We start from the raw sequence: 72,089 nt of genomic DNA on the forward strand, positions 1-72,089 counted from the left end.
GATGTAGGAAAAAGGGCTGGGGATCCAGTTACTAGAATGAGGTTATAAGAAAGGGTTGGATCCCTAAGAATTAAGCCAGAACCCAATTAGGGCTCAGAACTCTAAGTGATGTAGCATTAAAACTGAGCCACATTGAATTATTGTCCTGGGTTACCCCACCAAGAAAAAGCATGTATTATTGAGCTAGTATGTGGGGTTGAATGTAAAGGAGATGCTTAAGAGAATCCAGCTGTGAGAATCAGAAGGCTGCCAGGATGAGAGAGGTTAAGCAGGTCTTTATATCATCTTCCAAAAAAAGAATTTTCTTATTTTCTTCTCATCTCACAGGTAGAGACTCTGAAAGAAGTTACAGTGACTTCTCTCAAGTCATTTTATCATCATTTTGGAACCAGAAATAGAATTCACCTGTTTTAACTGCTTTTATTGATGCCACCACTAACCTATGCTCCTTCATTCATAAATGACTTAGTGGTTATACACATTTTACAGAGGAGACCAGCCATGATTTACAGGCCAAGGTGTCTTAGGCAAGGTTTTATTTCCTTGTTTTCATGATTCCCATCTTTTTTATGCTCTGAAAACAGCAGCTGTGCCAGACAATAGTCAACAGAAAAAGCAAAGAACTCATTTATAAAGCAGAGGACAAAAATAGTTTGCCCAGCATTTATACTGTGCTCTTTGGGGCTCAGGGTCAAAGATTTCAGTTTGAGTTTTCTTTTTTTAAAAAATAAATAAATGTATTTATTTATTTACTGATTTATTTATGTAGTTTTGGCACTTTGGGTCTTTGTTGCTGCTCGTGAGCTTTCTCTAGTTGTGGCGAGTGGGGACCACTCTTCGATGTGGTGCATGGGCTTCTCATGATGGTGGTTTCTCTTGTTGTGGAGCATGGGCTCCAGGCACGTGGGCTTCAGTAGCTGTGGCACGCAGGCTCAGTAGTTGTGGCTCACAGGCTTAGTTGCTCTGCAGCACATGAGATCTTCCCGGACCAGGGCTCGAACCCATGTCCCCTGCATTGGCAGGCAGATTCCTAACCACTGCGTAACCAGGGAAGTCCCCAGTTAGAGTTTTCTTTAGTTACCTAAACTTAGTTTTTTTCTTTTTCTACACCAAAATGATTTTCAATGTCTATTTATAAAACAATGGGTGTGAGGTTCTAGCAAATGCCCACCAGTTGGATCACTACTGAAATGGAAATGGCATGGTTTAAACAAATCAAAAGCATATAACTGAGATCCCTAAAAGACATTTTGTTGACAAAATTCAAGAGGCTATGATAATGAAATATGTCTAAAAATGAGTAGAAAAACAAACTGTAAAACATTTCCCTATGTAAATGTCAGAACTGCGTCAGACATTAGCTCCATCTTTAGAGGTAATTTTGCCCCAAAGAGTAAGATTTAGGAATCATGCTTCCTAAAGGAAAGAAGATTTTTTTAAGTAAATAAAAACATGTTTAAACAATCCAAATCTATTACTAGTTTTCTATGTGGCATTATGCAAGTCTCCTAACCTCTGGACTTCTGTATCCTCGCTGGCAAAGGGCTCAGAGACACCTGCCATTCCTGGTTCCCCAAAGAGAAATATGTATGAAAGCACCTCACTGAATATTAAGAGCCATTCAAAGTATGTATCTGAAGTGCAGGTAGAATTGGCCTCCATGAAATTTTCTCATGGTAATTTTAGAAAGACTATGGAGAAATTTTGTTAGAAGATAGGACAGCTCATTTTTTCTTTTTTCCATTTTAATCTTTTTTTTTTTTGTATTGAAGTATAGGTGATTTACAATGTTGTGTTAGTTTCAGGTGTACAGCAAAGTGATTCAGTTATATATATATATATATATATATATATATATATATAATCTTTTTCAGATTCTTTTCCATTATAGGTTATTACAAGATATTCAATATAGTTCCCTGTGCCATGCAGTAGGTCCTTGTTGTTTATCTATTTTATATATAGTAGTGTGCATCTGTTAATCACAAACTCCTAATTCATCCCTCCCTCCCCCACCTTTACCCTTTGGTAACCATAAGTTTGTTTTCTATGTAAGTCTATTTCTGTTTTGTAAACAAGTTTCTTTGTATTATTATTTTTTAGAATCCTCACATAAGTAATATCATATGATATTTGTCTTTCTCTGTCTGACTTGCTTTACTTAGTATGATAATCTCTAGGTCCATCCATGTTGCTACAAATGGCACTATTTCCTTCTTTTTTATGGCTAAGTATTATTCTGTTTTACATATACTGAATATATACAGAAGACGCATATACCACATCTTCATCTGTTCATCTACGACTTGTTTCGATTCACAATTGATTGATCAAATTACCCAAAGAAGGTAGAATGATGGATTTTTTTAAAAATCTGAGGGAATACATTAGTTTTCTATTACTGTAAAACAAGTTACTCTATATTTAGCAGCTTAAACAATACATTTTATTATCTCACAATTCTGTAGGTCAGAAATTTAGTGAGCTTGACTGGGTTCTTTACCTAGGATTTCACAAGACCAAAGTCAGCCTGGCTGAGCTGTTATCTGGAGGCTCAGGATATGAAACTAATTCCAAGCTCAATCAGGTTGTGGTTATAGGTCTGAGGCGCCTGTTTCCTTTCTGGCCGTTAGCTAAGAGCTGCTATCTGCTCCTTAAAGGGTGCCCAGGTTTCACATGGGGCCCCTTTCATCTTCAAAGCCAGCAACTGTATTGAATTTCCCTCATGCATTGAATCTCAGAATTCCTTTTCTGCTACCTGTCTAGAAACTCTCTGCTATCAAGGAGTCATGTGATTAGTCGAGCCCACCCAATTAAGGGTTAACTGTGTCACAACATAACACAATCACGGGAGTGATATTTCCTCAAATTGCCAGCTTCCACGGATTCAGGGAAGAATATTTTTCTGTAGGCCATTGCAGAAATTCTGCCTGTCACAGAGGAAGTAAGGCATAACATTTAGGAACATGGGTTTTGGTGAAGCTGACTTGGTTTCAAATTCCAGCTCTGTAATTTGACTGGATCTGTGTTTAAAATGAGATAAGTTGCTAAATCTCCCTAAGCTTTACTTTCTTTAGATTGCCATCTACTTAGGGGCAGGGAGTTCTAATAACCACTTCCCATATGCTTTGCATGGTGTCAAGAACATGTCAGTGTTCAATATTATTCGAAAGGATGAATGACTAACTGAGTGAATGGTAGCTAACATTGAAAGTCATCTCCAACACATACCATAAAGCTATATTTGGCTCCATTTTGCCAATGTTTGTTTGTTTGTTTTTCATTGACTTGGGTCAATGAGCTGACCCAAATTGACTTGGATCAACGAATAAGGACATATAAGAAATGCACATTAAAGAAGTAAGTGCAACAAAGCTGGGCCAATCTTTGGATGACAGAACCCAAGATTTCTCCATCACATTTACATTTGGGTTAAACCAACAAATTAGTTTCAAAATGGAGCAAAGGGCCCCCTTAGATGTGTAAAACAATCCAGCTCTGGTTGAGGAAAGTGGCCAGAGCAGAGACTACTGAGTCACCCTCTCCTGGACACATAGAGACATGTGACTGAACTCTCACCAATGGGAAAGTGAACAGAACTAATGTGTTACATCCCATCCCAAGCAGTGAAGAGAAGGTTTGACTTCTCCATGTTCTCTCCTCTCCCTTCAGCATGACTAGAACAATAAGATACAGGATGGAATAGGCTCAGATCCCTAAGCAATTGCCGAAGAACCCCAAGGAGAGCTGCCTGACTTGTATAAGACTGAGACAAAACTCATAAATAAACCTTACTGGATTAAGCCACTGAGAATTGAGGGTGTATTTGTTACAGCAGCATAGTCTAGCTATCCTACTACAGAAACATTATTTCAAGTCATAAATACAAATAGTCCTTGATCTGAAGTCAACTGGGATTCAATGGTCTTACCACAAATTAGACATTATAGAGGACCTAGCAAAAGCATACATCTTTATTTATAGGTATTTATCATTTATAGTCCAGTTATAATAGATAAGAAAATAACCAATAAATCAGGGGCATTTGCAAAACACATAGTTTCCTTTTTTCTTTTTTTACTACTTCTAAGCACCTTCCAAATTCGCAAGCAACGCTGAAAAATTATTCCTAACAGGTGGCCTGAAACTTATTATAGCCGAGATGATTAATGCCAGTTTCAATTTGAGCATGTAAGGGTGGTTTTAAAGCCTCAGGCTTAGCACCTTGGGTGGTGGCATGGAATGCTACCCCTTCCTGGGGCATCAGAATGATCTTTGAAGCCTTCCTTGACAGTATGACATGAGATTGGCACACTATTTAGCTGGTAAGTTGGAAATGAATGCACAGTTTTTTTCCAAGCCTTGAAAGTTTAATCCATCTTATGTGAGATAAATCTCAGCAAACATTCAGGGAAAGCTGGATTTAGGGAGAGGCTTATGTGTGGTATATTTCTTCTGTCAAGTAGAAGATATTAGCCAGCAGTGGGGTCATAAAAGAAACTGCCTGGGAAGATGGCGGAAGAGTAAGACGCGGAGATCACCTTCCTCCCCACAGATACACCAGAAATACATCTACATGCGGAACAACTCTTACAGAACACCTACTGAATGCTGGCAGAAGACCTCAGATCTCCCAAAAGGCAAGAAACTCCCCACGTACCTGGGTAGGGCAAAAGAAAAAAAGAATAAACAGAGACAAAAGAATAGGGACGGGACCTGCAACCAGTGGGAGGGAGCCGTGAAGGAGGAAAGGTTTCAGGACACTAGGAAGCTCCTTCGCGGGTGAAGACTGCAGGTGGCGGAGGGGGGGAAGCTTCAGGGCAGTGGAGGAGAGTGCAGCCACGGGGGTGCGGAGGGCAAAGTGGGGAGATTCCCGTATGGAGGATCTGTGCCGACCGGCACTCACCAGCCCGAGAGGCTTGTCTGCTCACCCACCAGGGCGGGCGGGGCTGGGAGCTGAGGCTCGGGCTTCGGTCTGAGCGCAGGGAGAGGATTGGGGTGGGCGGCGTGAAGGGGGTTAGTGCACCATGGCTAACCAGGAGGGAGTCCGGGGAAAAGTCTGGACCTGCAGAAGAGGCAAGAGACTTTTTCTTCCCTCTTTGTTTCCTGGTGAGCGAGGAGAGGGGATTAAGAGCGCTGCTTAAAGGAGCTCCAGAGAAGGGCGCGAGGCGCGGCTAAAAGCGCGGACCCCAGAGACGGGCATGAGACGCTAAGGCTGCTGCTGCTGCCACCAAAGAAGCTTGTGTGCGAACTCAGGTCATATCCACACACCCATTCCGGGGAGCCTGTGCAGCCCGCCACTGCCAGGGTCCCGGGATCCAGGGAAAACTTCCCTGGGAGAAGGCACAGCGTGCCTCAGGCTGGTGCAACGTCACACCGGCCTCTGCCACCGCAGGCTCGCCCTGCACTCCGTGCCCCTCCCTCCCCCCGGCCTCAGTGAGCCAGAGCCCCCGAATCAGGGGCTCCTTTAACCCAGTCCTGTCTGAGCGAAGAACAGACGCCCTCCGGCGACCTACACGCAGAGGCGGGGCCAAATCCAAAGCTGAGCCCCAGGAGCTGTGCGAACAAAGGAGAAAGGGAAATCTCTCCCAGCAGCCTCAGAAGCAGCGGATTAAAGCTCCACAATCAACTTGATGTGCCCTGCATCTGTGGAATACCTGAATAGACAATGAATCATCCCAAATTGAGGAGGTGGACTTTGAGAGCAAGATTTATGATTTTTTCCCCTTTTCCTCTTTTTGTGAGGGTGTATGTGTATGCTTCTGTGTGAGATTTTGTCTGTATAGATTTGCTTCCACCATTTGTCCTAGGGTTTTATCCGTCCGTTTTTTTTTTGGTACGCGGGCCTCTCACTGTTGTAGCCTCTCCCATTGCAGAGCACAGGCTCCGGCACAGGCTCTGGACGTGCAGGCTCAGCGACAACGGCTCACGGGCCCAGCCGCTCGGCGGCACATGGGATCCTCCCGGACCGGCGCACGAACCCGTGTCCCCTGCATTGGCAGGTGGACTCTCAACCACTGCACCACGAGGGAAACCCTATCTGTCCGTTTTTGTTTTTTTAATTCTTAAAAAAATTTTTTTCTTAATAATTATTTTTTATTTTAATAACTTTATTTTATTTTATCTTACTTTATCTTCTTTCTTTCTTTTTCTTTCTTTCTTTCCTTCCCTCCTTCCTTCCTCCCTCCCTCCCTTCTACCTTCCTTACTTCTTCCCTCCTTCCTTCCTTTCTTCTTTCTTCCCTCCCTCCTTCCCTTCCTCCTTTCTTCCTTCCTTCCTTTCTTCCTTCTTCCTTCCTTCCTTCCTTTCTTTCTCTCTCTCTCTCTCTCTCTCCCTTTCTTTCTTTCTTTCTTCCTTTTTTCCTTTCTACTTTTTCTCCCTTTTATTCTGAGCTGTATGGATGAAAGGCTCTTGGTGCTGCAGCCAGGAGTCAGTGCCGTGCCTCTGAGGTGGGAGAACCAACTTCAGGATACTGGTCCACAAGAGACCTCCCAGCTCCACATAATATAAAACAGCAAAAATCTCCCAGATATCTCCATCTCAACACTAGCACCCAGCTTCACTCAACGACCAGCAAGCTACAGTGCTGGACATCCTATGCCAAACAACTAGCAAGACGGGAACACAATCCCACTCATTAGCAGAGAGACTACCTAAAATCATAATAAGTCCACAGACCCCAAAACACACCACCAGACATGGACCTGCCCACCAGAAAGACAAGATCCAGCCTCTCCTCCACCAGAACACAGGCACTAGTCTCCTCCACCAGGAAGCCTTCACAATCCACTGAACCAACCTTAGCCAGTGGGGACAGACACCAAAAACAATGGGAACTACGAACCTGCAGCCTGCAAAAAGCAGACCTGAAACACAGTAAGAGAAGCAAAATGAGAAGACAGAAAACACACAACAGATGAAGGAACAAGATAAAAACCCACCAGACCTAACAAATGAAGATGAAATAGGCAGTCTACCTGAAAAAGAATTCTGAATAATGATAGTAAAGATGATCCAAGATCTTGGAAGTAGAATAGACAAACTGCAAGAAACATTTAACAAGCACCTAGAAGAACTAAAGAGGAAACAAGCAATGATGAACAACACAATAAATGAAATTAAAAATACTCTAGATGGGATCAGTAGCAGCATAACTGAGGCAGAAGAAGGGAAAAGTGACATGGAAGATAAAATAGTGGAAATAACTACTGCAGAGCAGAATAAAGGAAAAAGAATGAAAAGAAATGAGGACAGTCTCAGAGACTTCTTACAAAATATTAAACACACCAACATTCGAATTATAGGGGTTCCAGAAGAAGAAGAGAAAAAGAAAGGGACTGAGAAAATATTTGAAGAGATTATAGTTGAAAATTTCCCTAATATGGGAAAGGAAATAGTTAATCAAGTCCAGGAAGCACAGAGAGTCCCATACAGGATAAATCCAAGGAGAAACATGCCAAGACATATATTAATCAAACTGTCAAAAATTAAATACAAATAAAACATATTAAAAGCAGCAAGGGAAAAACAATAAATAACACACAAGGGAATCCCCATAAGATTAATAGCTGATCTCTCCGCAGAAACTCTGCAAGCCAGAAGGGAGTGGCAGGACATACTGAAAGTGATGAAGGAGAAACACCTGCAACCAAGATTACTGTACCAAGCAAGGATCTCATTCAGATTTGATGGAGAAACTAATACCTTTACAGACAGGCAAAAGCTGAGAGAGTTCAGCACCACCAAACCAGCTTTACAACAAATGCTAAAGAAGCTTCTTGAGGCAAGAAACAAAAGAGAAGGAAAAGACGTACAATAACGAACCCAAAACAATTAAGAAAATGGGAATAGGAACATACATATCAATAATTACCTTAAATGTAAATGGATTAAATGCTCCCACCAAAAGACACAGACTGGCTGAATGGATACAAAAACAAGAGCCATATATATGCTGTCTACAAGAGACCCACTTCAGACCTAGAGAAACATACAGACTGAAAGTAAGGGGATGGAAAAAGATATTTCATGCAAATGGAAAGTAAAAGAAAGCTGGAGTAGCAATTCTTATATCAGACAAAATAGACTTTAAAATAAAGACTATTAGAAGAGACAAAGAAGGACACTACATAATGATCAAGGGATCGATCCAAGAAGAAGATATAACATCTGTAAATATTTATGTACCCAACATAGGAGCACTTCAATACATAAGGCAAATACTAACAGCCATAAAAGGGGAAATCGACAGTAACACAGTCATAAGAGGGCACTTTAACACCCCACTTTCACCAATGGACAGATCATCCAAAATGAAAATAGATAAGGAAACACATGCTTTAAATGATACATTAAACAATATGGACATAATTGATATTTATAGGACATTCCATCCAAAAACAACAGAATACACATTTTTCTCAAATGCTCATGGAACATTCTCCAGGATAGATCATATCTTAGATCACAAATCAAGCCTCGGTAAATTTAAGAAAATTGAAGTTGTATCAAGTATTGTTTCCAACCACAACGGTATGAGACTAGATATCAATTACAGGAAAAGTTCTGTAAAAAATACAAACACATCGAGGCTAAACAATACACTACTTAATAACGAAGTGATCACTGAAGAAATAAAAGAGGAAATAAAAAAATATCTAGAAACAAATGAAAATGGAGACACGACAACACAAAACCTATGGGATGCAGCAAAAGCAGTTCTAAGAGGGAATTTTATAACAATACAAACCTACCTAAAGAAACAAGAAACATCTAAAATAAACAACCTAACCTTGCACCTAAAGCAATTAGAGAAACAAGAAAAAAAAACCCCAAAGTTAGCAGAAGGAAAGAAATCATAAAGATCAGATCAGAAATAAATGAAAAAGAAATGAAGGAAATGATAGCAAAGATCAATAAAACTAAAAGCTGGTTCTTTGAGAAGATAAACAAAATAGATAAACCATTAGCCAGACTCATCAAGAAAAAAAGGGAGAAGACTCAAATCAATAGAATTAGAAATGGAGAAGGAGAAGTAACAACTGACACTGCAGAAATACAAAAGATCATGAGAGATTACTACAAGCAACTCTATGCCAATAAAATGGACAACCTGGAAGAAATGGACAAATTCTTAGAAATGCACAACCTGCCAAGACTGAATCAGGAAGAAATTGAAAATATGAACAGACCAATCACAAGCATTGAAATTGAAACTGTCATTAAAAATCTTCCAACAAACAAAAGCCAAGGACCAGATGGCTTCACCGGCGAATTCTATTAAACATTAAGAGAAGAGCTAACACCTATCCTTCTCAAACTCTTCCAAAATATAGCAGAGGGAGGAACACTCCCAAACTCATTCTACGAGGCCACCATCACCCTGATACCAAAACCAGACAAGGATGTCACAAAGAAAGAAAACTACAGGCCAATATCACTGATGGACATAGATGCAAAAATCCTCAACCAAATACTAACAAACAGAATCCAACAGCACATTAAAAGGATCATACACCATGATCAAGTGGGGGTTATTCCAGGAATGCAAGGATTCTTCAATATATGCAAATCAATCAACGTGATACACCATATTAACAAATTGAAGGAGAAAAACCATATGATCATCTCAATAGATGCAGAGAAAAATCTCGAAAAAATTCAGCACCATTTATGATAAAACCCCGCAGAAAGTAAGCATAGAGGGAAATTTCCTCAACATAATAAAGGCCATATATGACAAACCCATAGCCAACATCATCCTCAATGGTGAAGAAATGAAAGCATTTCCACTAAGATCAGGAACAAGACAAGGTTACCCACCCTCACCACTCTTATTCAACATACTTTTGGAAGTTTTAGCCACAACAATCAGAGAGAAAAGGAATAAAAGGAATCCAAATCAGAAAAGAAGAAGTAAAGCTGTCACTATTTGCAGATGACATGATACTATACATGGAGAATCCTAAAGATGCCACCAGAAAACTACTAGAGCTAACCAATGAATTTGGTAAAGTAGCAGGATACAAAATTAATGCACAGAAATCTCTGGCATTCCTATACACTAGTGATGAAAACTCCAAAACTGAAATCAAGAAAACACTCCCATTTACCATTGCAACAAAAAGAATAAAATATCTAGGAATAAACCTACCTAAGGAGACAAAAGACCTGTATGCAGAAAATTATAAGACACTGATGAAAGAAATTAAAGATGATACAAACAGATGGAGAGATATACCATGTTCTTGGATTGGAAGAATCAACATTGTGAAAATGACTCTACTACTCAAAGCAATCTATAGATTCAATGCAATCCCTATCAAACTACCACTGACATTTTTCACAGAAGTAGAACAAAAAATTTCACAATTTGTATGGAAACACAAAAGACCCTGAATATCCAAAGCAATCTTGAGAACGAAAAATGGAGCCAGAGGAATCAGGCTTCCTGACTTCAGACTATACTACAAAGCTACAGTAATCAAGACAGCATGGTACTGGCACAAAAACAGAAGATAGATCAATGGAACAGGATAGAAAGCCCAGAGATAAACCCACGCATACATTGTCACCTTATCTTTGATAAAGGAGGCAGGAATGTACAGTGGAGAAAGGACAGCCTCTTCAATAAGTGGTGCTGGAAAAAGTGGACAGGTACATGTAAAAGTATGAAATTAGAACACTCCCTAATACCATACACAAAAATATGCTCAAAATGGATTAAAGACCTAAATATAAGGTCAGACACTATCAAACTCTTAGAGGAAAACATAGGCAGAACACTCTATGACATAAATCACAGCAAGATCCTTTTTGACCCACCTCCTAGAGAAATGGAAATAAAAACAAAAATAAACAAATGAGACCTAATGAGACTTCAAAGCTTTTGCACAGCAAAGGAAACCATAAACAAGACCAAAAGACAACCCTCAGAATGGGAAAAAATATTTGCAAATGAAGCAACTGACAAAGGATTAATCTCCAAAATTTACAAGCAGCTCATGCAGCTCAATAACAAAAAAACAAACAACCCAATCCAAAAATGGCAGAAGACCTAAGTAGACATTTCTCCAAAGAAGATATACAGATTGCCAACAAACACATGAACAATGCTCAACATCATTAATCATTAGAAAAATGCAAATCAAAACTACAATGAGATATCATCTCACACCAGTCAGAATGGCCATCATCAAAAAATCTAGAAACAATAAATGCTGGAGAGGGTGTGGAGAAAAAGGAACACTCTTGCACTGCTGGTGGAAATGTGAATTGGTAGAGCCACTATGGAGAACAGTACGGAGGTTCCTTCAAAAACTACAAATAGAACTACCATATGACCCAGCAATCCCACTACTGGGCATATACCCTGAGAAAACCATAATTCAAAAAGAGTCATGTACCAAAATGTTCATTGCAGCTCTATTTACAATAGCCCAGAGATGGAAACAACCTAAGTGTCCATCATCGGATGAATGGATAAAGAAGATGTGGCACATATATACAATGGAATATTACTCAGCCATAAAAAGAAATGAAATTGAGCTATTTGTAATGAGGTGGGTGGACCTAGAGTCTGTCATACAGAGTGATGTAAGTCAGAAAGAGAAAGACAAATACCATATGCTAACACATATATATGGAATTTAAGAAGAAAAAAATGTCATGAAGAACCTAGGGGTAAGAGAGGAATAAAGACACAGACCTACTAGAGAATGGACTTGCGGATATGGGGAGGGGGAAAGGTAAGCTGTGACAAAGCGAGAGAGTGGCATGGACATATATACACTACCAAACGTAAAATAGATAGCTAGTGTGAAGTAGCATCATAGCACAGGGAGATCAGCTCGGTGCTTTGTGACCACCTAGAGGCGTGGGATAGGGAGGGTTGGAGGGAGGGAGACGCAAGAGGGAAGACATATGGGAACATATGTGTATGTATAACTGATTCACTTTGTTATAAAGCAGAAACTAACACACCATTGTAAAGCAATTATTCTCCAATAAAGATGTAAAAAAAAAAAAAAGAAAAAAAGAAAAAAAAGAAACTGCCTGGCAAGATTTGTGGTGACCTTCATTGAACAGTCCCCATGAGCAACTCTTGGTTACCAAGTCATTGTTTTTCCATATATATTTTTCAGACATATTCAATAGGATGCGGAAGGCTTGACATCCACATCAAGTTTGTTAAAGCTCTGAACTGCTATTCCAAATCCATCAGGCACACTATGGAAACACTAAAGGCTTTATTTGAAAATTATTAATACCTAACTAAAATAGCTTTCAGTGACACAAAGAACATTAACTTTATAGCTTTACTTTTCCAAACCTCTTTAATAGAGTGAATAAATTACTCTTAAAGTTAATTCAAAGAATGGCGGACACCATTTTCTTCAATATATTTGTATCTTCCACAACAGTATAACAGCTTTTCTCAGACAATATCAAAGGATAATTTAGCCTACTATATAATTTAAAAAATCATTCTAGAACAACTTTTAGGCATCAAAATTCCCATTGAAGTTCTATTAATGTTCTTTCTAGAATTTTTTACTTTTTTTTTTTTTTTTTTGCCCATGCCGTGTGACTTGTAGTATCCTAATTCCCTGACTAGGGATGGAACCCAGGTCCTCTGCAGTGGAAGCGTGGAATCCTAACCACTGGACCTCCAGGGAATTCCCTGTAGAATTTTTTTGTACATTTTTTTCTCAGCTAATAATACCCATCCCCTTCTTATATCACCAGCAGAACATTAATGCATGCAAATAAAATCAGTATTCATCGAGCAGAATGTACTTGCAATACAAACTAAAAAGAGAAACAAATAGGCAAGAAGGTTTCTTAATTCAGGTGCTTCACTTCATTTTTTCTGTAGTTACTGTTTAAATTTTTCTCTTATTCCTTCATGTATGATTAGTTCTGTGATTAAAGTAAAGATACCAAACATGTGTCGATACCCTAAAGTTGGAGCATAGGTAATGAGGAAAAACTTCCCTAATTCTCTCCTAGATTTTAGAGCAGGAACTCATCACCTCCTTCTCATGCCTCCCTCTCCCACATATGCCTCTACTAGAGATGGCTAGATTTTGAGTGTCTTAACACAAAAAGCAATGTCATTTGAAACTCCCATATATCCTAGCCTGTAAGGATACAGAGTAGGTACTCAAAAAAGAGTCTGGTAAATAATTTGAACTGTCTGTTCTTAGCTGACTCGTTTTAAATCGTACAGTGTTATCAATTTTTAACTATTTTCAATTGGAATATAACAGACATGCAGAAAAATACACAAAACTATGTCAGCTCAATGACTTATCACAATGAGAGCATTTGAAAAACCCATGGGTTAAAAAAATGCAATATTTCCAGCACCTTAGAAGACCCCACTCAGGTCCTATCCCAGATACCACTTCCTCAAAGGTGACCACTATTCTGACTGCTAACCCCGTGTTCTAGGTTTTTCTATCTAGGAATGTAAATAAATAGGCTCATATTCTATCCTATTATGCCTGGGTTCCCTCACCTAACACTGTGGTTGTGAGATTTATCCAGATCGTTGCTTGTAGCTCCAGAACACGCAGCAAGCTCTAGATGTTACTCTAGATTGGTGATTGCCATTGCCATGTAGTATTCTTTTGTAAGAATATACGACAATTTATTTTTCTATTTTACTGTTGACAAACATTTGGGTTGTTTCCAGTGGTGCCCAGGAGCACAAGTTTGCCAGTGATATATTTTGCAAATATCTTTTCCTACCCTATGTCTTGCTTTGACAGCAAACAATTTTTAACTTATGCTTTTTGACAAATTGCAAGGTATTCTGCCTGACTCCGTAAGGGGAACATATAGAGTGCTACTCAACTATGGAACTGTTGAGGTATTTTTAAGCTCCTGGGACAAACAGAAATTATACCTGGGGGAGAGATGTTCAACGGTAATGTGTGGGTGTGGGGGGGAAGAAATAGGGTCAGTGAACAGACGTCATGATTCCAAAATTAGGATGAGGTTCCAGATAATTATTGGGAAAATTAAAAATGGCTCTAGGGCTTCCCTAGTGGTGCAGTAGTTGAGAGTCCGCCTGCCGATGCAGGGGACACGGGTTCGTGCCCCGGTCCAGGAAGATCCCACATGCCGCGGAGCGGCTGGGCCCGTGAGCCATGGCCGCTGAGCCTGCGCGTCTGGAGCCTGTGCTCTGCAACGGGAGAGGGCACAACAGTGAGAGGCCCGCGTACCGCAAAAAAAAAAAAAAAAAAAAAAGGCTTTATATTATAGAAAACCATGAACAAGTTTCTTAATCTGCAAACAATATTTGACTGCCTTATATGTACTAGGTATTGTCATGAGCACAGAGCATACAATGATGAATAAGCAATCGTAGTCACCTGTCCCCAGAGAACTTAGGTCTAGTTCTGTAAAATAAATGAATGGAAACGAAACTATATGTTTGCTCTGCTATTGAAATTAGTTTATTGAAATATGGGAGTTCGTAACGTCTTGGTATATTAAAAGGAAAGAGAGGGCTGAACAGCTTGAAAGGTGAGATTCCAGATCATTCCCTTTGCTGCTGTTCCTGCTTCTGGTGTTTGCTGCCGGAAATGAGTCCTGATTTTGAAGAGCTCGCATGTCATCCTCTACTGGTTTTATCAAGAAAGCAGCTACACACTGTTGTATGGGGACAAAAGCACATGAATGTAGAACTAAATCAGGATGATATGATGATTCCTGTGGTTAGAAGAATGAGTTCACTCTTGCAGTAGACGCTAGAGAATCCATATCTTCCATAGCATGATGGGCGGCAACAGCTGTATCTGTAGCCTCCATGGCCTCAGCCATAGCTCAGTCTGCAGAAGCTGCCACTTCTCTAGCCACAGCCATAGCCATATCCCTAGCCCAGACCTCTGTAGTAGTTGCCATAGTAACTCATGGTGTTAGGAACTGTAGAGTTGTTTGCATATCAAGGGCAAGTTTCCTAAGTATGACTATCACCAGCTTCCTTGGGACTTTTATATACCCTCAGTGATGGGTTGGGCAAACCACATAGAGGTGCACCAATCTCACTGGGTAGATTAAATTGCATGAAAAAAAACCTCTCATCCATTTTTAATTGTGTAAAACTTGAGGATAATTTCTGATACTAATTAAAGATGTTTTCATTTGATTTCTGTGCAGTTTGGATTCTACAGGATGATTATGCTATCTTCAAAGCCTTCTTTGACCTTTATATTTAAAGATCTATAATCAGACATCACAACATCCAATGTCATCATCTGGAATTTGTTCTTTCATTAAATCCCCTTCCCAGCATCTCTGAAGTTTACTTATTTTTTCATTTTGCAAATAGTTAATGCCCATCTAATGTATCCCAGGTACTACGCTTGGAGCTAAAGATACAACTATAAATAAGAGCTGCCCTTCCCAATCCCATGAATTTATGCCCTTCATCTTTGTTATCCAAGGTAATAGAAGAATTTAACACTTACAGATAAATTCAACAAAACATAATTGAAAGTACCATAGAACCAAATTTATTTATTAATTAAAAATTTCTTTTTTTCAGATCTGTAAGTTTATTTGCTCAATGTAGGGCAGTTACATAATGACTCACATTCATGATATTCCACCACTGAGGAAAACTGCTAAGAATGGTTCATGTGTGAAATAATTTCTTAGAGAAACACGGATTTGGAAAAATAATCACTGAATAGACCTTAGAAATAGTTCACTGCATAACTTGACAAAAAGCACAAAGCCTCACTCAGAGAACATATTCATTGTTCTCCTGCACTGTAATAGTTATAATTTCACCATGACAAACACCAGACATTAAGATTAAGCTAACACTGGTGTTTCTTTTACTCCCTCTCCCCTTTAAAAACAAAATATATAACTGCATGTCACTGTAGCAACTTCCAAAATAGATCAATTTGTTACAATCACTATTTGGAAGAGCAAACTTTACCCTCAAGAGGAAAAATTAAATAAAGAAAACTTTAAAATTTTTGAAGACAATTTTTTTGTCATAGGAGTACAAAACACGTACAGTATAAGTTAATAAATTTCAAGCCACTGTATAGACATACAACATGCACAATATTGTATCAAGAGAGTAATGGAGGAGTAATCCTTTCACTGGAGAGACATCATCATAGACAAGCGCATTTCTTTAAAAATAAAGAAAAGAAAAGAAACCATTCAAACTGTTTAAATATCCCTCTTCATTTTTAGCCCTCAGATATGTTTTTTTTTTTTTTTTTTTTTGCGGTATGCGGGCCTCTCACTGTTGTGGCCTCTCCCATTGTGGAGCACAGGCTCTGGATGCACAGGCTCAGCGGCCATGGCTCACGGGCCCAGCCGCTCCGCGGCATGTGGGATCTTCCCAGACCAGGGCACGAACCCGTGTCCCCTGCATCGGCAGGCGGACTCTCAACCACTGCGCCACCAGGGAAGCCCCTCAGATATGGTTTTACCTTGCATTATTCTAAAAAGCAACCAGAGCTGAAGCTGAAATTTAAAAGAAAAATGGGTTTTGTAATTCAAGTAAATCATTTCCAAATGCTACAAGGAAGGACACAACATTGCTCACTGGACATGAAGATAAATTAAGGAAAGCCCCACCTACCCCCCAAATCTGTTCCCATCCGTGGTATTGACTTAAGACTCCTGTTAGGGCACAGAAGCTGTAAAACTCTCTTCTGCTAGTTCTTCTGGTAGGTTTGGTTGGTTGGGACTTTCTCTCTAGCATATGCACAGGACCTTCTAAGGAAAGTCATGCTGGGTAAACTGTGCCACGTGACAGAACATCGTCACACTCTTCTATTTCACTGTCACCTGGATCCTGGTCAGCATGTGCATTTCACAATTGGAAGCTCCATTTTGGTTTTAGCAAAAACAGCTGTCAGTTTTTCCTCAATCATTACTCATTCCTTTCCTTGCCTAAATAAAACAGAGACAAACGAATCTGGTGTCGCTCCCTATCTTGGGAGTTCACGCTGTTACTGATCTTAATAAAAAAGGCTGAACGCATATGCAATAGGTCACGTGTTTAGAAAGACTTATCCAAAATGAGAAGGAAGGACCTAAGGCTCACTGAAACAAACTTGTGGAAATAGCATTGTGGTTTCCTACAATTCTAAAACATGCACAGATGGCATAAGAGAAATCAGTCTCCAGCTTCTACGCTTTCATTAAGAAGAAAAAAAATACATAGTAAAAGTTTTGGTCAAATAGGAGTTAAGTATTTATTGTCTGATAATGATTTTAGTTTATTTTCCTACAACAATTATTTGGGGAAGGAGTGTTTTCAGGGAGGAAACACTGACACACTTACAAGGCTCTGAAATTGGACAGAATGTTTATGAACTCTTCCTATAGGATTTTTCTACCAGTAAGCTCCTAGCACCTGAATTTTCACACACTGCACCATGAACTCTCTCAAAATGACCGCCAACTTCTACAATCCAACAGCTTTTCAATCCACCCTAGTCAGTTCTGTCAGCATAAGGTACAGTGGGGAAGACTCAAGTGAGGATTAAAACAGCAGTGTAATCCCAGAGGAAGGAGCAGCTTAAAAATCAGGATTTCCGTGGAAATATCAACACAAGAAATGAGATACAGACCTGAATTTTCTCTATTTTTGTAGTGTTTAACGTTTCTATTAAAGTGATTAACAATTTTTGTGGTGGATTTAATTAAGAAGAAAGAAGCGCAAAAATTCCACAGCCATCTTCCAAGCACCTATTAACCAAAACCTTTAAAAAGTAGCTTTGATTCTCCTCAGGCAAGTCTTCTGGCCTAGGAGATAGATAACAGTAAAACCAACCTGGATAAGGCTGAATAAGGAGGATGTAAAAGCCAAAATAAAGAAAAATACACAATCAGTGGCTTGATGTTACATATGGCTATAGTGTAGAAATACTATAAATGGCAATTCAGTGTCAATATTGTCAACTGAGTAGAAACTTGTGAAAACTGGCAAGGCCTAAACCACAAGGATAAATATACATCATGTTCTAAGTCTATCAGCTTGGGTTTGAAACTATTCCATGACTGGTAGAGAAGGGGTTCCCAGGCCCTGGTCTGTGGACCGGTACCGGTCCTGTTAGGAACCAGGCCGCCCAGCAGGGGGTGAGTGACAGGTAAGTGAGCAAAGCTTCATCTGCCGCTCCCCATTGCTCGCATTACCACCTGAACCATCGTCCTTCCCTACCCCCCATCAGTGGAAAAATTGTCTTCCACAAAACCAGTCTCTGGTGTCAAAAATGCTGTGGACCCCTGTGGTAGAGTATACCCTAAAAAAAATGCACAGCTAAAACAGATGAGATAGAAAGTACCCAAAATCCTTACTGGAACCACAAGACTTATTGAATAAGGGCCATTCCATTTAAGTATTCTTTTCATCTTAAAACCCTGTTCTCTAGCAATAAGTTAAAGACAGCTCCACTTGCATTAAGCTACGTAACAGCCCATATGCCAATGTGAGGCTGCTATTCCAATACAAGCACAGCTAGCCTGACTTTCCACTAGTGGAATTTTAGCAAAAATGTCAAAGAGGCGATCAAAGACAGCACAGGTCATGGGTTTCTCCCTAGGAAGGTCATCCCTCCCTTACCCTCCCCCACCCAACACTCAACTCATGGTAAAAAATAAAGACTGCAGTAGTAACATCAGCGTGCCCTGACAGTCCACCTGGGGGCCTTAATTGTTGCTTCTCCCCCGTCATGGTCTTGCTGATCACTTGTCTAGAGCAAGAGGTTGCAGAGGGGCTGCATGATGAGTGTGGAGTCCCCGTAGGAGTCCTGTTGAGAGCGTCTAGAGCTCGGTGATGGTGTTATCGAGAGCAGTCTTGGCCAAGTGGCAGGCTTGCTCTGGGGCACTCTGGATTTCATAGTAGAAAATGGAGTAGTTATGGGCCAAGCCTAATTTAATGGGGTGAGTGGGCTGCATGTTCTCCTTGCTGATCTCATGGGCATTGCTATAGGCTTTCTCAGATGACTCCACAATGGTCGCCCTATTCTCTCCAGTGGTGAATTCGGCCAGGTAGCAGTAATAGTCCCCTTTCATCTTCAGGTAAAACACTTTGCTCTCACACTAGGTCTCACTGAAATTCTTGATCAGGTAGTTATCCAGCAGGCTCAGCACATCCTGACATATCACCTCCAACTCCTCCTTTTTTTCCCCGGTAAGCATGGACAATCCCTATCTTTTTCTCATTACCATTTACAGACGTCTTCTGCTTAGTGCTAATAATGACCGTCCAGGAAGAATGGTGTGCCTCAACTGAAGCAGAATCTGGTCTTTGTACCCCGACACCAAATTAAATCTTGGAGACCGAGTTTTGAGTGAAGTAGAGAAGAATAGCTTTATTACTTTGCCAAAGGGGGCCACAGTGGGGTAATGCCCTCAAAACAGTGTGTCCTGGCCTGAAGGACATAGTGAGGAGTTTTATAATAATGGTTTAAAGAGGGCGTGATCATCTCTTGGACATTCTTCTGACTGGTTGGTTGTGAGGTAAGTAGGAATCAGCATCATCAACCTTCTGGTTCCAACCAGTCTGGGATCTCTGTGCTTGTGGGCAGCATACCATTAACTTCTCCCACCTGGTGGGGGTTTCAGTATCTGCAAAACAGCTCTAAGATATTGTGATGTGTGTCCCTTGATGGGGAGCCAAGACCCTGCCCCAAGGCTGCACTACTGTTTCTTTTGACTGTTCCTCCCTTGTCTCTGGATCCCCCTCCCTTCCCTAATTAGCAACTTGTTTGAACCTGCCCATTGGAACTCAGTGTAGGTCATGGAGGCTGAATGAAGCCTATTTCTTGTAATCAAAGAAATAGGGGACACAGAAAGACTTTTGTGCCCAGGAGGCCCACAGTTGATACAAGAGTATCAACTCTTCAGGGAGAAACTGGGAGTTAGGGGTTCTCTCCAGATTGTATGGCACTGTGCTGCAGATGGGGTTTATGGCACAAGTATCATCTTGTTCTGGAGTCTCTCAGTTTTCCACTCTAGAACTTTTGGACTTATTTTTGCTCTTTCCTCTTAGAGTTACATCTTTTAATCAATGCAACAAGCATCTTGACTGTAATCTCATTGAGAATAAGTGGATGTTGCTTCAAGTTTTCACTTGCTAATTTTAGCCCTTTGAATTCCAGCGAAGAGGAAAGGAAATGCCATTCAGCATACAGATCAGAAGTCAAAATTAGGAAGCTCACCAACAGAGAACACAAAGGAGAATTGTCATTCTTCCGTTATGAAAATGAAATACCTCTTGCTTTTACCCATGTTCATACCACATCTATAAAAATGTAACAAAGAGTGTGGTACAATGGAAAGTGAGAGATGGAGATGAAAGGTTCTAGGTTCTACGTTCTAGCCTGGGCTTTGCCACTCATGGAACTGTTTGGAACACTATTCTCTAAGTCTTGGTTTCATTATCTGTAAAATTAGAGTGTTAAACCAGTTTTTATATTATAAGATTCTATCTGAAACCATTATTAATATTATATGATATATTTCTATTGCTGGTATTTTTTAAATTAGTTTTGATGTAAATGGTTAAGTAGGGTGATTCCAACCCCTTATCATGAGAATATTAGTGAGCTTCATTTTTAGAAAGAAAGAGTCATATCTAATTATTTATTTTAATTTTTTATTTTATAACTTCATATTTCTATAAATAATATATAGTTTCCTTAGAGATCAGAAAGATGAAGGAGGCCCAGAAATTGGAAAATAACGTGCAAATAACATGTAAGGGAACAAACTTTGCCATTTAGTCTTCTTTTTTTCTCTCATAAAAAAATTAGTTTGGGCCTCTATGCTGCCACCATCCCCTCAGCCACTTGCTTCATGGGTTGGGCCCACTGGCACAGGGACTCCAGCTGCACTGCAGCTGCCCTCCGAGCCCTTTAGTCTGCCCGGGTCTTCTGGCCCGGCCCAACCCAGCCCATGAAAATGGTGGACCACGAGCAACTAGTGCAGAAAGCCAGGCTGGCAGAGCGCTATGACAACATGGCCATGGCAGAGCTGAATGAGCCACTGTCCAATGAAGAAAGAAACCTCCTCTCAGTGGCCCACAAGAATGGAGTTGTGAAACCGAGAAGGTAGGTAGGGAAAGGAGGGGATCCAGAGACAAGGGAGGAACAGTCAAAAGAAACAATAGGGCTTCCCTGGTGGCGCAGTGGTTGGGAGTCTGCCTGCCTATGTGGGGGACACGGGTTCGTGCCCCAGTCCGGGAGGATCCTACATGCTGTGGAGCGGCTGGGCCATGGCCACTGAGCCTGTGCGTCCGGAGCCTGTGCTCCGCGATGGGAGAGGCCACGGCAGTGGAAGGCCCGCGTACTGCAAGGAAAAAAGAAAAAAAAGAAACAATAGTGCAGCCTTGGGGCAGGGTCTTGGCTCCCCACCAAGGGACATACTTAACAGTATCTTAGAGCTGTTTTGCAGATACTGAAATCCCCACAAGGTGGGAGAAGTTAATGGTATGCTGCCCACAAGCACAGAGACCCACAGAGACCCCATCATCAACCAGAAGGTTGATGATGCTGATTCTTACTTACCTCACAACCAACCAGCCAGAAGAATGTCCATGAACTGATCACGCTCTCTTGACCCATTACTATAAAACTTCTCACTACCCTCTCCAAGGGGGAACACACAGTTTTGAGGGCATTAGCCCGCTCTGGCCCCCTTTGCCTGGCAAAGCAATAAAGCTATTTTTTTTTCTACTTCAACCAAAACTCTGTCTCTGAGGTTTAATTCAGTGTCAGAGTACAGAGGCCAGATTCATTTTCAGAGTGGTTTGGACTGAACATCTAGCACCCCAACTTTTAAGGTTCCCACTTGCAGGGTGGACACCCCAAAAACCAAGCTCTGAAAGACAATGGTGCTTATGTTCATGAACTTGACTATAGAAAACAAAGAAGCTGTTCTTAAAGCGAGCATGAGCACTTAATGCAGCAATTTCCCCGGGACTCAGCACAGAGGGAGCAGACAGAAACACCCATCTCCCAGACTTTCCCTGAAAGGAGTTTGACCGCATACTTTACAACCTGCTGCCTAAGGATCCAGTTTTCTAATGAGCATACATCCAGGTGCTGACTGCAATCCTCCCCTGGAGCCTGGAAGAACCAGTGGACACTTTCCCATCTTCTCCCTCTGGCTCATTCCAACAATAAAACCAAGCCATCAGTATCTCCCTGGAAGGAGCTTGTCCACACATCTAGCACCCCACCTACTATGGCTTCCACCTGAGGGACAGGCCTGCAAATCACCTAGCTCTGATAGCTAACGGGGCTTGCATTCACAAGTCCCACTGGACTATAAAATTTTTTTTTTAAATTGAAATATGTGACATATAACATTATATTAGTTTCACTTGTACAACTTAATAATTTGATATTTGTATATGTTGTGAAATGATCACCACAAATCTAGTTAACATCCATCACCACATGTAGCTACAAATATTTTTTCCTGCAATGAGAACTTTTAAGATCTACTCTCTTGGAATTCCCTGGTGGTGAAGTGTCTAAGAATCTGCCTGCCAATGCAGGGGACACGGGTTCGAGCCCTAGTCTGGGAAGATCCCACATGCTGTGGAGCAACTAAGCCCATGTGCCACAACTACTGACCCTGTGCTCTAGAGCCCACGAGCCACAACTACTGAGTCTGCGTGCCACAACTACTGAAGCCCACGCACCTAGAGCCGTGCTCTGCAACAAGAGAAGGCACCACAATGAGAAGCCCGCACACCACAACGAAGAGTAGCCCCCGCTCGCTGCCACTAGAGAAAGCCTGTGCACAGCAACAAAGACCCAACATAGCCAAAAATAAATAAATAAAATAAATAAATTTATATATAAAAAAATCTACTCTCTTAGCAACTTTCAAATATACACTACAGTATTATTAACTATAGTCACCATGTTGTATATTACATCCCCAGGACTTATTTATTTTACAGTTGGACGTTTGTACCTTTTACCTACCTTCACATACTTCACTAACTACCACCCCCTGCCTCTGGTAATAACCAATCTGGTTTCTGTACCTATGAGGGTTTGTTTTCTTTTCAGATCCCTTATATAATTGAGATTGTACAGTATTTGTCTTTCTCTGCTGACTTATTTCACTTAGCATATTACCCTCAAGTTTCATCCATATTGTGGCAAATGGCAGGGTTTTCTTATGTATTTTATGGCTGAACGATATCCTGATATACATCTGACAATTTCATTATCCATTCATCTATCTATGTGCACTTAAGTTGCTTACAAGTCTTGGCTGTTGTAAATGATGCTGCAATGAGCAGGGGGTACAGGTATGTTTTTCATTTAGTGTTTTCATTTCTTTCAGATAAATACCCAGAAGTGGAATGGCTAGATCATATGGTAGTACTATTTTTAATTTCTGAGGAACCTCCATACTGTTTTCCATAGTGGCTGCCCCAGTTTACATTCCCATCCACAGTGAACAGGGTTGCCTTATCTCCACATCATCACCAAAACTTGTTATTTCTTGCCTTTTTGATAATACCTATTGTAACAGGTGTGAGATGATATCTCATAGTGGTTTTGATTTGCATTTCCCTGATGATTAGTGATGTTGCACACCTTTTCCTGTTGTCCATTTGTATGTCTTCTTTGGAAAAATGTCTATTCAGATCCTCTGCTCATTTTTGCATCAGGTTATTTGTTTGGCATTTGGTTATATGAGTTTTTTATATATTGTGGATATTAACTCTTCAGATATATGATTTAAAAATATATTCTCCCATTCCATAAGCTGTCTTTTCACTTTATTGATGATTTCCTTTGCTGTGCAGTTTTTAGTTTGATGTAATCCCACTTGTTTATTTTTGCTTTTGTTGACTTTGCTTTTGGTGTCAAATCCAAAAAATCATCAAGGTGCTTATTGCCTATGTTTTCTTCTAGAAGCTTTACTGTTTCTAGAAGTTTGAACATAAACTTGTTCAAGTCTTTATCCATTTTGATTTCCATTTTGAGATAATTTTTGTTTATGGTATAAGATAGGGGTCCAGTTTCATTCTTTCACCTGTGGCTGTCCAGTTTTCCCAACACCATTTATTGAAGAGACTGTATATTCCTTTCCCCCATTGTGTATTATTGGATTCTTTGTCATAAATTAATTGATAATATATGTACGGGTTTATTTGTGGGCTCTCTCTTTTGTTTGAATGATCTATGTGTCTGTTTTTATGCCAATACAATACTGTTTTGATTACTGTAGCTTAGTAATATGATTTGAAACCAGGGAGTGTGATACTTCCAGCTTTGTTCTTTCTCAAGTTTGCCTTGGCTATTTAGGGTCTTCCATGGTTCCATACAAAGTTTTGACTTGCTCATTCTATTTGTGAGAAAAATGCCATTGGAATCTTAAAAGAATTGCATTGAATCTATAAATTGCTTTGGGCAGTATGGACATTTTAACAATGTTAATCCTTCCAATCTATGAGAATGGAATATCTTTCCATTTATTTATGCCATCCTCAATGTTTTCATCAATGTCTTATAATGTCCAATGTGCAGGTCTTTCACCACCTTGGTTAAAGTTATTCCTACATATTTTGTTCTTTTTGATGCAACTGTAAGTGGGATTGCTTTCTTAATTTCTCTTTCTGATAGTTGGTTATTAGTGTATAGAAACACTACCAGTATTTGTATACTGATTTTGTATCCTGCAACTTTACTGAATTTGTTGTTAGTTCTAACAGCTTTTGGGTGGACTCTTTAGGATTTTCTATATATAACATCATGTCATCTGCAAATAGAGAGAGCTTTACTTCTTTCTTTCTGATGTGGATCACTTTTATTTCTTTTTCTTGCCTAGTTTCTCTGACTAGGACTGCCAATACTTCATTAAATAAAAGTGGTGAGAGTTGATATCCTTGTCTTGTTCCTGATCTTAGAGAAAAAAGTTTCAGCTTTTCGCCATTAAGTATGATGTTAGCTGTGGGCTTGCCATATATATGCCCTTTATTATAATAGGAAACATTCCATCTATACCCAGTTTGTTGAGAGTTTCTATCATGAGTGGATATTGAATTTTATTCTAAAGCATATTTATTAACACTAGTATATTTCAATAATTTGTGTGAATCATGCCTGAAAAATTACCCCTGAGCTGCTTCTGCCAGGGGGTTGACTCACAGTGTCACACAGAACATGCCCTGATGTTCTACAGTGGGGAGGTGTGTCTTCAGCCTAGACACCAAGGAGGAAGTATTTCTTTCCCCCTGAAAGGAATTCAAATACCCCTCTTATTTCCACAGCAAACAGAACTCCAATCACAGCAGGAAAAACAAATGCAGCTGGTAAAAGAAGAACAGAAATTAGTGAGACCCAGAGCTGCAGTCTGGGGCCAACACTTCCCTAAGGAGACAGCAAGCTTTTGGCAGATACTGCCGAGCAATAAATATTTCCTTAGAAATAAGTTGATAAAGATTGAGTGGTTGACTAGAACTGCCTTAATGAGGTCCTTGAAGCAAGAAAGAGAGACCTCAATGCAAGAAGCTTGCTGGGCACAAAGAAGACAACCCAAACGGGAAGAGAATTTTCTCTGAGGAAATAGAGATAATCATTTATTAAAAATTATCATTGTGCTACCAAGTCCAAGCTCGCTCTGCTCACCGCATGACAGGCCAATAAATTGGGAGAGGAAGTGTTGAGGCAAGGAATAGTGACTTTATTTGGAAAGCTGGGTGTCCAAGAAGACGGTGGACTAGGGTCCCAGAGTACCATCTTATTGGGGTCTGGATGCCAGTTTCTTTTACAGAACAGAGAGGTGGAGGAGGTGAGGAAGTAAAGTAAAAAAGGCCATTAGTCTTGCAAAATATCTCCTGGCTTGGCCAGCATCAAGGGATGGGGTGTGTTAATTTCTTCTTTTCTGCAGCTGTTCACAGGTGGGCAGAACGTCTCCTTGTGAGCTGAACAAAGGCACTTTAGTTTAACATTCGGGCAGAGGGTCAGTGTTCTGTGAGGCAGGCCATTATGTATGCTTACAGCTATAGACAGCATCCTTTTAATGATTATAATAACAAAAGCAATGAAAAGCAAAGGTTAAAGTAAAAGAAACAGATTCAACATGGAGTTGGATTTTGCTCTTCCCTGTTACAATTGCTCTTATGAAGACCCGCTATGGCTTATTCTGGAGAAACTGGGATTTGTAAATTCTTTATAGTTGCTTAGTAGGGATAATAATCTTAGGATATTGAGTCAATGTGCTTTCATTCTTGGGAATCCCTGCTTCCACATTAAAGTAGGTTGAGCTGTCTGGGATGCAGACTCAGGAAAGAGGTTTGAAGGTTATAATGTTTATTAAGAAGAGTCCATAGGATGGCTCTGAGGGTGGGAGCAGCAGGAAGCAGAGTTGAGCAGTCTCTGCAGTTAGATTGACCCTCTAGCATTGTGCCAAGTAGGGTTGAGGTGGCCTGGCCTTTATACTCCTATATCGATCAATCATTGGATGTGAGCATGACCTTGGGTGTGTCTCCACCTCTGAGCCGGTCCTAGAGGGGTTACAGCTGAAAGCTGTGTGCCCACCATACTCCCAGAGGCTGGGGTCCAAGTCCTCCCATGCATCCTGGTGCCAACTCCACATGCTGCCTCGGGTTCCTGTTGCAGAGTCTGCCCATCCCCTGCCTTTAGTGCCCAGACCTCCACTGTGGGCAGTCCTCCCACAGTTAGAATTGATATAACTGCCAGCTTTTCGTTGAACCACTGAAAGCAGCTTTGCTCACAAGAGAGACCAGTTGAAAATGCCCCCCCACCCCCATCTCCCAGCAGATTTTAATTACTGACTCTTGGGAGTGAAGAAATGCCCCAACTTCTTGGCCTCTCAGTGATATCATTTTGATGCGTGTGTTTTACACAGTTCCTTGAGTTTCCATGTGAGATTAAGCTCCCATCACCCACTACAACAACTGTCTTAATAATTCACCCTTTATTGGCCATCTCCCTTTCCCATTCTCAGTACCCCACTCCTCTACCAGTGTTCCCAGCCCCTCCCAAGTAAACTACTTGCACCCAAATCTTTGTCTAAGCATCTGCTTTGGTAAGAATCCAAACTAAAGAGTTCCCCATAGGAAAAAAAAAAAAAGTGCTTGGTAGACGCATAGACTCAGAGGACGTAGTTTCTTTCATTAAGTCTGATCTGTGGAGATTAGTGCAGCCTAGGAGCAAGAGGACATAATATAAGGAAAACTTACTATTTGGTGCAATGAAATATCAAAGGAAAGGGTGGAGGGGAACGTTGAAGACACAAGTCCTCATCTTCCCCTTCTCAAGATAGAAGTCTATAGTATGGGGGACATATGGACATATCCAGGTGCTGTTGGAGAAATATAATTAAAAGCTAAATCTCTCCCAACCCAGAAAACCTCTCCACAAAGGTAGAAGAGAAATAAAACAATTTTACTATTGAATAAGCATTAAACCAGAATGGGGTGTGTATGTATCACTGATGATCTGTGAAGAGATTGCAAAGATGGAAAGACATCCTTTTATAGAGCCATTTCATATAGCCAAGCAGATACCACCCATCCCATGCACGGTCTCAAGATAAACAATAATTACTCCTCTACTCCTCCTGATATCACCACTGGTCCCACATAGATCATCCTAGATTCACCTGGTAACTGAACCTGTTCATTAGTCATCTGTGTTAGCTAATTGGCTTTATTCAAAGGAAAAAAATCAACTTCTCACATCTTCATGACAGGAGGTAGTTTCGGAGTGAGGTGCCAGCCAAAGTTAGGCTCCCACCCTCTCACAGAAGTTTGGAGATGGGACACTTAAGAAAGACATTCCTGGGTCATAAAGCTGACAAGAGGCTTATTTAGCTTTTAAAAAGATTTACATATGTTTCAAAGAGGCAGAGAAAGAATTTGAAAATTACAAGTTTTCTAAACTAAATGCTCTAAGAAAAATGAGCTCTCTTCCCTATTTTCAGCAGAGAAATTAAGCATCTTATTTTATTTAAATTTGCCCTTACGGTATGTGGGAACCCCAACACCTGAGGGATCTTCCTGGCAGGGGAGAGTCACAGGTTTTTCTAGGTGATACTCCAGTGAACAAGGGGAGAAACTGTGGGAGACAGAGGGGACAAGGGAGTAGATCAAGCTGCCCCTTGTCAACTGCTGCAGGACTTTGGCTTTTACGGTGAGTAAGGTGAAAATTCATTAGGGTTTTCACCAGAGAAGGGATGGGGTCTGACTTCGATTTTCGAGTCACTTATAAAATTGGTAGGTACTGACTGAGCAACTCTTTATTCTCAGAACTCCTGTGGGTGCTAAAGGAGACACAGAATAAACAAAGCTTCATCTTGAGGTTGTCTGCTATGCCAATGAGGAGACAATGGGGAAAAACAGCCACTAAATAGGACGAGTTCATACAGATTTAACTGCCCAAAGGACAGCAGTCAGTGTACAGAAAAATCTAGAAGAAAAGAAAGCAGAGTGAAGAGAAGATGATGAAGACTGGAAGAGTCACAGGAAGCATCCAGGAGAAGATGGGATTTGAGCTGTACGTTGAAGGATGCTAATAGTGGGGTGACAGAGATGCAAGCAGCATAAATTAGAGGTCGGGGTCACCTTGAATAGAGGCTGTTTGGAGTAGGTTGAGAAAAATTAACAAATTAAGATCATAGAGATGCAGTGGAGACCAGGTGTTACTGATAAGGAAGTATAATGAACAGACCTTCAAGGAACTGACTAGTAGAAATGGACCCATTCTCTGCTCTGATCTCCTTACTTCTAGTGGAATACAATAGCCATGCATTTGCATGATGGCCTTCTTGTTACTTTTTGCCAATTAGTTAGGTTTAACAAAATTATGACAATTACTTTTAGTTATAACAATTACTTTTCATTACTCTGCCATTCCTTCCTTACCCCATCTCCCTCTCTATCCTTAGATAAAATCTCACCCCATTAATGGGTGAAATTTAAATAACTTGGGACTTTTAAGCAAAATGAAGTTTTGCTGGCAGGATGAGGGCTTCAAAAGAGACAAGAAGAGAAATTGTGATGGTTAATTTTATGTGTCAGATTGACTGGGCTACAGGGTGTCAGATATGTGGTTAAACATTATTCTGGGTGTTGCTGTGAGGGTTTTGGGGGTGAGAATGATATTTTAATGGGTAGATTGAGTAAAGCAGGTTGCCCTCCCTCCTGTGGGTGGGTCTCATCCAATCCAAGCTGAAAGCCTGAATAGAACAAAATGGCTGACTTCCCCCAAGTAAGAGAGAACTCCTCCTGCCTGGCTGCATTTGAACTGAGACATTAGTTTTTTCCTGCCTTTAGACTCAAAGTGGCTTTTCTGGGTTCCTGAGCCTGCTGGCGTATGGACAAGAACTACACCATTGGTTCTCCTGGGTCTCTAGCTTGCTGACTCACCCTGAAGATCTTGGGACTTGTCACCCTCCCTAATCATGTGAACCAATTCCTTAAAATAAATAAACAAATATACATATTACATATATATTGAGAGACAGAGTATATTCATATATTCTCCCTCTCTCTCTCTCTCTCTCTCCCTCAAGATACAGGAATAGAAATGCAGACGTAGAGAACAGACATGTGGACCCAGCGGGAGAAGGAGAGGGTAGGATGAATTGGGAGATTAGGTTTGGCATAAATACACTACCATGTGTAAAATAGCTAGCTAGTGGGAACCTGCTATATAGCACAGGGAGCTCAGCTCAGTACTCTGTGATGACCTAGATGGGTGGGATGGGAGTGGGTGGGAGAGAGATCCAAGAGGGAGGGGATACATGTGTACATATAGCTGATTCACTTTGTTGTACAGCAGAAACTAACACAATATTGTAAAGCAATTATACTCCAACAACAACAACAAAAAGATATATCTTGTTGGTCTTCTTTTCTTGACAACACTGACTAAAACAGAAATGCATCTGAAACTGTTCCTTCTTCTGCTTTGTGATGTTAGTCACCAAAGAATTGAGGGCAGGGAAAGTGGGGGACTGCTGGAGAAGATATTAGAACACCAGGACTTATAAAAGAAGCTGGGGGCTTCCCTCAGGCACAGATTAGGGTATCTCCTATCCACGTGGTGTGACAAATCTCAGTGAGTCAGCAAAACCTCCCATGATTCTTCTAGGGAATGTCCTCTGTCACTTTGGAGCCTAAGGGGCTGAGACGAGAGGGAAAGACACACACTGTACCAGTAACAACTGGGGACAGCTGGGGAAGCCACCTGGTGTGACAAAGGATTCCAGGAAGGGTGACAAACATACCTGCACATGGGGTGGGGCAGGGCATGGAAGCCCTTGGACACAGGGCTAAGGACATTTTCCTGTAAAAGTTACAAAGGGAATACCACTTATATCAAATGCTCGCTGCATAACAGACACTGTGCCGAGAGCTTTCTGTCCATTATCTCACAATACTTGCAACAATTTTAGAAGTAAAAATTACTTTCTCCCATTTCTCAGATGGGAAAACAAAGATCTAATGAGGTTAAGTGAGAAGTTATAGGTAAAGAGATTAGGGGTCTGAGCCTCTAAGAATGTCTTGGAAGGATTAAGTGAATCATCCTAGGAAATGTGAAGAGCTAAGTGTCCAGCATTTAATAAGAACTCAATAAATGAAAATTACTGTTTCCACATTGTCATCAGCCTCACCATTATTCCTATATTCTTCTTCCATTACAAATACTTTCTCAACCAAATTTCCCTGGCTCTAATAAGGCTAAAATGCTAAAGAGATTACTCTGTATTGACCTTTACATTCAAAGCTCCCTGAAAGTGTCTTTCTTATGATGGTTTCTGCCAGAGATATAAGAGGGATTTGAGAGTCTCCTTAGCCTGAGAAAGAAGCAAAGATCACTCTCCAGTCAGAATTAGGAGTTTGGGATTAACATATACACAGTACTATATATAATATAGATAACCAACAAGGACCTACTGTATAGCACAGGGAACTATACTCAATGTCTTGTAATAAACTATAAGGGAAATGAATCTGAAAAAAATAGATATATATGTATGTATAACTGAATCACTTTGCTGTACACCTGAAACTGACACATTGTAAATCAACTATACTTCAATAAAAACTAAGTTAATTAAAAAAAAAGAGAAACCTGATTTGAAACTTCTTGCCAGTTTCTCCCTGGCCTCCATAGCTCTTTCCTCTTTCCCATTTTCAAACCTCTCCTGACTACAGCAACTAAGCTCACGGGCATCCATTTGCAAGTATATTTTATTAAAAATTTTTTTTTATTTCTTTAAGACTTTTTTTTTTTGATGTGGACCACATTTAAAGTCTTTATTGAATTTGTTACAATACTACTTCTCATTTATGTTGTGGTATTTTGGCCATGAAGCATGTGAGATCTTAGCTCCCTGATCTGGGGATTGAACCCACACCCCCTGCATTGGAAGGTGAAGTCTTAACCACTGGACCACTAGAGAAGTCCCTATATTTTATTTCATGTTGTAATCATGGTGACAAAACTATGGTGAGAAGCACAGGGACTGGGTCAGGAAACCTGTGTTCTGCTGTGGTCGGTCATCAACAACCCACGCTTCAGTGCTTGAAATAACAGTTTTATTTCTATTTTCACATTGCTGCTGTCTTCATTTGAGGATCCAGGCTGATGGAAAACCATCATCCAGAACATTGCCAGATACAGATGGAAAAAGAGAATGTAGCACAGCTTACACTGACTTTTAAAGCATCTATCCAGTCACTTCTGATCACATTTCATTTGCCCAAAATTTGACATGGCCAAACCGACTTTAAATGTGTAGGCAAGCACAGTTCTACCAAGTGGCCTGAAGGAGAGAGCTGGAATAATTACGAACAAATCTAATGACTACCAAAGAGATATTTTCCATAAAAATCAGGATACCTTTGAGACTGGAAGACAAATGCAATTTGGGAGGAATATATAGGAACTCCTGAGGTATATGTTGATGTTCTCTTGACTGGTTGGTGAGTTTATAGGTATGAGTATTCTTTAAACTGTACATACATATTCCCTTATACTCCTTATTCATGTGCTGTATTTCATAATAAAAGATAAAATAAAATATGAAAGAAGAACCCTTTACAATGTATATACCATACATGGTAATATAGTTATAGAAAATATTTGGAAGATTGAAGAAATACTGTCAACTCTCTTAGAGGGAGAAGTTGGGAGAGATGAAAAGGATAATTTTATGTTTCATTTTATACCATTCTGTTTAAATTTCTTGCTTATCATGTACATGGTTTGCTTATATAATGAAAGGTTAATTTAAAAAATGGTATTAAAAAAATCAAGACATAGAATAAAAAAAAAGCTACTGGTCTCAGTGTGAGGCATGAGTGTTTTCTCCCCAACTATAGATTAGGACCAGTGTTGGAAGAAGAGGGGAGAAGGCATGGAAAGTGTTTCTCAATGTGGAGTGGAAGGAATGGGAGGTCCTCAAAGTGGATGGGGAAGAAGGACCATCCATCACAATATCAGAAAGAGGTGTGAACATGACTTGTCACCAAGCCACACCGGAGCATGGACCTCTGAATGACCCATCACGGGGGGTCACTGTCTAACAGCTCAGACCCTCCCCAGACTGCAAGAAACAGAGGCTGGAGAGGACTTGGTCAATTTGTGTGAGGGTGGGCTTCTGACAGGACAGGCTCTTCCTGCCCATGGTGGAAGTGAACCAGACCAACTGGAAATTTCTTAGGAACTGGGCAGAGGTAGATAGTGGATATAGTATGCATGTAAGTAAAAGCTGATTTTGTAAGAAATAGCATAGAAACTGTCTTTGCTCCTGATTGTTGGGTGAATCTATTTATTATGAGGAAAAAAAAAAAGCCAACAACCCTTCATTGGTACATTGAAATTCAAGTCCAAAATGTGGAGAATGTGACCTTTGAATTATTCCTTGAGGACTGAATAGGGTTTATTTTAGAGAAATGAGGCGGAATGTTCTAGTCAAGAAAGCATGGACACGTAGCACGGAGGTGTAAAACAGGAACAGGGAATTCACTTTTGCTGGCTTCTGGGGCCTTAAAGAGAAGCAGGAAAAGAAAGACGATTTGGGTCTGTATATTAGTTTTCTGTGGCCGCTGTAACATATCACCACAAACTGCGTGCTTTAAAACAACAGAATTTTACTCTCTCACAGTCCTAGAGGCCGGAAGTACAACTTTAGTTTCACTGGTCTGAAATCAAGGTGCCGGCTGGGGCTCGCTCCCTCCAGAGGCCCTAGGAGAGAATCTGTCTCTTCCAGCATTTAGTGGCTGTCAGAATTCTTTCACTTAAGCTGCATTACTCCGGTCTCTGCCTCTGTCTTCACATCTCTTTTCTGTGTATCAAATCTCCCTCTGCCTCCCTCTTAAAAAGGACACTTGTGATTGCATTTAGGTCTCACCTGGACGAGTCAGGATAATCTTCTCACGTCAAGATTCCTTAATTTAATCACTTTTGCAAAGATCCTTTTTCCTTATAAGGTAATTTTAATACGTTCTAGGAATTAAGACCTATATCTTTGGCCATTATTCAGTCTACTGGAATCCAGGTCATAAAAGTTAGTCCTTGAGGTTTCTGTGCCTAGAAAAATGAAGATCTGGGAAGTGCTGGGATTTGTGGACATTATTGTCTGATAAGTAAATCCTGCTGCCTCTAGCCTGGACAGGTGTTACATATTGGTTTATTGTGCCTGCCTGTGTTTTTGTGCAAAAACAGGTATGTGGCCCTTGGACACTGTAATTCCTTCAAATTACTCCATGCCTGAGAAAGAGCTTTTATTTGATAGCTCCTGGTACTATTATTATTTCTTTTGAAAATAGGATGGGGGACATTTGTATGAGACTCATTTGGGAGCCAGTTGGTCTGTACATTTAAACAAAAAGGCAAAAATCTTTTCTGAACTCAGTTTCCTTGTAAGTGAGCATCAATCATATTCATTAGAATTATAATTGCCTTCATCGACAGGACTACATGAGTTGGCCTGGGATCACGGGGAGGTCCTGGTACACGTATCCCATTTATTTCTGTCCCAGTTGGAATCCGTAGAGCAAATCACAAATAAGAAGAAAAAACAATTTTACTAAGTGTATTGGTATGTCAAAGAGAATAGAATGATTATTCATAAGTTGGAGCAAGTGATATATTTCTCATTGAGTCAATTTTTGATTCAGTAAAAAGTTATTGCCTCTTCTATGATTGTTCTTGATGCCTCAATCTTCATTCTTTATGGAAATAATTTTGTTCATGTCTCAGTTGACTGTCATCTTGAAACTCTTAAAACAGTATTACTAGCAGTATTTTTTGTGTTTGTTCGGGGGGGGAGTTAATAAGGTAGATATGGAAATGGCTCTTGTTTTTGGTGTTTCCTTGGTCACGCTGATTAAAAACACATTTTCAAGCCTTTCAAAGTGCAAACCAAAGACTTCAGAGGAGACATTGCCAGTTAATGCCACAATTTTTGGTCTCATATAGCCCATGAGTGAGTTAGTGAAGATAAAGCCCTGCTTGATGCCATGTGGATAGCAGTCCAGTGGAACAGAACGGTCAGCCCTTGTAAAATTACCAAGTTCAAGATGTTGCACACAGCAAATATATAAAATTTGAAAATGCTTCAGTTTTTGGTTGGGAAGATGGCGGAAGAGTAAGACGCGGAGATCACCTTCTTCCCCACAGATACACCAGAAATACATCTACATGTGGAACAACTCCTACAGAACACCTACTGAACACTAGCAGAAGACTTCAGACCTCCCAAATGGCAAGAAACTCCCCACGTACCTGGGTAGGGCAAAAGAAAAAAGAATAAACAGAGACAAAAGAATAGGGACGGGACAAGCACCAATGGGAGGGAGCTGTGAGGAGGAAAGGTTTCCACACATTAGGAAGCCCCTTCGCAGGCGAAGACTGCAGGTGGCGGAGGGGGAAGCTTTGGAGCCACAGAGGAGAGTGCAGCAACAAGGGTGTGGAGGACAAAGCGGAGAGATTCCCGCACGGAGGACCAGAGCTGACCTGCACTCACCAGCCCGAGAGGCTGGTCTGCTCACCCGCTGGGGCGGGCAGGGCTGGGAGCTGAGGCTCGGGCTTCGGTCGGATCACAGGGAGAGGACTGGGGTTGGCAGCGTAAACACAGCCTGCAGGGGGCTAGTGCACCACGGCTAGCTGGGAGGGAGTCTGGGGAAAAGTCTGGAACTGCCGAAGAGGCAAGAGACTTTTTCTTCCCTCTTTGTTTCCTGGTACTCGAGGAGAGGGGATTAAGAGCGCTGCTTCAAGGAGCTCCAGAGACGCGCTGAGCCGCAGCTAACAGCACGGACCCCAGAGACGGGCATGAGATGCTAAAGCTGCTGCTGCCGCTGCCACCAAGAAGCCTGTGTGCGAGCACAGGTCATATCCACACCTCCCCTCCTGGGAGCCTGTGCAGCCTGCCACTGCCAGGGTCCCGGGATCCAGGGACAACAGTCCCGGGATCCAGGGACAACTGCCCCGGGAGAACGCACGGTGTGCCTCAGGCTGGTGCAAAGTCCCGCCAGCCTCTACTACCTCAGGCTCGCCCTACATCATGCCCCTCCCTCCCCCCGGCCTGAGTGACCCAGAGCCCCTGAATCAGCTGCTCTTTTAACCCCGACCTTTCAGAGCGAAGAACAGACACCCTCCGGCGACCTACATGCAGAGGCGGGGCCAAATCCAAAGCTGAGCCCCAGGAGGTGTGCAAACAGAGAAGAGAAAGGGAAATCTCTCCCAGAAGCCTCAGAAGCAGCAAATTAAATCTCCACAATCAACTTGATGTGCCCTGCATCTGTGGAATACCTGAACAAAGAATCATCCCAAATCAAGGAGTTGGACTTCGAGAGCAAGATTTATTATTTTTTCCCCTTTTCCTCTTTTTTTGTGTGTGTGTATGCTTCTGTGTGAGATTTTGTCTATATAGCTTTGCTTTCACCATCTGTCATAGGGTTCTAACTGTCCGTTTTTTTTTTTATACTTAAAAAAACTTTTTTTCTTAATAATAATTTTTTTATTTTAATACCTTTTATTTTATCTTACTTTATTTTATTGTACTTTATATTCTTTCTTTCTTTCTTTTTCTTTCCTTCTTTCTTTCCTTCCTTCTTTCTTTCTTGCTTTCTTGCTTTCTTTTGAATTTTTCTCCCATTTATTCTGAGCTGTGTGATGAAAGGCTCTTGGTGCTGCAGCCAGGAGTCAGTGCTGTGCCTCTGAGGTGGGTGAGCCAACTTCAGGACACTGGTCCACAAGAGACCTCCCAGCTCCACATAATATCAAACAGCAAAAATCTCCCAGAGATCTCCATATCAGTACCAGCACCCAGCTTCACTCAACGACCAGCAAGCTACAGTGCTGGACACCCTATGCCAAACAACTAGCAAGACAGGAACACAACCCCACCCGTTAGCAGAGAAACTGCCTAAAATCATAATCAGCCCACAGACACCCCAAAACACACTACCAGACGTGGACCTGCCCACAAGAAAGACAAGATCCAGCCTCATCCACGAGAACACAGGCACTAGTCCCCTCCACCAGGAAGCCTACACAACCCACTGAACCAAATTTAGTCACTGGGGACAGATACCAAAAACAACAGGAACTATGAACCTGCAGCCTGCAAAAAGGAAACCCCAAACACAGTAAGATAAGCAAAATGAGAAGACAGAAAAACACACAACAGATGAAGGAGCAAGATAAAAACCCACCATACCTAAAAAATGAAGAGGAAATAGGCAGTCTACCTGAAAAAGAATTCAGAATAATGATAGTAAAGGTGATCTAAAATCTTGGAAATAGAATAGAGAAAGTGCAAGAAACATTTAACAAGGAACTGGAAGAACTAAAGAGGAAACAAACAACAATGAACAACACAATAAATGATATTAAAACACTTTAGAAGGGATCAATAGCAGAATAACTGAGACAGAGGAACGGATAAGTGACCTGGAAGATAAAATAGTGGAAATAACTACTGCAGAGCAGAATAAAGAAAAAAGAACGAAAAGAACTGAGGACAGTCTCAGAGACCTCTGGGACAACATTAAATGCACCAACATTTGAATTATAGGGGTTCCAGAAGAAGAAGAGGAAAACAAAGGGACTGAGAAAATATTTGAAGGAATTATAGTTGAAAATTTCCCTAATATGGGAAAGGAAATAGTCAATCAAGTCCAGGAAGCCCAGAAGAGTCCCATACAGGATAAATTCAAGGAGAAACATGCCAAGACACATATTAATGAAACTGTCAAAAATTAAATACAAAGAAAACATTAAAATCAGCAAGGGAAAAACAACATATAACACACAAGGGAATCCCCATAAGGTTAACAGCTGATCTTTCAGCAGAAACTCTGCAAGCCAGAAGGGACTGGCAGGACATATTTAAAGTGATGAAGGAGAATACCTGCAACCAAGATTATTCTACCAAGCAAGGATCTCATTCAGATTTGATGGAGAAATTAAAACTTTTACAGACAGCAAAAGCTGAGAGAGTTCAGCACCACCAAACCAGCTTTACAACAAATGCTAAAGGAACTTCTCTAGGCAAGAAACAGAGGAGAAGGAAAAGACCTACAATAACAAACCCAAAACAATTAAGAAAATGGGAATAGGAACATACATATCGATAATTACCTTAAATGTAAATGGATTAAATGCTCCCACCAAAAGACACAGACTGCCTGAATGTATACAATAACAAGACCCATATATATGCTGTCTACAAGAGACTCACTTCAGATCTAGAGACGCATACGACTCAAAGTGAGGGGATAGAAAAAGATATTTCATGCAAATGGAAAGTAAAAGAAAGCTGGAGTAGCGATTCTCATATCAGACAAAATAGACTTTAAAATAAAGAGCATTAGAAGAGACAAAGAAGGACACTACACAATGATCAAGGGATCGATCCAAGAAGAAGATATAACAATTGTATATATTTACGCACCCAACATAGGAGCACCTCAATATATAAGGCAAATACTAACAGCCATAAAAGGGGAAATCGACAGTAACACATTCATAGTAGGGGACTTTAACACCCCACTTTCACCAATGGACAGATCATCCAAAATGAAAATAAATAAGGAAACACAAGCTTTAAATGATACATTAAACAAGATGGACTTAATTGATATTTATAGGACACTCCATCCAAAAACAACAGAATACAGATTTTTCTCAAGTGTTCATGGAACATTCTACAAGATAGATTATATCTTGGGTCACAAATGAAGCCTTGGTAAATTTAAGAAAACTGAAGTTGTGTCAAGTATCTTTTCCGACCACAACGCTATAAGACTAGATATCAATTACAGGAAAAGATCTGTAAAAAATACAAACACATGGAAGCTAAACAATACATGACTTAAAAACAAAGTGATCACTGATGAAATCAAAGAGGAAATCAAAAAATACCTAGAAACAAATGACAATGGAGACACAACGACCCAAAACCTATGGGATGCAGCAAAAGCAGTTCTAAGAGGGAAGTTTATAGCAATATAAGCCCACCTTAAGAAGCAGGAAACATCTCGAATAAACAACCTAACCTTGCACCTAAAGCAATTAGAGAAAGAAGAACAAAAAAAACCCCAAAGTTAGCCGAAGGAAAGAAATCATAAAAGTCAGATCAGAAATAAATGAAAAAGAAATGAAGGAAACAATAGCAAAGATCAATAAAACTAAAAGTTGGTTCTTTGAGAAGATAAACAAAATAGACAAACCATTAGCCAGACTCATCAAGAAAAAAAGGGAGAAGACTCAAATCAATAGAATTAGAAATGAAAAAGGAGAACAACTGACACTGCAGAAATAAAGGAGATCATGAGAGATTACTACAAGCAACTCTATGCCAATAAAATGGACCACCTGGAAGAAATGGACAAATTCTTAGGAATGCACAACCTGCCAAGACTGAATCAGGAAGAAATAAATAATATGAACAGACCAAATACAAGCACTGAAATTGAAACTGGGATTAAAAATCTTCCAACAAACAAAATCCCAGGACCAGATGGCTTCATAGGCGAATTCTATTAAACATTTAGAAAAGAGCTAACACCTATCCTTCTCAAACTCTTCCAAAATATAGGAGAGGGAGGAACACTCCCAAATTCCTTCTATGAGGCCACCATCACCTTGATACCAAAACCAGTCAAGGATGTCACAAAGAAAGAAAACTACAGGCCAGTATCACTGATGAACATAGATGAAAAATCCTCAACAAAATACTAGCAAACAGAATCCAACAGCACATTAAAAGGATCATACACCATGAACAAGTGGTGTTTATTCCAGCAATGCAAGGATTCTTCAGTATACACAAATCTATGAATGTGATAAACCATACTAAGAAATTGAAGGAGAAAAAGCATATGATCATCACAATAGATGCAGAGAAAGCTTTTGACAAAATTCAACACCCATTTATGAGAGGAACCCTGCAGAAAGTAGGCATAGAGGAAACTTTCGTCAACATAATAAAGGGCATATATGAGAAGCCCATAGCCAACATCATCCTCAATGGTGAAAAACTGAAAGCATTTCCACTAAGATCAGGAACAAGACAAAGTTGCCCACTCTCACCACTCTTATTCAACATAGTGTTGGAAGTTTTAGCCACAGCAATCAGAGAAGAAAAGGAAATAAAAGGAATCCAAATCAGAAAAGAAGAAGTAAAGCTGTCACTGTTTGCAGATGACATGATACTATACATAGAGAATCCTAAAGACGTTACCAGAAAACTGCTAGAGCTAATCAATGAATTTAGTAAAGTAGCAGGACACAAAATTAATGCACAGAAATCTCTGGCATTCCTATATACTAATGATGAAAAAATCTGAAAGTGAAATCAAGAAAACACTCCCCTTTACTATTGCAACAAAAAGAATAAAATATCTAGGAATAAACCTACCTAAGGAGACAAAAGATCTGTATGCCGAAAATTATAAGACACTGATGAAAGAAATTAAGTATGATACAAATAGATGGAGAGATATACCATGTTCTTGGATTGGAAGAAGTAACATTGTGAAAATGACTATACTACTCAAAGCAATCTACAGATTCAATGCAATCCCTATAAAACTACCACTGGCATTTTTCACAGAACTAGAACAAAAAATTTCACAATTTGTATGGAAACACAAAAGACCCCAAATAGCCAAAGCAATCCTGAGAACGAAAAATTGAGCTGGAGGAATCAGGCTCCCTGACTTCACACTATACTACAAAGCTCCAGTAATCAAGACAGTATGGTACTGGCACAAAAACAGAAAGATAGATCAATGGGACAGGATAGAAAGCCCAGAGATAAATCCACGCACATATGGTCACCTTATCTTTGATAAAGGAGGCAGGAATGTACAGTGGAGAAATGACAACCTCTTCAATAAGTGGTGCTGGAAAAAGTGGACAGGTACATGTAAAAGTATGAGATTAGAACACTTCCTAACACCATACACAAAAATAAGGTCAAAATGGAATAAAGACCTAAATGTAAGGCCAGAAACTATCAAACTCTTAGAAGAAAACATAGGCAGAACGCTCTATGACATAAATCACAGCAAGATCCTTTTTGACCCACCTGCTAGAGAAATTGAAATAAAAACAAAAATAAACAAATGGGACCTAATGAAACTTCAAAGCTTTTGCACAGCAAAGGAAACCATAAACAAGACCAAAAGACAACCCTCAGAATGGGACAAAATATTTGCAAATGAAGCAACTGACAAAGGATTAATATCCAAAATTTACAAGCAGCTCATGCAATTCAATAACAAAAAAACAAACAGTCGAATCCAAAAATGGGCAGAAGACCTATATAGACATTTCTCCAAAGAATATGTACAGATTGCGAAGAAACACATGAAAGAATGCTCAACATCATTAATCATTAGAGAAATGCAAATCAAAACTACAATGAGATATCATCTCACACCGGTCAGAATCGCCATCATCAAAAAAATCTAGAAACAATAAATGCTGGAGAGGGTGTGGAGAAAAGGGAACACTCTTGCACTGTTGGTGGGAATGTAAATGGATACAGCCACTATGGAGAACAGTATGGAAGTTCCCTAAAAAACTAAAAATAGAACTACCATATGACCCAGCAATCCCACTACTGGGCATATACCCTGAGAAAATCATAATTTAAAAAGAGTCATGTACCAAAATGTTCATTGCAGCTCTATTTACAATAGCCCGGAAATGGAAACAACCTAAGTGTCCATCATCGGATGAATCGATAAAGAAGATGTGGCACATATATACAATGGAATATTACTCATCCATAAAACGAAATGAAATTGAGTTATATGTAATGAGGTGGATGGACCTAGCGTCTGTCATACGGAGTGAAGTAAGTCAGAAAGAGCAAGACAAATACCATATGCTAACACATATATATGGAATCTAAGAAAAAAAAATGTCCTGAAGAACCTAGGGGTAAGACGGGAATAAAGACACAGACCTACTAGAGAATGGACTTGAGGATATGCGAGAGGGAAGGGTAAGCTGTGACAAAGTGAGAGAGTGGCATGGACATATATACACTACCAAACGTAAAAAAGATAGCTAGTTGGAAGCAATCGCATAGCACAGGGAGATCAGTTCTGTGCTTTGTGACCACCTGAATGGGAGGGATAGGGAGGGAGACGCAAGAGGGAAGAGATATGGGAATATATGTATATGTATAACTGATTCACTTTGTTATAAATCAGAAACTAACACATCATTGTAAAACAATTATACTCCAATAAAGATGTAAAAAAAAATGATTCAATATCATGGGAAAATAATTCTATAAATCAACACTGGAAAAGAATATGTTTTTATTGTATCACCCAGTTTACTACAAGTTCCATATGTATATACATCTCAGTCTTCAAACAGTGTGTAAGACAAGGTAGGTATTATTATTTCCATTTTATAGATGAGAAAACTGAGACCTAGAGAAGCTGTGATATGACCAAGGTGGCTCCTAGTGGCAGAAGCGGGACCAGAACCCCAGTGCTCTTTTCACTCCTCTGTGCTACTGTGGCAGCTGGCAAAGCCTGCTTCAAAGACTTCGTGTTTGTGGGACTCCCCCCACCTTTGCATTTCTTGTGTGAATGCCTGGATCCAAACATACAAGTTGCCCTAGTAAGGGGGGAATGTGGTAAGAGGGAAATGATCCTTGTTCTTAATCCAAAAAGATATTGGGGCAATATTATACCAAAGGATAAAGAAAAGGAATAGTTTCTTCCTCCAGATCAGTGCTCCTCAAGAATGATGTAAAAGGCCACTTGTACTGGAATCACCTGGGATACTTACTAACCATTTTGCTTCTCATGCCAAACCTCTGAGGCAGATGGTAATAAAGCACACTAACTAATGTTTGAGTATCACTGTCCTTGACTGTCTTGCCCTTTGATTGATATATATATATTCCTCTCCCCTCTTTTTAGTTCCCTATTATCTACCATGTTCACTGGAAACATCAACAAATGTCACTACTATAGCCATCAACTACAGACTTGTTTTGCCGAGGGAGTCAAGCCTATGACATCCCCACCTTCCTCTTGCTTAGGAGTGACAGGTGTAGCAGTTTGACTGAATAGCTGGAGTCTGATGTAAACGACCTGCTGGGTATGCTGATTTAGGCCCTAGAGAGCCATGTGGTAGCACAGCAGCAGAGCACCAGCTTCTAAGTCCATTTCCTGGCTGTGCTCCACATAGAGGGTGGAGGTCCTTGACCACTGCAAGGCAGGCACAGATAAGAGGGAGGGCTCAGGGAGACTCTGGTAGTTACTTGGGGACTAAGGTCTAATGTTGATTTCTATCACATGCCTCTTGTAAGCAATGTCCTTAGTCAAAAAAGATAAATTTCCTTTTGTTTATATGGCTTATATTTAGGAATATTCTTTTTTGCTTTAGAAGTCCCATTACTACCTCCACCTCAAATCACCCCCCACTTCTTGCCCACCTTCTCCGTTGCTAAGCAAACACTCTTTTGCACAATTTTCACTCTTTATGTGGTTTAGGAGAGCAAACCTTAGAATGAACCACAAAACGGCTTCCCTGGTGGCGCAGTGATTAAAAATCCGCCTGCCAATGCAGGGAACACAGGTTTGAGCCCTGGTCCAGTAAGATCCCACATGTTGCGGAGCAACTAAGCCCGTGCACCACAACTACTGAACCTGCACTCTAGAGCCCAAGAGCCCATGTGCTACTGAGCCCATGTGCCACAACTATTGAGCCCGCATGCCTAGAGCCTGTGCTCCACAATGAGAAACCACTGCAATGAGAAGCCCACACACCACAACGAAGAGTAGCTCCCACTCACCACAACTAGAGAAAGCCCAGGCTCAGCAGGGAAGACCCAATGTAGCCAAAAATAATAAATAAAATAAAATAAAATTTATAAAAAAAAAAGGATGAACCACAAGGAATGAATAATGATTGGTCTAAGCCAACCAAGGAGGATCTGTACTCCTTGCCAGTGATTGGCTCAGACAAGGTCATGTGATATAATTCTGGCTGATGTGATACAAGGGCATGTCTGTGGAGGGGATTCTGAAAAAAAATGTTTTCTTCAGACTCAAAAATAGGTGATCATGAAGAAAAGTTATTTTCTGCTGCTGATATTTTTGTTTCTGCATGTGATGCTTGGAACTGTGGCAACCATCTTGGGATAAGAAAGGAAATTAATATGAGTAGACCATGTGAAGGGTGGCTGAGGGGAAAGATAGAAGGACCACTGGGAACTTGATGAGCTCACTAGGATGCCTAATTGACTAACCCTGCAACCTTCTCATCTCAGGACCTTCTGTTACATGAGATAATGACTCCTCTTAAGTTACTTTGAACTTGTGCATGTGTGTACACCTGTGCATGTCCATGTTTGGGTTTACTTGCAGATAAAAGCTTCCTAATGGATACATACTATAAAAAAAATCAATTCTGACCCATTAGCTGGAGGGAAGGAACGTGGCAAATATTCAGATTTGCACCTAATGAACACGTATCAGAAGTCAAGGAGGAAGCCTGTGCTTTAGAATGGAGATTCCAGAGCAGTGTTTTCCAAAATTTAATATGTATTTGAACAACCAGGGGGTTTTGTTAAAGTGCGGATCTGATTGATTAGTTCTGGGCCGGGACCCTACATTCTGCATTTCTGTATGGTCCGAGGAGATACTGTTACTCTTGGTCCGCAGACCACAATTCCAGGCATTGAAGGCTACAGACTAATACAACTTGACTTCACTTTGGCAGGGTGACTTTTGGGTCAGGCCACCAAACTTCGAATCAATGGCTATTACGGAAAAAATCCCTTTTCTGTAGAAAGTTTGAGATTGAGTTCTCTAAGGTAAAATAGTGTGGAAAAGTTATTTGACTCACAGGATGGAAATCTGAAAAGTCTCATTTTGATTTCACACCATCTTACATCTGTGACAAAGACAAACTTCTCACCTCCAGAAAGGAGAAAGATTTGTAAAAAGTGACGTTCTTTTCCTTCCGTGCCATAGAATGCAATAAGAAATGGGTGAGCACACACCAGCAATTGAGGGTAAATGTTTAGACAGCCATACCAAACCTAGGGTAATGGATGTTTCAACATCAAGAAAATATGTTGTCATTTAAACTCAGAGATAATGCCACCATCAGTCCCTAGTAGCAGTGCCTTCTCTGGGTAGTGGTGAAGGAATGACATAGAGTCATTCCATATGAAATTCGACTTGTCTTATAAAAGTGATTAGGGCATTAGACTGGTTAAGGGTGAAGATGCTGCTGTTAAGGAAAATGAAACTTATTTGTTCATATGAATGTTGAGGTTGTGACTTTAGTCTCAGGCACACTACAATTCAACTAAATTACATTCCTTCATTTATTCATTAATTCACTGAACAAATATTTAAAACCTACAATGGGACAGCTACTGTGCTAGGTACAGGAGAATTAGATATAGACCACAGTGTCTCTAATCTCTAGGAATTTAAATACAAACAAATACTGTAGTAAGAAAGGCTGACATGAATGGATGTATAAGTTTTAGTGGAGGAAGCATTTAAGGCTGCCCTGGGGCAGCAGGAAGCATTCCACGGTGAAGCAATGTTTGAGCTATGACTTGAAAATGAGTAGAACATGGCAGGGAGGCTAGGATGCGAATAGAATTGGAGGAAATCATTGTAGAAGAGGTGAAAATTGCGTGCAAAGGAATACAGGTATGTGAGAAGCTGTGTCCAGGCAACAGAAAGAAAAGACCCAGGAAATGAGAAATTTATATGAAATTCATACAAATACATAGCTTTATATTGTTTCTATGATTTCTATGATTTGGTGTCTAGAGAAAAATGTTTAGTGATAGGAAGCCTTAAAACTGCATTTGAAAACACCTGATTGGCACATGGGATGTTCCTTGAACACATTGGATGAACTCTCTTCCAGGGCAGACAAGAACCATAAACTATGAGATTGGTCAATATAAGACAATTGGGAGAGGTAGACTCTCTGAGTTTCCAGAGCGTACCTGCTTCATCTAAAGACACACAGTGGAAATGAAATTAAGCTCTGTCTCTCCATTCCATACCTCTCAACATGTCTGTGCAGGATTTGGCCCATGGGCTACACATATTTTGACTCCTCTATTGGTTTAATATTGTTTTAAGGAAGAACATTCTGATTAATTCCTACTGATTTATAAACGTTTTAAGGCTAGGATTATTAGGGGGGCTTTAATGAGAAATGGGAGGCCTACTTTGAATTGGAGTCTAGAGATGAAAGCTGAGTGATAGGAAATGTTTAAATTGCTTTGAAATCAGCAGATGGGCACATGATATCATGGCTGTAGCTGGCTTCCCCAGAGTTTAAACTAACATTATTACCTTCTACCCGCTTTGAAATAGATTTAATAGACAGACTTTCATAACTAGAGTCACTTGATAAAGTCAGAAACTGCTTTTGCCTCAGAATGTTTCACCATTTCCCCAGGCAATAGGCAGGATTTTGTAATTCTGGGCATCTGGCTGCTCTACTGATGTCAGTCAGGGAGAAGGGATCCAAGGACCAAAGGATTTAGCAGGGTCTAAATCCTTCAGTGCATTTGATCAGTGGTAGGAGATGCTGAAAGTTCGCAAGGAAAATGTAGGAATGGATCTTCTCGGAAAACAGTCTTTGGATTAAAAGAAACCTGCAGTGATAACCTGATATACTCACTCCCATCCACCCCACTCCACCACTTTTTACCCTCAGTGATGTGTACTTATGACTTGAATCTGGGGGAAATTGTGAAAGGTACCGGTAAACAGTTTTGTCTTCCTTTCTTGTAATCTTTAGTGAAGATATCCATTGGAATATAGTCATGTCTGAGCTCCTGTGAAGTTGCAGGTACTAGGAGTTTAATTGTCTGGTAGGATTCCATTATCCAAACCAGTCTTTTTTTTCTCCGAAGTTACCCCAGAAACTCACAGGACCACGAGCCACAGAAAAAGATCCCTGTACTGCTGTAGAGTAGGGCTGCCACATTTAGCAAATAAAAATATAGGACACCCAGTTAATTTTGAATTTCAAATAAATAATAATTAACTTTTTAGCATAAGTTCCACATATTACACAAAATCCTATTAGACATTGTGTCTTTGATTCCCCTACAAATTTCTTGAATTTCACAGAGTTCTACCTTAGAGAAGGAACTCTAAAATTGCACCAGGAAGTCATCTCTCCTATTTGGAAATTGAGTTTTGCTTAATATGGGATTTGGCTGTCAAGAGATTCCTGGAGTGGTAATTACCCATTGTAAACCAGAGGGCTTTCCATGGTTCATACTCATGGAATAAAATTTCTATGCTACAGAGGGGCCATTATGGAGGAAAAGAGTTGACCTGACTTGTAGAAAGTGGAAGAGTCAGTAATTAGGAAGCTTTCATGACCTTCTTCCTTAGGAAAAAAGAGCAGTGGACACTTTAGCTTCTGAGCCCAATTTTTTAAAAAAAAATTGTCAGAAGCTGCTGTTTTGCAGTTTGTAGCATTAACAATTTTGTAAGACTTCCAGAAGTTTTGTGGTTTCCCATCTCTTTTAGTAATCTCTGTCTGCTTTCCTATAGTGACTGGCAGTGAAACCCTTAAAAAATTGAAGAATGGTTTTCTGGTTCAGGAAATGTGGCAAAGTAAATGACCTAAAATTCTGCACACTCAGAAATGTGGAGTAACATCTAACACACATTATTCTAAATGTATAGCTGAGAAAAGAAAAGAAAATCCCAGGTTTTGGAAAGTAAGCTAGAAATAAAAATGAGAGCAGAAAGCATGTGAGTTGATGGCTGGCTGAGCTGGGCTGTCAGTCTTGATGTGAGGGCTTGGATTTTAGCATCTGTGAGGTGGAAGAGGATAAGTCTTGTCCTTGTGAGAGGTGGGTCTCAGAACTTACACGTTTGCCTTAAATTGGATGCTTGAAGAGTGGCACCCATCTGTAGATTAGAAAATAACTGCCCATTGGAATAGGGAGAACACAAAGCATTTTTCCTTTTCTTGCTGGGCTCTTGGTGAGAAATTGAAACTGTAGGTGTCAGCCTCACATAATTTTGTGGTTTGAAGTTTACAACTGGTATTGTCTGAGACTTCAATTCTTTCACTATGAAAGTAAAACAAAACAGAGTTTATTGGACATCAAAGCAGTCTCTTCCACACTATCCATTTATATTTTAATAATTTCAGAGTGTGAATGGCCCTTTAGGTATGTTACAAAGTCCTTAGGCCATAACAAGTACTGGTTAAATTTAGTTTCATAAATATATGAGATTACTGACTGGTAAAGCCACCATGAGCAAAGTCAAAGGATATGATATTATCCAATGCATTGGGAAGTGTTCCCTCCTTTTTTTTTTATTATTTGTAAGAATTTGTGAAGGATTGGTGTTAATTCTTAAACATTTGGTAGAGTTCATTAGTGAGGCCATCTGAGGCTCGGCTTTCCTGGGAATTATTTTTAATATTACTAATTAACTTACTTTTTATGTGCTTATTCTGATTTTCTATTTATTTTTGAGTCAGTTTTGATATTTTGTGTCTGTCTAGGCACTTGTCTATTTCATCTAGGTCATCTAATTTGTTGGCAAATAATTGTGATTAGCATCTTATAGATACAGACTCTTGTAAAGTGTTGCTTAAGGTGCAGTACTAAAACTAGAGATAAATAGTTATGGATTAGGGAAAAATAAAAGAGAACTCACCAGGATTAATTTTCCCAAAAGAGATAGAGGAAAAAGTGGAACTGTAATAATTCAGAGCATTTTGGGATTGACTTGGGGCTCACACCCAGCTGTCATGCACTGGTATAGGCATAAGAATTATTCAGTCTGTATCCACTGGAATTGAGTTTACTTCTATTCTGATTGGTTGGTGCCTGAGACGCACAAATTTTAAATATTTAGGATATAACTCTTGGGTAAATAATAGAAGTAGGGAAAGATGGCGGAGGAGTAGGACGTGGAGATCACCTTCCTCCCCACGGATACACCAGAAGTGCATCTACGCGTGGAAGAGCTCCTACAGAACACCTACGGAACACTGGCAGAAGACTTCAGACCTCCCAAAAGGCAAGAAACCCCCCACGTACCTGGGTAGGGCAAAAGAAAAAAGAATAAACAGAGACAAAAGGATAGAGACGAGACTTGCACCAGTGGGATGGAACCATGAAGGAGGAAAGGTTTCCAAACACTAGGAAGCCCCTTCGCGGGCGGAGACAGCGGGGGGCGGAGGGAGAAACCTTTGGAGCTGCGGAGGAGAGCACAGCAACAGGGGTGCGGAGGGCAAAGCGGGGAGATTCCCGCACAGAGGAACAGTGCCGACCGGACCTCAGCAGCCCGAGAGGCTTGTCTGCTCACCCGGCAGGGCGGGCGGGGCTGGGAGATGAGGCTTGGGCTTCCATTGGAGCGCAGGGAGAGGACTGGGGTTGGTGGCGTGAACACAGCCTGCAGGGGGTTAGTGCGCCATGGCTGGCTGGGAGGGAGCCAGGGGAAAAGTCTGGACCTGCGGAAGAGGCAAGAGACTTTTTCTTCCCTCTTTGCTTCCTGGTACGTGAGGAGAGAGGATTAAGAGCGCTGCTTAAAGGAGCTCCAGAGACGGGCGCGAGCCGCGGCTAAAAGCGCGGACCCCAGAGATGGGCATGAGATGCTAAGGCTGCTGCTGCCACCACCAAGAAGCCTGTGTGCGAATAGAGGTCACTATCCACACCCCCCTTCCGGAGAGCCTGTGCAGCCCGCCACTGCCAGGTCCCGGGATCCAGGGACAACATCCCCGGGAGAATGCATGGCACGCCTCAGGCTGGTGCAACGTCATGCTGGCCTCTGCCGCCACAGGCCCACCCTGCACTCCATACCCTGCGCTCCCCCCGGCCTGAGTGAGCCAGAGGCCCCGAATCAGCTGCTCCTTTAACCACATCCTGTCTGAGTGAAGAACAGATGCCCTCCAGCGACCTACATGCAGAGGCGGGGCCAAATCCAAAGCTGAGCCCCTGGGAGCTGTGAGAACAAAGAAGAGAAAGGGAAATCTCTCCCAGCAGCCTCAGAAACAGCGGATTAAAGCTCCACAATCAATATGATGTACCCTGCATCTATGGAATACATGAATAGACAACGAATCATCCCAAATTAAGGAGCCGTGTGGATGAAAGGCTCTTGATGTTGCAGCCAGGAGTCAGTGCTGTGCCTCTGAGGTGGGAGAGCCAACTTCAGGACACTGGTCCACAAGATACCTCCCAGCTACACATAATATCAAACGGCGAAAATCTCCCAGAAATCTCCATCTCAACACCAGCACCCAGCTTAACTCAACGACCAGCAAGCTACAGTGCTGAACATCCTATGCCAAACAACTAGCAAGACAGGAACACAACTCCACCCAGTAGCAGAGAAACTGCCTAAAATCATAAGTCCACAGACACCCCAAAACACACCACCAGACATGGACCTGCCCACCAGAAAGACAAGATCCAGCCTCTCCTCCACCAGAACACAGGCACTAGTCCCCTCCACCAGGAAGCCTTCACAATCCACTGAACCAACCTTAGCCACTGGGGACAGACACCAAAAACAATGGGAACTACGAACCTGCAGCCTGCAAAAAGCAGACCTGAAACACAGTAAGAGAAGCAAAATGAGAAGACAGAAAAACACACAACAGATGAAGGAGCAAGATAAAAACCCACCAGACCAAACAAATGAAGAGGAAATAGGCAGTCTACCTGAAAAAGAATTCAGAATAATGATAGTAAAGATGATCCAAAATCTTGGAAACAGAATGGACAAAATGCAAGAAACATTTAACAAGGACCTAGAAGAAATAAAGATGAAACAAACAATGATGAACAACACAATAAGTGAAATGAAAAATACTCTAGGAGGGATCAATAGCAGAATAACTGAGGCAGAAGAACGGATAAGTGACCTGGAAGATAAAATAGTGGAAATAACTACTGCAGAGCAGAATAAAGGAAAAAGAATGAAAAGAACTGAGGGCAGTCTCAGAGACCTCTGGGAGAAAATTAAACGCACCAACATTCAAATTATAGGGGTTCCAGAAGAAGAGAAAAACAAAGGGACTGAGAAAATATTTGAAGAGATTATAGTTGAAAACTTCCCTATTATGGGAAAGGAAATAGTCAATCAAGTCCAGGAAGCACAGAGAGTGCTTCCTGGCTGGGATTTATCCTGTATGGGATTTATCCCATACAGGATAAATCCAAGGAGAAATACACCAAGACACATATTAATGAAACTGTCAAAAATAAAATACAAAGAAAACATATTAAAAGCAGCAAGGGAAAAACAACAAATAACACACAGGGGAATCCCCATAAGGTTAACAGCTGATCTTTCAGCAGAAACTCTGCAAGCCAGAAGGGACTGGCAGGACATATTTAAAGTGATGAAGGAGAAAAACCTGCAACCAAAATTACTCTACCCAGCAAGGATCTCATTCAGATTTGAAACAGAAATTAAAACCTTTACAGACAAGCAAAAATTGAGAAAGTTCAGCACTACGAAACCAGCTCTACAACAACTGCTAAAGGAACTTCTGTAGGCAAGAAACACAAGAGAAGGAAAAGACCTACAATAACAAACCCAAAACAATTAAGAAAATGGGAATAGGAACATACATATCGATAATTACCTTAAATGTAAATGGACTAAATACTCCCACCAAAAGTCACAGATTGGCTGAATGGATACAAAAACAAGACCCATATATATGCTGTCTACAAGAGACCAATTCAGACCTAGAGACACATACAGACTGAAAGTAAGGGGATGGAAAAAGATATTTCATGCAAATGGAAACCAAAAGAAAGCTGGAGTAGCGATTCTCATATCAGACAAAATAGACTTTAAAATAAAGACTATTAGAAGAGACAAAGAAGGACACTACATAATGATCAAGGGATTGATCCAAGAAGAAGATATAACAATTGTAAATATTTATGCACCCAACATAGGAGCACCTCAATACATAAGGCAAATACTAACAGCCATAAAAGGGGAAATCGACAGTAACACATTCATAGTAGGGGACTTTAACACCCCACTTTCACCAATGGACAGATCATCCAAAATGAAAATAAATAAGGAAACACAAGCTTTAAATGATACATTAAACAAGATGGACTTAATTGATATTTATAGGACATCCCATCCAAAAACAACAGAATACACATTTTTCTCAAGTGCTCATGGAATATTCTCCAGGATAGATCATATCTTGGGTCACAAATCAAGTCTTGGCAAATTTAAGAAAATGTAAATTGTATCAAGTATCTTTTCCAACCACAACGCTATGAGTCTAGTTCAATTTACAGGAAAAGATCTGTAAAAAAATACAAACACATGGAGGCTAAACAATACACTACTTAATAACGAAGTGATCACTGAAGAAATCAAAGAGGAAATAAAAATATACCTAGAAACAAATGACAATGGAGACACGACGACCCAAAATCTATGGGATGCAGCAAAAGCAGTTCTAAGATGGAATTTTATAGCAATACAATCCTACCTTAAGAAACAGGAAACATCTCGAATAAACACCCTAACCTTGTACCTAAAGCAATTAGAGAAAGAAGAACAAAAAAACCCCAAAGTTAGCAGAAGGAAAGAAATCATAAAAATCCGATCAGAAATAAATGAAAAAGAAATGAAGGATATGATAGCAAAGATCAATAAAACTAAAACCTGGTTCTTTGGGAAGATAAACATAATTGATAAACCATTAGCCAGACTCATCAAGAAAAAAAGGGAGAAGACTCAAATCAATAGAATTAGAAATGAAAAAGGAGAATTAACAACTGACAGTGCAGAAATACAAAAGATCATGAGAGATTAATACAAGCAACTCTATGCCAATAAAATGGACCACCTGGAAGAAATGGACAAATTCTTAGGAATGCACAACCTGCCAGGACTGAATCAGGAAGAAATAGAAAATATGAACAGAGCAATCACAAACACTGAAATGGAAACTGTGATTAAAAATCTTCCAACAAACAAAAGCCCAGGACCAGATGGCTTCACAGGCGAATTCTATCAAACATTTAAAGAAGAGCTAACACCTATCCTTCTCAAACTCTTCCAAAATATAGCAGAGGGAGGAACACTCCCAAACTCATTCTACAAGGCCACCATCACCCTGATACCAAAACCAGACAAGGATGTCACAAAGAAAGAAAACTACAGGCCAATATCACTGATGAACATAGATGCAAAAATCCTCAACAAAATACTAGCAAACAGAATCCAACAGCACATTAAAAGGATCATACACCATGATCAAGTGGGGTTTATTCCAGGAATGCGAGGATTCTTCAGTATACGCAAAGCAATCAATGATAAAACATATTAACAAATTAAAGGAGAAAAACCATATGTTCATTTCAATAGATGCCGAGAAAGCTTTTGATAAAATTCAACACCCATTTATGATAAAAAACCTGCAGAAAGTAGGCATAGAGGGAACTTTTCTCAACATAATAAAGGCCATATATGACAAACCCAGAGCCAACATCGTCCTCAATGGTGAAAAACTGAAAGCATTTCCACTAAGATCAGGAACAAGACAAGGTTGCCCACTCTCACCACTCTTATTCAACATAGTTTTGGAAGTTTTAGCCACAACAATCAAAGAAAAGGAAATAAAAGGAATCCAAATGGGAAAAGAAGAAGTAAAGCTGTCACTCTTTGCAGATGACATGATACTATACATAGAGAATCCTAAAGACGTTACCAGAAAACTGCTAGAGCTAAACAATGAATTTGGTAAAGTAGCAGGACACAAAATTAATGCACAGAAATCTCTGGTATTCCTATACACTAAGGATGAAATATATGAAAGTGAAATCAAGAAAACACTGCCATTTACCATTGCAACAAAAAGAATAAATTATCTAGGAATAAACCTACCTAAGGAGAAAAAAGACCTGTATGCAGAAAATTATAAGACACTGTTGAAAGCAATTAGAGATGATACAAATAGATGGAGAGATATACCATGTTCTTGGATTGGAAGAATCAACATTGTGAAAATGACTCTACTACCCAAAGGAATCTACAGATTCAAAGCAATCCCTATCAAACTACCACTGGCATTTTTCACAGAACTAGAAACAAAAAATTTCACAATTTGTATGGAAACTCAAAAGACCCCGAATAGCCAAAGCAATCTTGAGAACAAACAATGGAGCTGGAGGAATCAGGCTCCCTGACTTCAGACTATACTACAAGGTTACAGTAATCAAGACAGTATGATACGGGCACAAAAACAGAAAGATAGATCAATGGAACAGGATAGAAAGCCCAGAGATAAACCCACGCACATATGGTCACCTTATCTTTGATAAAGGCGGCAGGAATGTACAGTGGAGGAAGGACAGCCTCTTCAATAAGTGGTGCTGGGAAAACAGGACAGGTACATATAAAAGTATGAAATTAGATAACTCCCTAACACCACACACAAAAATAAGCTCAAAATGGATTAAAGACTTAAATGTAAGGCCAGAAACTATCAAACTCTTAGAGGAAAACATAGGCAGGACACCTATGACATAAATCACAGCAAGATCCTTTTTGACCCACCTCCTAGAGAAATCGACATAAAAACAAAAATAAACAAATGGGACCTAATGAAACTTCAAAGCTTTTGCACAACAAAGGAAACCATAAACAAGACCAAAAGACAACCCTCAGAATGGGACAAAATATTTGCAAATGAAGCAACTGACAAAGGATTAATCTCCAAAATTTATAAGCAGCTCATGTAGCTTAATAACAAAAAAACAAACAATCCAATCCAAAAATGGGCAGAAGACCTAAATAGACATTTCTCCAAAGAAGATATACAGACTGCCAACAAACACATGAAAGAATGCTCAACATCACTAAACATTAGAGAAATGCAAATCAAAACTACAATGAGATATCATCTCACACCGGTCAGAATGGCATCATTAAAAAATCTAGAAACAATAAATGCTGGAGAGGGTGTGGAGAAAAGGGAACCCTCTTGCACTGTTCGTGGGAATGTAAATTGATACAGTCACTGTGGAGAACAGTATGGAGGTTCCTTAAAAAAACTACAAATAGAACTACCATATGAGCCAGCAATCCCACTACTGGGCATATACCCTGAGAAACCATAATTCAAAAAGAGTCATGTACCAAATGTTCATTGCAGCTCTATTTACAATAGCCTGGAGATGGAAACATCCTAAGTGTCCATCATAGGATGGATGGATAAAGAAGATGTGGCACATATATACAATGGAATATTACTCACCCTTAAAAAGAAACGAAATTGAGCTATTTGTAATGAGGCGGATAGACCTAGAGTCTGTCATACAGAGTGAAGTAAGTCAGAAAGAGAGAGACAAATACCGTATGCTATCACATATATATGGAATTTACGAAAAAAAAATGTCATGAAGAACCTAGGGGTGAGACAGGAATAAAGACACAGACCTACTAGAGATTGGACTTCAGGATATGGGGAGGGGGAAGAGTAAGCTGTGACAAAGCGAGAGAGAGGCATGGACATATATACACTACCAAACGTAAGGTAGATAGCTAGTGGGAAGCAGCCGCATGGCACAGGGAGATCAGCTCGGTGCTTTATGATCGCCTGGAGAAGTGGAATAGGGAGGGTGGGAGGGAGGGAGACGCAAGAGGGAAGTGATATGGGAACACATGTATATATATAACTGATTCATTTTGTTGTAAAGCAGAAACTGACACACCATTGTAAAGCAATTATACTCCAATAAAGATGTGAAAAAAATAATAGAAGTAAATGTAGGATAGTTAGAATAACAAGAGTGTTTGTATAATAGAATTCTTATTTCTAAAATATGTAATGTGAAGTGCTAGACATTATACGTTCTGTACAGGACAAAATGAGATAATGCAACAAAACATTGGATCATTGATATTTGTAAGTGGGAAAAACCATAGCTAGAAACAGAGGAAATAAGAGACATTTAGAATATGTAGCCTTGTGAAAGGGGAAAATAAACTGTGACTAGAAAGCTGAAACTTCTAGAATGTCAAAGAAATAAATGTCAGAAGATAAATTAGTGCAGAGTAGATGTAATAGAGGTATAGCAGGGTTCCTTCATATTGTATATGTTGATGAACTTCCCCAAGTAGACTTGCCCTTGTGTGGGACACTTAGAATCATAGACAGTGAGAGCTGGAGGGGACACTTGAGGTCATACAGTCCCTCCATCTCAGATGAACAATATGTGGTTGTGGTTATAAATGCCTGCCTGTGACTTCCAAACTTTTCCATACTGTGTGAAGCAACGTGTTTCTGGTTCTTACCTGTGGTTGAAGATCCCACTAGCTTTTTTTTACTTTATTTTCAATATTTCTTATGTCTTTCTAAGGGAAAAGCTACCTTTGCTGTGATTGCTATATCTAAGTACTCTATGGAATATTTACGATTAAGATAGTGATTGTTTTATTAGAATACATTTAAGAAAGCTTGGGAAATGATTTCAAAGCAAATCACTTTGTGATTGGTCCACTTCCTAGCACAGCATTATTTATCTGTATCTTGAAAAACTGAAGTATTACACATAACTGAATTTTCTCAAGAATCAAACTTTATTTCTTTAATTATCACATCTTTTAATTTTAACCATCTTGAACAGTGTCTTTGAATGTAGTGAACTTCTCAGCTTTGTTGAACAGAACATATAGAACATGGTTTCAACTTTTTTCAGAATGCTTTTATGATTATCTTTTAAAAATTTCTTTGCTAAGGTCACTTAAAGATTGTAGAATATTCAATTGCATGGAAATTTATAATTTACCTAATATTTTTTCACTGTTTGATGATAAGCCTATTTCAACATTTTTTCTTTTTATGAATGCTATATGATGAGCACCTTTACACAGGCTATTATAAAGCACATAAATTATTCGGTATTATATAAAGTCTAGTGCCTTCAGGGCCACCAAAGAATATTGGGTTTCTTGGCATTAGACTAAAATGTACAGTGAGTTATGCTTTTGATTCTCATCATCTTTTGTTTTAATTTTTTCTTGTCTCCCTTGATGTCGGATTTTTCGTTGCTCCAAGTATGCCTGCTTCATTCAGCTTTTATCCCCTCAACCTATTTTTTCATTCTTCTAATCAGCTGTAAAATGGGAAACCAGGTAACCAAATGTGGTATCCTAATATATGAAGAAAAGTATGTACAGAGTATGTACCATATAGGAGAAAAGTACCTAAGTTTTATTAAATAGAAGTATTCACCCAGATCAAATAATTTTTTTGAACTAAACCTCAAGTTTCTTGGATGAAGTTGTTACTCTACTAAATTAAAAAAAAAACCTCTAACTATAATAAGAGAGGGTTTCAGTTGAAGCATATCCCAGGTAACAAAAAAGTCTGTTGAGATTTGTGAGGGAAAAATATTGGCCTGGCCAAAAAGTTCGTTCGGATTTTTCAGTAAGATGCTATGAAAAACCCAAACGAACTTTTTGGCCAACCCGATACCTTATTTTTATGACTGGGTGAAGTGGTATGAGTTCAAGAAGGTTTAGTAAAAATGGAAGTATTAGAATTTATGGATTTGAGGAAATGGAATGATCTGCTTTGTTGCACTCGTGCAGAGCTCACTCCCTAGGCATATTAACTGCCACCAGATTTAACGTGTTGTCGAATAGTCATTTCATCTAGGGTTCCATGATATTTGTTCCATGACACAGAGCCCCCTACCTGATCTATCTGGAATGTAATATATTATCAGCCATGGCTGCTAATGCTAACTGCTGAATGTCAAAGCTAATTTCCATCTCCTAGGTGATTACCCCAGCAGTTCACAAGGGAAAGTACAAACGTACAAAGCATTTAACGTGACTTGGAACTTGCTTGCAAAAGCCCTAGGGTGGTATTTTTGAAGTAGATTTGGCTTAATACAGGGCACAGAATTGCCAAACGTAAATTTGAAGATAGGATACCAGGGGTTCTCAAATGGCTAATGGTACACAGAAAGCTTTTCCAGGAGAAACAAGAAATCGCCTTTTAGAGGAGGGGTGGAGAGCAAGCTGGATGCCAGAGGGTTTATATGAAGACTGTCTCCTGTCTTCAATAGGCCCTGTGTTTGCCAACCACTGTCTTTACCAGTAGATGACCCTAAGTTCATTTGGGCAGGAATATAAGTTACATGATGACATCATTGAGTGGAAATGATATGAGAACTGTCACATAATGTGAGAAGACAGACTTGGGAATGTTTGACTACATGTCCAACACACGCACGCACACACACACACACTCACACACACCAAACCAGGAGATCTGAGTTTTAGTCCTGACTATAGCAATTATTGGTTCTTTGCTTTTAAGTCATTTAATTTTTCTGCTTCTCATCTATGATGTAAATTGAAATGGATTATCTCTAACAGTTAATTCACAATTAATTAGAAGCTGTATATTGGCTAGTGTGTAGGTGAAGTCTCTATAGCAAACAGATTTTATTGGACTTGCTTTAAAATTTATGGAAAATCTTTGACTTCTCCAGACTATTACTTGACAAAATTTCACAGTAGACGACTCACTAGGGTGATAGATTGCCAGTCCAACAAAATCCAGTAATCAAATATTCATTATTGACCTTATAGTCATTCTTTTCTTTTTTTGCTCTTGTATAAAATAATCATATGCACAGATTCACCTATCTTAGTACCTACACATTTAAATTCCATATTGATGTTAAGGTCTGTTTACATTTACATTATTTTGAATTCTACCATTCACGTTACTTTAAAAATATTTGCTTTTATACTTAAAGGAAATTCCTTTGAGCCAATGATTCACCTTCATTAATTTAGGGAAAAATGCAACCGAGTGGTAACAACAACAAAAAGAAAACGTACCCAAGAGTAAAACACAAGGATAGGAACCTCAGCTGAGATAAACTGCATCCTGTTAACTAAATCTAATCTGAGGCAAAATGATCTTGCAGTGCATACTCAACCTTGGAAAAGTTGGACAATTAAGAAATTAATGGGATGTTTGCAGAAATCATAACTGAATTTACATTACAAATTTGTAAAACATTTGAGCAAAACTGTTTCATTGTCTTTTCCTCTGAAAACTTCCTTCCATCTATCCCAGGTATCTTAATAGACACTAGTGTTCACACGATACGTTGAGACAAACAGGAAATTGCACTGAAGGTACTGCTAAAGCTCATGTGGTCAAGTCCCTCCCATGTAAACCAGAGGTTCCCAAACCTGGCTGCATGGCAGAACCCTGGGGGAGCTTTCAGCTCCTGTGGGAGCATAACCAGTGGACAAGGGACATTGGCCCAGAGACCATAGGAGCCAAAAGACTCCTTCAGCCCATTGTCAGTACACCACATGAGCCACCCACCTTCAGGAGAGGAATGCCGAGAAACTAGGCACCACAGCTAAAGAGGCTGAGCAATCCAGATGATGCTATTTAAACCAAAGCTTTGATAGGGATTTGACCTTGAATGGAATAAACTGATCTTTTTAATATCTAGATACATAAGGGATGTGAGAGAAGACAGAGTCTCAATATATTCCATTCACAGCTGCTGGGTTGAAGACTTGCTTTTCATTATTGTTCTCTGTTCATGACTTTGTGACCAAGATTAAATAGGTTAAAAATCTGCAAATGCCAAGGGTGATATCTGAGAGGTTTGTCCTGCCAATGAAGTATGGTAACACTTTTCTTCACGCTGGTGCAGACCTTCTTGCCCTTTGCTAGCTGCTTTGCTGATGTATGTTTTTCCCGTGAAAAAAAACAAACAAGCTTGACTCTTAAAATAATAAATATGAATATGCAATCACTGATAGCTCAGTTAAGAAAGAGAAATTATTTGAAAAAAATCCCAGAAGAACAAATGGACTTGGATATATTCTAATCACATATGGAACAAAGAGAATTTCATTTTAAGAGTAATGATTCTTAACCCTGAGTGCACATTAGAATCACGCAGGAACTAGGAGCTCGTACAAAATGCCAGTCCTGGGGCCACATCCTGGTGCAATGAGATTAGATTCTCTGGGGTCAGGGGGTGGGGATGGAGGAACGAAAGAGAGGAAGAACAGGGCCTTCAGCCTTTCGTTAAAACCTCCCTGGGGGGCTTCCCTGGTGGCGCAAGTGGTTGAGAGTCCGCCTGCCCATGCAGGGGACACGGGTTCGTGCCCCAGTCCGGGAGGATACCACATGCCACGGAGCGGCTGGGCCCATGAGCCATGGCCGCTGAGCCTGCGCGTCCGGAGCCTGTGCTCCGCAACGGGAGAGGCCGCGACAGTGAGAGGCCTGTGCACCACGATGAAGAGTGGCCCCTGCTCGCCGCAACTGGAGAAAGCCCACGCACAGAAACGAAGACACAACACAGCCAAAAATAAATAAATAAATTTATAGAAAAAGAAAAAAGAGAGATCCAACCTCAAGTGTCTTAACTCTTATCCTAACCACACTCTGCAGTGTGGCCCTCCCAGACCCAGCAGAATGCTCACATAAAAAGGCGAAGCACGGGGCTTCCCTGGTGGCACAGTGGTTGAGAGTCCGCCTGCCGATGCAGGGCACACGGGTTCGTGCCCCAGTCTGGGAAGATCCCACATGCCGCGGAGCGGCTGGGCCCGTAAGCCATGGCCGCTGAGCCTGCGCGTCCGGAGCCTGCGCTCCGCAACGGGAAAGGCCACAACAGTGAGAGGCCCGCACACAGCAAAAAAAAAAAAAAAAAAAGCTCCCTGGGTCTTTCTGATGTAACAAATGTTGAGTACCCCTTCTATATAGTAATCTTTATGGACGTAATGAAGACATGGTAATAGAGTGCTGAGAATCCTGAGATCTCCAAAATATAGGAGGAGCCACTGCTGGGCATCCTTATTCAGCTGATTATTAGCTGAATTACTTTAAAAAAATTGCCCAACATCTGTTAGCGTCAACGTCCTCACCCATAAAAATGATAATAATTGGCATAATAATGCCTATGCCAACAGGTTTTTGGAGACTTCTATGAGATGTGGTCAGGGAAGGTCTCTGTTCTCACCCTCATTCTCATGACAAAGAAGGACTCTGGCATTTTCAGTACTTTGTTACACACCCGAAAGCAAATCTAACTTCACACAGTGTTAGCAAGGAGGAAAGAATTTTCTGAAAACATCACAGGGGTTACGTAGATGTGCTTCATTGTACCTCGCACAGCAAAGCTTAATACTAACTCCTGTATGACCTCTCTGACCTCTTCCAGATCCCACAGCTGCCTCATCTCCTTGAATATCACCCCTCCAGGAGATTCCAGTCTTTTCCAGAGCCCCCTGGATACCTGCTCCCATCCCCACACTCCATGTGCATCGTTATATGGTTTGCTGGCTTGGAATAAAATAAAATGTGGGGTACAACCTGAGAAAGTGAAATGCCTGCATGTTTTCTCCTTCTATTTGTGGGCGGGGGGAAGAGGCATGGAGAACATATTTTCCCTGTAGGGCATGGTTTCTCAGTAGTGGCACCAGTGACATTTTGGACTGGATATATTCTTTGTTTTGTGGAGGCTGTCCTGTGTATTTGTGTTAGTTTTCTATTGCTGCATAACAAGTTAGCATAAACCTAGTGGCTTAAAACCACATGCATTTATTACCTCAGTTTCCATGGGTCAGGAGATTGCCTGAAGCGTAGCTCGGTTCTCTGCTCAGGGTCTCACAGGCTGAAATCAAGGTGTTGCTTTTGCTTGCTGCTCATCTGAGGCTTGGGGTCCTCTTCCTTATTGTTGTAGGACAGGCCTCTCCGTTTTCTTCCTGGCCCTGAATGGGGGTTGCTCTCGGCTTCTAGAGGCCCCTCCCATAGGCAGTTCTTAACAGGGCTGTTTGCTTCTTCAAGGCCAATGGAAGCATGCCTGCTGCGGCTCCTTGTCTCTTTTAAGGCTCACCTAATTAGGTGAGTCCCACACAGGATATTCTCCCTTTTGCTTAATTAAAAGTCAAGTGATTAGGGGGTCTTAGTCACAGCTGCAAAATTCCTTTTGCTACATAAAGTAGTATAATTGCAGGATCAATAGCCCATCATATTCACAGATTGTCTCCATACCCAAGGGGAGGGGATTATGCAGGGCAGGTGGGAACCTTGGGTGCTGCCTGCCACAATATTATGGAATGTTTAGTAGCGTCCCCAGCCTCTACCCTGTAGATATCAGTAGCAACGATTACCACTCCCCAAGTTGTGATGCCAAAAATGTTTCCAGGGACTTCCCTGGTGGTCCAGTGGTTAAAACTCCACTCTCCCAATGCAGGGGGCATGGGTTCAATCCCTGGTCAGGGAACTAAGATCTCACACGCTGTGCACTGTGGCCAAAGAAAAAAAAGTGTTTCTGAACGTTGCCAAATGTCCCCTAGGAAACAAAATCACACTGGTTTGGAACCACTGATGTAGGGTCTTTGGCCAGTTAGATAAGCGAAGCACTCTAAAAACTCTAGAATGAATTATTTCAGTTTTCTCCTTCACCAGCCCTGGAATAGACCAGCAAAGTGAATTTTATAGCTCAGAACAAGATGCAGAAAGAATTTCATTTTCTTGAAGCATTCATGATATGAACAAGACACAGAATCTCTTGTATGTCAGCCAGGTGGGGTTGAGCGATGTCACACTACGAGCAAGGCCAGACACTATATGGAGGGCACGGCAGACACTCCAGGATCTCAGGAAGTCAGTACCACAAGGCACTGGACACAGCAAGAGGAATAAGACCTTGGGTCTCACCAGCCACCAAATCCAGCCACAGATGCCAGGAAGAGGAGCATAACCAGTGGACAAGGGACATTGGCCCAGAGACCATAGGAGCCAAAAGACTCCTTCAGCCCATTGTCAGAACATCACATGAGCCACCCACCTTCAGGAGAGGAATGCCGAGAAACTGGGCACCACAGCTAAAGAGGCTGAGCAATCCAGATGACGCTATTTAAACCAAAGCTTTGTTAGGGATTTGACAGTGAATGGAATAAACTGAAAAGAGAACATTTCAACCAGGAGAGATCAAAATGCAGATTGGCTGTTCTGATTTGTGCACATAAACACCATGTAGCAGTAAGGGATATAGAACTATTAGTAAAGAAATAGTTAATTCATTTTCTCTGAAGTTTTACATTCAGTGTGAGTAAATTGTGACCCTGCAACAGTGTGATAAGCATTGTTGGAATAAAAATTCTGTAAATAATAATTCTGTAAATATTACAGAAGAAAAATTTGACAAATGAGTCACAGAGAGGTAACACACTGAGATTTGATACAATTGCTTGTATTAATCAGGAATGCTTTTGGTTGCAAATAACAGAAAACATACTAACAATGACTTAAACTAGTGGTTTCCAACTTTCCTTGCAGCAGAGTCACCTGGAGGACTTGTTAAACACAGATTGCTGGGCTCTATCCTAGGAGGCTCTCATTCCGTAGGTCTGGGGTGGTGCCCAAGGATTTGCATTTCTAATAAGTTCCCAGGTGATGCTGATGCTGATCTAGATGCCTGACTTTCAGAACTACTGGCTTAAATCACAAGACATTCGCTGTCTAATTAACAAGAACTCTGGAGACAAGTGGTTCTCAGGGTTGTTTTATCTGCTTAGCAACACATCAGGGACTCAGCTTCTTTCTAGCTTTGAATCCACCAGGCTTAACCTGGTAGCTTTTCATTTCGAACATATCCTGTGATGGTTACAACACAGCTACTGCTGTGCTGGTCATCACGTCCCCACACAGCCTTCAAAGGTAGGAAGTGGGGAAGGGAAAGGAGAAAAGCCCATAAATATTTTTCAGACTAGTTCCTTGGGTACAGGTGTAATTTGAGATGACTGATGAGACCACTTTGAGACTGGCAAATTATCACACACTGGATACGTTTTCCTTGGCAGTGTTGGGGAGGAAGAAAACTTTACCCTTCTAGGCTCTTCTGGCTGGTCTAAGAATTGAACTGACATGAGACATGACTAGGAGAAAATCAAATTTCATTTTATATATACTAGAATCCCACATACATGAGAGGTTCATAGATCCCACATATATGAAAGGTTCATAGACAGAAATGTTAAACGAGGTATATATGCCATCCTGAGCTAAGGAATGGAATGGGGCCCGGGGAGCCCAAGGACAGGAGGTTCATTCACAGGACTATAAAAGAAGAACAGATGTTTGGTAATTACATATTTACTACATCATACAGATGGGACCACTTAGATAAAACTTGTCTCTGGTAATAATACTCTTGCTGGGGAAAATCCCCAATTTAAATTCTTCTGGTTTAGGGGAAGGCAGTAGTTTCTCCTGAGACCACAGAGTCTCCCTTGCCTTTAGCTTGAAATAATCCACATGCCAAAGTGACACATCTTGGGGAGGTCAGTTCTGAACCCCTATGGCCAAAAGAGTAACCCTGGTTACTCCTGCTATTGTCTTGGATTTATAAACTATTGATATCCTTGAAGTAGGTTCTGTCTCCTATTGAGTTGGCCCTGTCAATGGCTTCCCATAAGTTGGAGTCTTCGGATATTTTTCATCTAGCTTTGAGAACATCCTTGAAATGCTGTTTCTCTCCTTATCTTGAACAGACATTGATTGAATTGGGAAAAGAAAACCTCTTTGAGAAAACTTCTTGATAAACATGCTAAGTTTTATCATGCACCACATCTTAATATCTCATTTTTTAAAACATCTTTATTGGAGTATAATTGTTTTACAATGGTGTGTTTGTTTCTGCTGTATAACAAAGTGAATCAGCTATACCTATACATATATCCCCATATCTCCTCCCTCTTGAATCTCCCTCCCACCCTCCCTATCCCACCCCTCTAGGTGGACACAAAGCACCAAGGTGATCTCCCTGTGCTATGCATCTGCTTCCCACTAGCTATCTATTTTACATTTGGTAGTGTATATATGTCCATTCTACTCTCTCACTTTGTGCCAGCTTAACCTTCCACCTCCCTGTGTCCTCAAGTCCATTCTCTACGTCTGTGTCTTTATTCCTGTCCTGCCCCTAGGTTCTTCAGAACCATTTTCTTTTTGATTCCATATATATTTGTGTTAGCATACCGTATTTGTTTTTCTCTTTCTGACTTACTTCACTCCCTATGACAATCTCTAGGTCCATCCATCTTACTACAAATAACTCAATTTCATTTCCTTTTATGGCTGAGTAATATTTCATTGTATATATGTGCCACATCTTCTTCATCCATTCATCTGTCGATGGACACTTAGGTTGCTTCCATGTACTGGCTATTGTAAATAGAGCTGCAATGAACATTGTGGTACATGACTCTTTTTGAGTTATAGTTTTCTCAGGGTATATGCCCAGTAGTGGGATTGCTGGATCATATTGTAGTTCAATTTTTAGTTTTTTAAGGACCCTCCATACTGCTCTCCATAGAGGCTGTATCAATTTACATTCCCACCAACAGTGCAAGAGGGTTCCTTTTCTCCACACCCTCTCCAGCATTTATTGTTTGTAGATTTTTTAATGATGGCCATTCTGACTGGTGTGAGGTGATACCTCATTGTAGTTTTGATTTGTATTTCTCTAATGATTAGTGATGTTGAGCATCCTTTCATGTGTTTGTTGGCAATCTGTATGTCTTCTTTGGAGAAATGTCTATTTAGGTCTTCTGCCCCTTTTTGGATTGGGTTGTGTCTTTGATATTGAGTTGCATGAGCTGCTTGTATATTTTGGAGATTAATCCTTTGTCTGTTGCTTTGTTTGTAAATATTTTGTGCCATTTTGAGGGTTGTCTTTTTGTCTCATTTATTGTTTCCTTTGCTGTGCAAAAGCTTTTAAGTTTGTTTATTTTTGTTTTTATTTCCATTTCTCTAGGAGGTTGGTCAAAAAGGATCTTGCTCTGATGTATGTCATAGAGTGTTCTGCCTATGTTTTCCTCTAAGAGTTTGATGGTGTCTGGCCTTACATTTAGGTTTAATCCATTTTGAGTTTATTTTTGTGTATGGTGTTAGGGAATGTTCTAATCTCATACTTTTACATGTATCTGTCCAGTTTTCCCAGCACCACTTATTGAAGAGGCCGTCTTCTCTCCATTGTATATTCTTGTCTCCTTTGTCAAAGATAAGGTGACCATATGTGCATGGGTTTATCTCTGGGCTTTCTATCCTGTTCTATTGATCTATATTTCTGTTTTTGTGCAAGTACCATACTGCTTGATTACTGTAGTTTTGTAGTATAGTCTGAAGCTGGGGAGCCTGATTCCTCCAGCTCCATTTTTTGTTCTCAAGATTGCTTTGGCTATTCGGGGTCTTTTGTGTTTCCATACAAATTGTGAAAATTTTGTTCTAGTTCTGTGAAAAATACGATTGGTAGTTGGCTGGGATTGCATTGAATCTGTAGATTGCTTTGGGTAGTATAGTCATTTTCACAATGTTGATTCTTCCAATCCAAGAACATGGTATATCTCTCCATCTCTTTAATTTCTTTCATCAGTGTCTTATAGTTTTCTGCATACAGGTCTTTTGTCTCCATAGGTAGGTTTATTCCTAGATATTTTATTCTTTTTGTTGCAAAGGTAAATGGGAGTGTTTCCTTATTTTCTCTTTCAGATTTTTCATCATTAGTGTATAGGAATGCAAGAGATTTCTATGCATTAATTTTGTATCCTGCTACATTACCACATTCATTGATTAGCTCTAGTAGTTTTCTGGTAGCATCTTTAGGATTCTCTATGTATAGTATCATGTCATCTGCAAACAGCAACAATTTTATTTCTTCTTTTCTGAGTTGGATTCCTTTTATTTCTTTTTCTTCTCTGATTGCTGTGGCTAAACCTTCCAAAACTATGTTGAACAATAGTGGTGAGAGTGGGCCACCTTGTATTGTTCCTGATCCTAGTGGAAATGGTTTCAGGTTTTCACCATTGAGAATGATATTGGCTGTGGGTTGTCATATATGACCTTTATTATGTTGAGGTAAGTTCCCTCTATGCCTACTTTCTGGAGAGTTTTTACGCTAAATGGGTGTTGAATTTTGTTGAAAGCCTTTTCTGCATCTATTGAGATGATCAAATTGTTTTTCTCATTCAGTTTGTTAATATGGTTTATCACATTGATTGATTTGCATGTATTGAATAATCCTTGCATTACTGGGATAAACCCCACTTGATCATGGTGTATGATCTTTTAAAGTGCTGTTGGATTCTGTTTGCTAATATTTTGTTGAGGATTTTTGCATCTATGTTCAACAGTGATATTGGCCTGTAGTTTTCTTTTTTTGTGACATCTTTGTCTGGTTTTGGTATCACAGTGATGGTGGCCTCGTAGAATAAGTTTGGGGAGTCCACCACTTCAATTTTGGGATGATTTGTTGTCTATTCAGGTATTCCACAGATGCAGGGCACATCAAGTTGATTGTGGAGATTTAATCTGCTGCTCCTGTGGCTGCTGGGAGAAATTTCCCTTTCTCTTCTTTGTTTGTGCAGCTCCTGGGGTTCAGCTTTGGATTTGGCCCCACCTCTGCATGTAGCTCACCCTCTGGCATCTCTTCACTACCCAGACAGGAGGGGGTTAAAGTAGCAGCTGATTAGGGGGCTCTGGGTCACTCAGGCCTGCGGGAGGGAGGGGTATGGAATGCGGGGCAAGCCTGCAGCCACAGAGGCCATTGTGACATTGCACCAGCCTGAGGTGTGCTGTGTGTTCTCCTGGGGAGGTTGTCCCTGGATCACGGGACCCTGTTAGTGGTGGGCTGCACAGGCCTCAGGAGGGAGATGTGGATAGTGACTTGTGCTTGCACACAGGCTTCTTGGTGGCTTCAGCATCAGTCTTAGCATTTCATGCCCATCTCTGGTGTCCACGCTGATAGCTGCAGCTCGTGCCTGTCTCTGGAGTTCATTTCCAGAGTGCTCTGAATCCCCTCTCCTCTTGCACCCCAAAACAATGGTCTCTTGCCTCTTAGGCAGTTCTAGTCTTTTTCCTGAAACTCCCTTCTGGCTAGCTGTGGTGCAGTAGCCCCTTCAGGCTGTGCTCATGCAGCCAACCCCAGTCCTTTCCCTGGGATCTGACCTCTGAAGCCTGAGCCTCAGCTCCCAGCTCCTACCCACCCTGGAGGGTGAGCAGACAAGCCTCTCAAGCTGGTGAGTGCTGGTCGGCACTGAGCCTCTGTGCAGGAATCTCTCTGCTTTGCCCTCTGCATCCCTGTTGCTGTATTCTCCTCTGTGGCTCTGAAGCTTCCCCCCTGCCCAACCTATCGTCTTCACCAGTGAAGGGGCTCCCTAGTGTGTGTAAACTTTTCCTCCTTCACAGCTCCCTCCCAGAGATGCAGGTCCCATCCCTATTCTTTTGTCTCTGTTTTTTCTTTTGCCCTACCCAGGTACGTGGGGAGTTTCTTGCCTTTTGGGAGGTCTGAGGTCTTCTGCCAGCGTTCAGTAGGTGTTCTGTAGGAGTTGTTCCACATGTAGATGTATTTCTGATGTATTTGTGGGGAGGAAGATGATCTCCATGTCTTACTCCTCCACCATCTTGAAGGTCCCCCATATCTCATGTTTTTAAATCAGAAAGAGTCTTTGACTTGTTTTTGGCTTTGCTTCTGATTTTCCTTATCAAAACACTGTGAACATTTTTCTTTTAATCTGATCAAAACAGACTAAGTCTGAAATCATAAGTGCTTCTTGCTTTTATATTTTTGGAATTCAATAGAAAATGCTTTCATTTGAGTAAACTGTGTTGTAGGCAGAACACTATGGTCTGAGGAGGTAAGGATGATTGGGAGGGAAGGAAATATAAGGCCTCTAGACTTTATCATTGTGTTAAAAGACAAACTGAACTGTTCCTTTAAAATTCTGATTATTTCATAGGCTTCTGTCCAAACATTTCAAGGGGGAAATGTGTTTTTGGGTTGGGTGTTTTGCTCACTAGTTTGGGTTACTGCCAGCTGGAGAAAACGCTGCTCTGGCAGTTTGCAGTCAAACTGGAAGCACAGGATATGTGGAATCTCCTGGAAAGTGTTCTCTTGAAATTCCTAGTAGTCAGTGTGCATTGAATCTGAAGGAGGCACAGGTACATCTGGCTGGAACTGGTGTGTGTTTCATTGCTGGCAGTGTCCCATTAGCCCAGAGCCAAGTACTATGAGCTCCTTGGTGATTCATGTGGGACCCCTGAGGGGTGGGCACTGGCATTGTCTGTGAGCTTCTGAGGCAGGGACTGTACTTAGTCCCGTGGAGATTTCTGTTCTCTCAGGAACCTTGCTGGCAACTTTTCTCTATAGGACCCATAGCATCTCCTATATGAGGGCAGAGGAGGCTGGTTATGAAGGTAGATTGGGAACTTGGCTTCTTATTTCTTGTTGAAGTTTTTCTCACTCTGATTCTTCTTCTCAGCCACTGAGATGCAGACTCAAAACCAAATTGTGTTTTTCCTTTTGATGAAATTTTGTTTCATTAGCTCCTGTGTACTTTGAAAGAGTGGCTAAAGACATTAGCTATAGATGGAAAATACAGGGAAGGGAACAAAAAGCCCCAATCTTGTAGACTGGTGGAGAAACTGAGCATGGGAAACTCATGAGAAGAAGTAGAAATGGAAGTGGGGAGAATTGTCCAAGGGAATTCAGGAGAAATGGGCCTAAAGCAGTATCTCCTTCAAACTTTATTTTGTGAAATCAGAATCACAGGGGTGTTTGTTTTAAACAAAACAATAAAACAAAATAACAAAACAAAACAAAATCACACACAAAAAATTTTGGCTCCATCTCAGATTTACTGGATCAAAGTGTAGAGGGGTAGAGTGGGGTGGTGTTATGGACTGAATTGTGTCCTCCCCAAATTTATATGTTGAAGCTCTGACCCCCATGACCTTAGAATAATCTGACCATATTTGGACATAGGGTCTTTCAACAAGTCACTAAATTAAAATGAAGCCTTAAGGTTGTATCTAATCCAATCTGACTTGTATCCTTATAAGAGGAGGGAATTTGGACCCAATCCAATGACACTGTGATATTGGACTTTCAGGCTTCAAAACTGAAAAAGTACATTTCTATTGCTCAGGCCACCCAGTCTGTGATACTTTGTTATGGGAGCCCTAGCAAACTAACGTAAGTGGAATAAGCATTTTTAAGATGTTCCGCAAGTGATTTTTATGCACAATAAAATGAATCACTATTTTAGGGTTTGGAAAAATGAATCTGAGTTGGACCCCGTTAGTTTTTTAAATTTGCTTGAGCAGCAGATTAAAATGATCATCAGGAGGAATAAAAAGGTGAAGAGGAGTGAGGAAATTCAAGTCCACAAATCCTTATTGAACAAGTACAAAATACAGGGCCAGGTGAGTTTTGTTTGGTCTTCAGGACCAAGCAGATCATGGAATCAGATGCCAGGTCTTGGCACAACATCAAGGGGCTCAGCTTCCAGGGACATGGTGTCCCTGCCACCCTCCTCGACTCAGCTAGGTGTACTCAATGCTGCCTTCTTTATCCTCAAAAATAAACAATTGGTGGTGTCCTGTCCTTAGAAGTAAATGACTAGTTCACTTCACAAGCTCCGAGTCTGGACAAGCATGAGAAAAGCAGGTCACTAGGGCACGAAACTTAAGGAGGCAAGGTTGTGTAAGTGCTGACTCTACCTGTGTATGAGCCAGAGAGCTAGGGTCCCTGGGCATAGAATTTAAGAAGGCACTCACTTAAAATTTTTGTTTTAACTTTTATATAATTTTTAAAGTTTACTTTCCATTTACAGTTATTACAAAATATTGGCTATATTCCCCGTGTTGTACAATACACCCTTGAGCCTATATTACACCCAATAGTTTGTAACTCACACTCTCCCACCCCTATGTTTCCTACCCCCCAACTCCTGCTAGTAACCACTAGTTTGTTCTCTATATCTGTGAGTCTGTTTCTTTTTTGTTATATTCACTAGTTTGTTGTAGTTTTTAGATTCCACGTATAAGTGATCTCACAGTATTTGTCTTTCTCTGTCTGACTTACTTGACTTAGCATAATGCCTTCCAAGTCCATCCATGTTGTTGCAAATGGCAACATTTCATTCTTTTTTATGACTGAGTAGGATTCCATTGTATGTGTATACCATATCTTCTTTATCCATTCATCTGTTGGTGGACACTTAGGTTGCTTCCATATCTTGGCAATTGTAAATAGTGCTGCTATGAACATTGGGGTGCATGTATCTTTTCAAATTTGTGATTTTGTTTATTTCAGATATATACCCAGGAATGGAATTGCTGGGTCATATGGTAGTTCTACTTTTAGTTTTTTGAGAAACCTCCATGCTGTTTCCACAGTGGCTGCGCCAATTTTCATTCTTACCAATAGTGCACAAGGGTTCCCTTTTCTCCACATTCTTGCCAACATTTGTTATTTGTAGACTTTTTGATGATAGCCATTCTGACAGGTGTGAGGTGGTTTTGATTTGTATTTCCCTGATGATTAGTAATATTGAGCATCTTTTCATGAAGCCTGTGAGCATCTTTTCATGAAGGCTCTCACTTTTGGATCTTGGCAGTGCAAGGTGAGCACTAGCACAAACTTGCTTCCTTAAGTTTCAGGCCTTAGGCACCTGCTTGTCTCATCCTGGTTCAGGCCCTGGCACTATGCAATGGGAACTAGTCCATTTCCCTCTAAGCACATCTCCTACCTCTTGTATATTTTTGCAAATGAGGAAGGCAATGTTGCATGGATCTGACTGAGTCTAGGAGGGTGCAGGGACATCGTGTCCATGGAAGCTGAGCCCCTCAGTGTTGTGTCAGGCCTGATGTCTGCTTGATTCCTGGTTCTTCTTGGAACTGAAGGCCAAGAAAAACCTTGCCTGCTTATTGACTGTGGTCAGGTTGAGTGAGGGTTTGAGGACAGGTGGGGTTAGTTCCTCACCCTTTCTACATGCTTTGTGCTAACAGCACTTTTGTCATCCTGTCTGGTGCATTTAAGGGAGTGCAAACAAAAGCTGGCGATGTTTTTGTTGAATTTCCTGTTGGCTGAAGTTTGCTTCTTCTGCAGGGTGAGGTCTAGTCTAAGGATTATCCAGTCTTAGCACCAACCCCAAGGAGTCTTTCAAGTTCATCTCATCAGTTCTCAACATCAGATCCAAAAGTAAATGATCATAGAGTGTTTAGGGATTTTGGGATAATTGAGCAGAACCCCTTATTCTGCTGATGAGAAAATTGTGACCTACAGAAGGGAACTGACTAAGCAAGATATCAGAGCAACATACTGGAAAAAGAGGAGCTAGCAACTATGTTTAGATACTTAGGCCAAGTTCTGTCTCCCACACTAGGCTGAGTCAGACCACGCAGACGGCCAGGTGGTTTCTTAAGGGATCTATTTAGCTTCCTTAAATGCTGAGGCCCATACAAAAGGACATGCTCAATGCCTCCTTGATAGGTCCCAGATCCACACGGGAGGCACTTCTGAAATACAGTTGAGCAAGCTGATGTTCAGCTTCTCCCTCCATCTGTCACTAAACAGGTGATTTCTTCTCAAGAACAAGTGAATGTGTTTTTTCATTAAAAAATGAAAGAATTGCCCTAGAGTATTGCCTTAGAGGACTGAAACTAGAAACTCAGCATTGTGCTAGAGCCAGGGGTTCATAC

General features: G+C 40.6%; 1 pseudogene; it reads right to left on the reverse strand.

Annotated features, from left to right (window-relative positions):
• Positions 1 to 17,687: 17,687 nt before the first annotated feature.
• LOC113619167 (14-3-3 protein gamma-like) lies at positions 17,688 to 20,277 on the reverse strand (annotated as a pseudogene).
• Between the last annotated feature and the right edge of the window lie 51,812 nt (positions 20,278 to 72,089).

Source organism: Aethalodelphis obliquidens, unplaced genomic scaffold (genome assembly GCF_003676395.1).
Source record: "Aethalodelphis obliquidens isolate GAN/ISIS:26980383/991018 unplaced genomic scaffold, ASM367639v1 scaffold1, whole genome shotgun sequence".
NCBI classification, from domain to species: Eukaryota; Metazoa; Chordata; class Mammalia; order Artiodactyla; family Delphinidae; genus Aethalodelphis; species Aethalodelphis obliquidens.